Genomic DNA, 72,089 nt, shown 5'->3' with positions numbered 1-72,089 from the left:
TGTGGTTTGTGTGTAGCCATGCTCTGTTGTTTGTGTGTAGCCATGTTGTGTGGTCTGTGTGTAGCCATGTTCTGTTGTTTGTGTGTAGCCATGTTGTGTGGTTTGTGTGTTGCACAAATCTCTTGCCATTACGACTGTACCTCCGGACTGCTCTTTCACACAAAAAGTGTGTTATAGTGTTGGAAACTGATGAGTGTTGAGAATAAGTACCCTAAGACCGCTAAAATTACTACACCACTAGTTTTTTGAGACAGCGGCATGACAGTTTGCGCTGTTTAGCATCATTTATCATAATGCTTTTGCCATTTATATGGCCATAATCTCTAATATTTATTGAGTTTCCATATAGTGATAGCTAAAGGCTAGTTTACACTATGTTGCTGTATATTGTTATCCTAGGCAATTATTCCTCAAATATGTGCATCGTAAACTGAAGGCATCATCAAGGCAAAGTGGCTACTAAGAAAAAGTTTGAAGCTGTTAAACCTTCCTGATATTTCGTCGAGCACCCGTGACAGTCTGTGCAATGTGCATCACTTTGGCGATATTGCTTGACAGTTGCAGATTGCTTGATATATATTTTAGTTTTTGACAGTTTCTGCGGGACTAGCGTTTCATCGTTTCGGCGACCACATTATATATTATATATATATTATATATTACTAGAATATCCACCGTCATACAGCCCACGACCAAAGAGATATTGGAAAAAAAAGGGTACTGATGGTTGAGAAATGCAATATTAGCAGTCAAATGGCACTGCAGTGCAATAGGATAACTGCAATGGTAGCTGTAATGTACTGGGTGTGGGTGTTATTATATACAACAAATAGCAATAATGAAAGAAAAAGATTATATGTTTATATATCTCTCCCTGAAATAGGAGAAATGCAATAATAGCCAATATTAAAAGTAAAATGCACTGATATTATTAGAATAACCAATGTTATTAATATAGTAATAATATAAAACCAATGCACAATTATTTTGTTTACATTTCAAAACGTCATAGCTAGCAATATCAAAAAGTTGTGATATTTATATAGATTTTTAGAAAACCTGTGCTACGTAGTCATTGTTCTGTAGTCATCCAAACTTATAATTAAATATTGTAATAATCTCATAAGAATCGTTAGAAAAAAATATCATTGTCATTTCCTTTACTTACACTGCGTTTGACATCAGTTAGAATACCAAAGTACTCAAAAGTGTCTAAAATGTCAGTTACTTTGAAATCGGCAAAAATGAAACGATTTCAGTACTCCTACATTAATTACAGAAACCTTCGGCATTTCGACAATGCTATAGACTGGTGAAATATGCACGTTATTTTGTCGTGAAATGCGCACGACTTAATCGTTCTATTCTCTGTCGCTTGGCGTTTCAATTTCCGGTCTTAACTTTGATAAAAGTAAGGCTTAGCAAGTTTTAATAATGATTTTCTGCCAAATAAATCGGTCTATTTGTGTATAATCCGTTCAGATGGGTAAGTCTTAAGAGACTGTCGACAATTTACTAAGACTTGGTAACATATTTAAATAGGCTTATTTGTGTTTTGTATCGTTATTATACTTTAACGACTCTAAAAAATGATGGTTAAATTTGTTGATGAGATTTCGAGACAAGGGTTTGCGACTTTATTGATGAATAATTTTCATAAGTTGTGTGCACATGCATTTATCATAAAAACTCTTAAACTTCCCTCCATCTCGTTTGGTTGTGAGATTATATATATTATATTATACAATGAGAATGCTATGCTGGACAAATTTGGCTGAAGTAAATGCAGATGGGTTTGTGATAGAGTGAGCATTGTAATCACTGACGATCACTGAAGAAGTGTGTGGTTAACACCAACATATAGCACTATATTGTGAATCAATCGTTAGCGACACATCAACATATGGAGCCAATCGCATTAGGCATTGGCTCCATACATATGTTTCAATTTATGAACTTTCTGTTAGTGCAACCTACAATTCACTACCAGACTCCTCCACAATGCTATTAGATTACCAACTTTGTTCAGCACTTTTGTTCGACGTACTCAATAATTCCTGATTTCTGTCTTCTCCTTTTTGTTTTTGGCATGTAATGAAAAATATCATTTTGTCGCTGAAATTACTAATGCTGATAAAAGTTATACATACACAAAAATTTTTATAACCATTAACCAAAAAAATGTAGCGCTAAAACATTTAGCTATGCGATAGTAAATTTAGCGATTAAATTTAGTAACTAACACAGACTAGAAATTTCTACTAGAATAACCACTCTTATTTTTTAAGGTTTGAATGTCATGAAGCCTCACAATTAAATCTAATATCTTATATAGTTTCTTCTGGTAGGAGTGTAGCATTATTAGACCTTTCTATTAAAGCATAAAAAGGGTCAAGCACTGTGGCAGCAGCCCCATACCTCTGTTAATTAAAGCCTCTCTAATTGACTCAATATAAAGGATTTGTCAAGCTCGCTCGGATAATGCGCAAACTCAATCGCATTAAGATTGTACAGCTCAACAATAGCCTTAGAACAACAAATCAATTCTATGACCATCAGCTAATTCATAGAGCAAAGAGTGAGGCTTGGCTCAAGACTACCGATCCGCTAGTAAATGTTTTATGCTTGTGATTAGTAATTGTGTGCAACGTGTGAGTATTAATTTGTGGATGCCACAGGGTGCTATACGGCATCACTACTCTTGAGAGTCTTTCAACTGACGTACACAGGAAGAGTCACGCTGCCTTTTTCACTGACTTAGATTATAGTTTAGAAGATATACAAACCCTACTAGTGAATTAATAGACAGCCAAAACTTACAATGAGGTGAGTCAGAGTTGTGATTTCTATCTAACATATTGTGATTTATTTCTTATCTACAAATGAAAAAAATGGAGTCATAAAAAACCGTAGCTTAATATTTTCGTGACAAAAATTACACCAGTTTGGAACAACGTGGTAAGCTTAAAAAGGCTATATCAGCATTCATATGTTATAAAAACCTTTTTTTATCATGTTCAATTCAATTTGATCACGTCTAAAATTCAATTCAAGTTGAATTAGTTCACTGAGATAACATTTAAAATTCAATTTGTGCTTTTAGTTTGGTCTTATACACACGCATAGATGATCATATCAAAAGACGTATCAGGATAATTCTCAAATTATGAGCACTAAGCTGCTATACGCATACTTTTTGCAAATGAAAAAATAATGGTGTATACCATTGAAACTCTCATTCCATGACCTTCGTCACAAGCATAGGTAAATATGTCATTGTCTGCTGATTGTGTTGAGTGCCCATTAAACTCTGGAAATCTTTGTTGATGAAATAATGGTTAGACTTGGTCAAATATACTCTCACGCTCTTCAGGTGACAAGTGGCCACTTTTCACCTGAAGAGCGCTGTTGCACAAAACATCTATCTATGTTTGTATATGTATACATTTGTGATTAAATACATGTATATATTTATGTATTGTATATAATATTATATAAATATATATGTATATATATGCCTAAAGATTTTTATATATTAATTAATATACATATACCGGTATATATATTTAATTTATATATAATCTGTTCTTTATATTGTTATCTGCTTTGCTGATGGTAATATATTATATCTATATATATATATTAGTATTATTATTAATATATGTATTACCACATTTTACTGGTTAGAGAGCTCATTTTCTAAAAATACAACTTTAGAATTTATTAACAGTAGTTAATTATTCTATTCAATACCTGAATGGTAACAAAGCTAAGAAGCAGACTCTTATTGGTAATTTTTTTATAAATTCCTAAATCGAATTATGCTTTCTGGTCAGATCGTTGAAGTCCTTTTTGATTTTTTGGATAGCAAAGAAGCTATAAAAGTAGTGAAATATTTTTAAAAAATATTTGTAATAGTTAAAAAAAACTGTTAGCATTGACGGTTTATCTATCACCTATGGCTCTTTGTAAAACTTTACAAAGAAACTTTCAGCTTATTAAAGTTGAACGCATGGCTAATTTCAAATGAACGTAAATATATAAGATTCTATTTTGTCGTTTTTAAAGAGATAAATATTTTCCTGAAGATACAGTATCTTTTATTATTAATTTATACATTCATACATAAATATGACCATAGCTGACCACCATTGCAAATGTTAAAATCGATTTTCACTCTTTTCTCAAGTTAAAGTTCATTTACCATCAAAGCACCTCTCAGATTTACCGAACAGTTTATTAGTTTATAAAGCACTTGGGACTGAGGTGAATACACGGTTTAAATTGGATACCAAATTGCATCATCATACAAATTCCATTTAGTAAATTAAGGGAGTCTATGTAGCTATAGAGATAGATAGCATCAACTTGTACCGGTCAACCACCATTGATTATTGATTAGGAGTCAGCAGAAGGGGAGCTGATCTCTCTACCATAGTATTTATTTACTGGTTGAGAGGCAATCAGCAGACTGTCTTAAGGTGATAATCAATACTCAGCCTTCTGTAGCACCTTCTCTACTTGTCACGTGCGTGTCAAATGTCACTCGCTACCAAGTTTCTACCTAACAAATGGCTTATAGAAAATATTCACATATTCACGCTGTAGTTACGGGTTTAGGCTTGGCCAATAAAATTTTGGAGTTGTGTTCTTTAAAACTATAGACTGAAATTTTGTAGCTGATTATTTTTAGCATAGAACCCTGTAGGCTATGATAATTTTAATAGACCAGTATCCTAAGTCATCGCAACAAACATTCTGCTTGAAGTATAGTGCATTGTGCTTCATAAATCTTCATACCTATTTGCAAGATATAATAAGGACAAACAGACATTGCCTGCTTCGGTCATAAGGGACTATTGCACATTTGGAAAGTGACAGGTTTCGATTGAACTTTTTAAAATTTTGCCACTTCTTTAATAGCAGTTGTAAGATTTTAAGCAGCAATGTCAATATACACATATGATTGTAGCAGTTGTAAGATTTTAAGCAGCAATGTCAATATACACATATGATTGTAGCAGTTGTAAGATTTTAAGCAGCAATGTCAATATACACATATGATTGTAGCAGTCGTAAGATTTTAAGCAGCAATGTCAATATACACATATGATTGTAGCAGTTGTAAGATTTTAAGCAGCAATGTCAATATACACATATGATTGTAGCAGTCGTAAGATTTTAAGCAGCAATGTCAATATACACATATGATTGTAGCAGTTGTAAGATTTTAAGCAGCAATGTCAATATACACATATGATTGTAGCAGTCGTAAGATTTTAAGCAGCAATGTCAATATACACATATGATTGTAGCAGTTGTAAGATTTTAAGCAGCAATGTCAATATACACATATGATTGTAGCAGTCGTAAGATTTTAAGCAGCAATGTCAATATACACATATGATTGTAGCAGTTGTAAGATTTTAAGCAGCAATGTCAATATACACATATGATTGTAGCAGTTGTAAGATTTTAAGCAGCAATGTCAATATACACATATGATTGTAGCAGTCGTAAGATTTTAAGCAGCAATGTCAATATACACATATGATTGTAGCAGTTGTAAGATTTTAAGCAGCAATGTCAATATACACGTATGATTGTAGCAGTTGTAAGATTTTAAGCAGCAATGTCAATATACACATATGATTGTAGCAGTTGTAAGATTTTAAGCAGCAATGTCAATATACACATATGATTGTAGCAGTTGTAAGATTTTAAGCAGCAATGTCAATATACACATATGATTGTAGCAGTTGTAAGATTTTAAGCAGCAATGTCAATATACACATATGATTGTAGCAGTCGTAAGATTTTAAGCAGCAATGTCAATATACACATATGATTGTAGCAGTTGTAAGATTTTAAGCAGCAATGTCAATATACACATATGATTGTAGCAGTCGTAAGATTTTAAGCAGCAATGTCAATATACACATATGATTGTAGCAGTTGTAAGATTTTAAGCAGCAATGTCAATATACACATGTGATTGTAGCAGTCGTAAGATTTTAAGCAGCAATGTCAATATACACATATGATTGTAGCAGTCGTAAGATTTTAAGCAGCAATGTCAATATACACATATGATTGTAGCAGTCGTAAGATTTTAAGCAGCAATGTCAATATACACATATGATTGTAGCAGTTGTAAGATTTTAAGCAGCAATGTCAATATACACATATGATTGTCCACCATTTTAAAAGTGTGTACAAAAGAAAATCTGAAACAGCAAATTCTTTTGGAAGCAAGATTTAGGGCAGCATATGGAGATAAAACAAGCCTGACAGGTCAAATACATCCTAGAGCAGCCTGACCTGTTTACTCCCGATGGCAGCATTAATAATACCTAAGCTTGCCCGCTAGTGTGTTATTATTTACACTGTTGTAGAACAACAACCTTAGCTTTACCTGTTAGCTATTATTAAGGACATAAGTTTTCTGCATCAGTGCCTATCATATGTATAGAATAGTGTATGCTGCCCAAGTGAATGCATTGATTCAAATGTGCTGACTTTACTTAGGGTTCTCTATGCAAATGCTGACTAAACAGAAAAGCCCTGTGGTAACAGCATTCTTATTGCCATCAGCTACATGCCTTTTGTTAATAATGAACTTTTACAAAATCTTAGGAGATTTTATCAGAAAGTGTCTGTATTTCTCTATCATTTGCGATTGTTTTTGATGTTTGAAGTTATTTTACTGCCATATTTTCAGATTGAAATTGACGAAACTTGTTTGCGATCGCGGTTAAAACGCTTAGATGAAAGTGAGGTTATGGCATTTATAGTTACAAAGAGATCAACAGAAAACAGACGAGTAGCGCTGTAACTTGAAAGCAGTAGCCTATTTCAACCATAGCTACTATAGCAACTAGTGATATCACTTCGCATGTACCCTACTTTTCTTCCAAACGTTTTAACTGCAGTGGAGTTATGCCGATTTTAATCTTGAAAGATTTTAGCAGTCACATTCGTGAATAATAGAAAAATACTAGCACTTTCTGATAAAACCTACTAAAACCATGTGCAAGTTCATCCTTAAAGGGAACTAAAGAGTGCCTAGCTTAGCCTTAAGCTAAAGCCATAGCATATTGTTATTTGACTAACAAATGCTAGAGCTTTTTATCTCATTTTGTCCATGCTTCAGAAATATATTTTATCACATGTCTATGATGACATCTGTACTGTGTATGGTTTCATGTTTTATCACATGTCTATGATGGCATCTGTACTGTGTATGGTTTCATGTTTTATCACATGTCTATGATGACATCTGTACTGTGTATGGTTTCATATTGACTCGGTTGAGGTCAGATCTCTTACGAAAAAACTAACCATATTGCATACATATGCATAAACTTCACTAATACCGCTTTTCGTTGGCTGCAGTATCTCATTTTAAAAAGAAAGGGAGACAATTTCTCATAACTCAGTTTCTTGCAACTGTTTGTTTAGGCCATTTTAATGCAGTCTTACTATTATTACTGTTCATTTGCACTTTAAACTGTATTGTAGCTCACATGCTGTAACAAGTGATGAATTCAAAGTTTTAAAATTTACAATTAGCACAGCTTTCTGCTAAAAATAACTATTAGCTTTTTAATTTCGCAGATAACCAGGCTTATTCGTAATATAATAAAAAACAAAATATTTTTATAGAACTCGCAATTTTAACATTTCAGTTCAAACTCCTTATTTTAGGCTATTATATTGATTATCAGCAGTATTCAGATATTAAAAGCCCTTAATTTTAGCTCAAGTATTGCCTATGTACCATCTAACCATGTAGCCTATGTACCATCTAAATGCGCAAAAAACAAACAAGTTGGGTTCATATTTAGTCAACCGTCTGTAAGTGTGCTACTAGCCTAAGTCAAGTCTTGCAGTATTACTGCTCTCCGACACTTGTAGAATATAGCTGGAGCACATGCTACAGATTGACATATGTCAATGCGTAGACCTGAAGCAAGGCTATAAGAATAGAACTAATCAATAGAGTTATCATAGCAAAGCTAGTCAGAGTAAAAAACATTAGAGCCTTTTGGAGTTTTAGAACACTTCTGTATTGAAGTGGATTTATTAATAATTAAAAAAGATTTTCAGATTATTGGACACTTGTGCATGGCAATAGAATGTTTATAGATTTTCAATAAAACCACTATATAGCTTAAATACTCACGAATAAAAATGATCTGCTGCCTTAATAGAAACTTGAACAGCATAGCTATACCCTACAAACCAAAATCACTAAACGCATCAGACATGAACATTTTGCCTGGCCTATATCTAAATATCCTTATATCATAAGAGTTTTTCTTAAATATTATTGATATCTTTTGTTATCATTTTTTCACACTGTCATATTTGCTTTTACTGGTATTTGCTGGTAAAATAAGGTTAAGATCTGTATCAACATATTTAATTAAATAGCTTTGAGTTAAAAAAGTTTATCAAAGTTTTATTGAACAAACAATCGTACAGTTCAGAAAAGCTCATTTAGTATAAATACTAAAATAAAGTATTTGAGTATTTATGATCAGCAAGGACAATGGATACTATTCAGAGTTTTGCTATAAACTACTATTATTAGCATTATACCATTATATTATTAGTATTACAATGCTAATAATAACTACAATATATTATAATATTAGTAATAGTATTAAAATAATTTGAATCATAATTATATTGTATATCATAATTACAATAAAAGTATAGTTAAATGTTATGAATACGCTTATACATAACTTTTTATATAACAATATATATAGCAGTAAATTATAGATATCAGCGTATATATCTGAACATGGTCAACATTTAGCACCATGAGAACCTGGAATCAGTCAAATTTCTAGTAGGCCTATAGCAGATTCTAGTATGTCACAACCAGAGCTGCTCGATTTGTCTATAGTTTGCACTTCAGGCCGAGTCTTCGCACACCCATCGCATTCTAAAAGTGCAGCAAGTCCTTTAGGCTATTTTGCTATTGCAGAGATTGGCTTATTTACATGTATAGTCTCCCGCTTAATAGATATTTCTCAATGGAGTGTAGAGCCACAGCACCATATTGTTGTTTTATTGCGACTGTATTTTTTAACCAGTCACAAAGATTTTTGGAGCATTATGAAAAACATTCACAAGCAGTATCCTCAGAATTCTCAATCAATAACAAAACTGGCCATCATTGACATACCACGCCTGTTGTCCAATGAATTGATCGATTAAATGCCGTTGCTTTTCGCTAAATTTTCGGCACCTTCTATTGAGCTCTAAATTATATTGACTATTATTTATCTCGCACGTCTCCGACTGGCGTCACTTAGTGTTATTATTGGCTAATTATATTGATTACTCATTGCTGAAGTTTTACACTTTTAAAATTTTAAAATTTTAAACTTTTAAATCTTAAACTTTCTCAATTTTAAAATTTGAAGTCTTATTTTTAAAAGTCTTTAATTTGATCTTTAAATTTTACTGATTTTAAACATTATATGGTAGTTTTTAAACATTTCTTTTATTTTAGAGATTGTGAGAATTCACGAACGGATTTTAAATATTGTATTGTAGTTTGCATTATTCTTGCCAAAATAAAGGTTTGAATGTTTTCCTAGTTTAATTAAATCTATATATTGTAACAATAATATATAACAATAATAATAACCTTTACTATAATAAGAGCCATGTCTGTCCATAGCTATGCTTAGAGGTAAGTAAAACAGTTTTTTACAACAGGATTCCGACCCAAAACCTTCATTCAGCCCTATAGAACAATATTTTACCACTTGCAACGATCAACTATCTTTTCAGATTTTGGAATAATAATGCAGTGACTCAAGGTATAGCCACGCGTAACAATTTTTTGTTGGTTCTGACCGAAATCACGAAATGAATGAAAAACACAGAATTATTCAACCAAAATTCACAGAATTGTCACATCTGTGCATGTACACCGAAATCGTCAACAAAACGCTTTTAATTAGCTAATAAAATTATTAGCAAGCATGATCCTAGCAGCTTTTGCAATTTATATAGTCCAAGACATATAATGCGGACACGCAAGAAAAATACTAACGCGGTTTGCCATAGTAAACACGATGCAACTGACATGATTGCACTAAAAATGGTAATTCTTTTTACAACGCAACTTTTGCTGCTAAAAATAAATTGTTATTATTAAAAAAGAAACAATTTGTAGCCATGTTGTCCGAACGATAAAGAACCAACAATAGTGCAATTTAGGCATCGTTTGTACTATGTTAAATTGAGCTCGTACTTTGGTTGTGTGTCATTATACAAATCTTGGACTATACCAATCGCAAAAGCTGCTAAAATCGCAATTGCTATCAATTTGTTCAATCGATTAAAAGCGTTTTGTCAACAATTTCAGTGTACATGCACAGCTCTGACAATTCTGGGAATTTCGGCCAAATAATTCTGTGTTTTTCATTCATTTCGTGATTTCGGTCAGAACCAATGACAAAATCGTTACGTGTGGCCATACCTTCAGTCACTGCGCTTTATTAGCCCACCTGATAATCTGTCATTGTTCATTCTACGCTAAAACTATTATTTTATTTTGGCACTAAGTTGTATGAGGCCAAAAACTTTAGTGCCGAAAATAAAAGCCAAAACATTGCACCAAACATCGGGTCAAAACGGTGGCGCTAAAAAAGCATTAGAGCATTTTGATGCCATAACATCAGCACCAAAATGGTGGGTTTAAAAACACTAAACCCCAAAATTTAGCAGAAAAATGCTTATAGCATCCAAGTGGTTTGCGTATATTTGGTATGTATTTAGTTTTTATCCTATCGAAATTACCATGCTTAGTAAGAATTTTCAGGTTGGGGAGTAAAAACTTTTTCAGGAGTTTAGAGGCATAGAGAGCAATTGTTTTGAATGCATGCTAAGGGTTTCTAATCAAGTGGGTGTTTAAAAAGTTTGAGAGAAGGTGGGTAAAAAATGTGGACACACATAGCGTTAAGGCAGACTAACAGACACGCGATAACAAAATGGAGTTTATAAATAATTATTCTACCCACCAGCTACCTACGGAGAATCAAATGCTAAGCCTCGAATGCTTCTGTTGGCCTTTCGCTCTCAACACACTAAGTGAAACTCCCAGTTGGATAAATCAATCGTATAAACAGCTGCCGCTGTCATTACAAGAAGATGATTGTATGGCTTGCATCATAGAGTTTTCTCCAACACATACTATATTACGCTTGTATGTAGCGCTGGAACATGACACTGACGGTTATTCGACTTAGCAATCAGGTATCGATTAAAGTAACTAGGTAGAATGAGATTAGATTTTCTAAGCTGTTAGCAGGTTTAATTCTTTTTATCTGGTACTACTGCTCGCTTCAAACCCTAATAACCATCAAATTATAGTTTAAAATATCACTTCAAGCTATTTAACTGCATGTGTGTAATTGGACCAAAGAAATATTTTAGAAAAGATCTTTCCTTGCTTAAGTTTGAAATGTTAAAAGCATTTTGTTACATAGTGTAGACTCTATTTATTTGTTTGGTTTATTAGCGGTAATAAGTGGTAATAATTTAATTTGTTACCCAGTAGAAAAAACAAGGTTAGATAAATAACGTCATAAAGATACTATTTAATTTAATTTTCAATTGAAGCAGATATCAGTAAAGTAATTTTATTTTTTAAAGAGGTAAGGTAAAAGTTAGGAGTTATTCAAAAGTTATGTTATCTTTAAATAGCTTTTGATCTCACAGTTCATTATTTATATTACTTAGTATTACGTATTCAGAAATTAAATAGATTAATAAAAAATGTTTGTTTAGCAGAGTTAAATAAACAAACTTAAAAACAGCAAAGGACACGCGGGCAAACTTGGTTAGCTGAAACTAACAGTATAATTGTTGAGGCGTATCTGTTACATAATGTATCTAATCAATCGAACTCTGCAGGCAAAACACGAAGCCACCGAGTACAAGCTAAACAAATTCTTTTGATTGATTGTCAATAGAGTTAATCAGCCTGGAGCTCGGTGCGCTGCAGTAGTGCTTGTTCAGGTGACAGCGTAGCAGAGTATAAGAGAAATGAGAGACTTATTGGGTGGCGTGTTATTCAGTGGTCCTTTCCTTTTATAGGTAAGCAGTCTGTAGTGGTGGTTGGTGTGGAATATTTATATTTACACTTAGTGAACTGTAGTTTTAATGCTTTAGTAAGCTCCTGCTTATTGGCTGACTCATATCAGCTCATATCTCCTTCGGACACCTTATTAATCTTGGATAATCAGAGTGATTGTGTAAGTTAGGAAATAAGAGGCAATTTATGCACAGTTATTTACTATTTATCAAAAAGGAATTGGAAGCAAATTTAAAACACTGTCACTTAAAAACTGAAATAAGTAAAACAAAGTCAAACACGAATAACTTTACAAGCGATCTTGAGTTAAAACTGGGTTTGAAGCAGCAAATCCTGTCTCAATACTTTTATAGACTAAACCATGATTATTCCGTGTACTCACCGGGTTTTCTAAGTATAAAGTGTACAGAGAATTGACTTCTATAAGACTGCTTCTCTACCACTTTATGTACATCAAGTATCTAGAAGGGTTCCCTGGTTCGCTTGTGTCTTAGCTCATGTAGGTCTTAGTCATCAAGTTTTAATGATGAACTTGCGTTCTTATCACTGACTAGCTGGTCTCTGCTCAGCTATGCTAATGGTGGGCCTGTCGAAATTCATGGTTCCGCATTTTTGAACTTCTTATGTTCACATAACAAAATAATTCTTTGCTGCAGTTAGTAGTACTAGTAGTACTAGCAAACTAGTACTACTAGTTTGTTAAAATCATAGCGCTAAAATTTAAGTGTGACTAGCCAAATTGATGTTTTGTTACATGCTTAGATATGAACTCGACGTTTCGGCTGGTTCATTTGGTAATATAGTAACAATGCCTTGGTGAACTCACAAATGGAGTATTCAGGTCATATTGTCAGCTAGTTCTTTAACTAAATGAACACTCTAACCAACATAAATCAATAGCACTGCTTCATATAATCAATAAATGGTAAATGGTACAGCGCGATGCTACTTTGTACAGTTATAATTTACAATTGTAGCCTAATACATATGTACTGCATATATATATATTTATATATATATTTATTTATATATATAGATATATATATATTTGTAGTATATATAAATGTACTACATATACTATACTATATAAATTAAATATACTACTAATACTATATTATATATATAATATATAACTAGTTGTACTACCCGGCGTTGCCTGGGTAAAAAATAGTCTTTGGACAGGAAATTTATTTGTATTTAATATATAGCAACATTTGCCACTGTTAGCTGAATACCAGGCATTGCCCGGGTATTAAAATCAGCTTATAAACAATGAGAGGTAAGGCTACTTGCCACTCGCTATCAGCCTGGCACATTGCCAATGAATAATTTGAGTAAGCTTACTGATAAGAGCTATCTACTTGCTAAAAATTTGGTAAATAATTTCTTAAAACTTGACAAAGCATAAAAATTACTAAAAGGTATTAAAAGCTAGATTGAATTAAGTACTAATTGAATTAACTATCAAGTATTAAAAGTCATTGGATACTGCTATATCTATTATAGTAGCCCTTTTGTTCACCTTGTCCACCGCTACAATATCTGGCTGGTTTGCGAAGCTATGCTTGTCAGTCTGGATGAAAAAGTCCCAGAAGAGCTTAGCATGGTCATTCTCATTGACTTTCTCTGGAGTTTCCAGCCAGTGTTGTGGTTTATTAAGGCCATACTAATCGCTTAGACTTTTGTACTCCAAACCTGTGACATGATTATGCTATATAGTGTGTGCATGTCTGGCCAGCTGTCTCCATCCACTGATGATGTGTTGGATGGTCTCTAGTGCATCTCTGCACAGTCTGCATCTAGAATCATTTCAAGTGTGATAGATTTATGTTCGAGTTGCCTAATCGGAAGCACTTGCTTCTGCACTACCATGATTAACGACTCTGTCTTGGCCATTAGGTCACTTTTGCTCAGTCACTTATATCGCAGTATATACTATATATAGTATAGGATGTGTGTTGATATAGATTCATCAGAAAACTTTTTATATAGTTGTTAGTGTAATAAAACTTCAAATCAGCTGTAACATTTAAATGTCACACAATCTCATTTACTGCATTTTTTAATTTGTCGGATCTCTTCGATACGCTTATATCGTATCCCTTAGAATAGTTTTTATTGTTTGATACTTACCCTTCTATTTAAAAGTGCTCTAGATATTTTTATGTGTCTAGTTGTAAACACATTATTAATAAACCGAAGGTAAAAAACTGTATCAAGTACGCGTTGGTTGGATTTCTCTCTAATAATATTGTTAAGTGCAGTGTTAAATTGAAAAATAATTCTGCACCTTCATCTATTAGATGATTTTTTGAAGAATAAAAAATAAAACATTAACAAATTTAGTAAGTTCTTCTAAGTTTATAGGACTGTGATATAAACATAAAATTTATATCGTCTCGTAACATTATATGTACTGCCCTATGGTACTGAGTCTTTATTGTGTTTTTATCATCTACATAGATGCTAGGTCAGTAGACAAATCAAGGTACAGTTTCACATGCACGTTTACAAAGTAACATTCAATACTATAAGTATAACATTTACACTACTGAGTAAATAAATAAACTTCTTGTAGTTTATGTAGAGATATTGAGTGACATACACTAAAGAAACTGGGTGTAGCCTGATGTAACGTCATACATGAAGAAATTCTGCTTAGTTTTATGGCAGTATATGCTGATCATGTACCACAGGATGCCATCACTTTGAGCTAATACAACTATCATATGCTGAAAAGGAAAGCTAACTTAATTTGACAGCCAACTACTAAGAGATTACATCTTAGAGCTTTTCTGAAGGGGAATTATTTATCAACGAGCCAATCACGCTTCAGCTATTTGACATTATTGACTTTCTGCTGTTTTGTTGACTTGAGATATTATCAACTCATAGAGGCAGCAGCTCTGACCTGTCTGAGGACTCGTATATATTTACCCCCCAGCTGTTGTCTTATGGCTGCTAATGAGGTAGCCTAGTGATGCGTTAGACTTCATTAGCTCAGCACACCAAGGATATGTCAATAAAAGCCCGGCATTTAATAGATTATATTCACCTTTTCTCTTGTTTTACTAAGGGTGGAGGAACTGTGCTCATCCTACCGGTAGCATGGCCTCATCCTACCGGTAGCATGGCCTCATCCTACCGGTAGCATGGCCTCATCCTACCGGTAGCATGGCCTCATCCTACCGGTAGCATGGCCTCATCCTACCGGTAGCATGGCCTCATCCTACCGGTAGCATGGCCTCATCCTACCGGTAGCATGGCCTCATCCTACCGGTAGCATGGCCTCATCCTACCGGTAGCATGGCCTCATCCTACCGGTAGCATGGCCTCATCCTACCGGTAGCATGGCCTCATCCTACCGGTAGCATGGCCTCATCCTACCGGTAGCATGGCCTCATCCTACCGGTAGCATGGCCTCATCCTACCGGTAGCATGGCCTCATCCTACCGGTAGCATGGCCTCATGCGCGGATTATATAAAATTTATAGTTTTTTTGAAGCAAGTCAAATATTATAAAATTTTTTCAGTGTACTGTAAAGTATTTTAATGAGAGTTAAATTACTCGGATTTTGTGCTATTATTCTTGTTATTATACTTGTTATTATACTTGTCATTATACTTGTTATTATACTTGTTATTATACTTGTTATTATACCTGTTATTATACTTGTTATTATACATGTTGTTTTACTCATTATTATACTTGTTATTATACCTGTTATTATACTTGTTATTATACTTGTTATTATACTTGTCATTATACTTGTTATTATACTTGTTATTATACTTGTTATTATACCTGTTATTATACTTGTTATTATACATGTTGTTTTACTCATTATTATACTTGTTATTATACCTGTTATTATACTTGTTATTGTACTTGTTATTATACTTGTTATTATACATGTTGTTTTACTCATTATTATACTTGTTATTATACCTGTTATTATACTTGTTATTATACTTGTTATTATACTTGTTATTATACTTGTTATTATACCTGTTATTATACTTGTTATTATACTTGTTATTATACTTGTTATTATACCTGTTATTATACTTGTTATTATACTTGTTATTATACTTGTTATTATACTTGTTATTATACTTGTTATTATACTTGTTATTATACTTGTTATTATACTTGTTATTATACTTGTTATTATACCTGTTATTATACTTGTTATTATACTTGTTATTATACTTGTTATTATACCTGTTATTATACTTGTTATTATACCTGTTATTATACTTGTTATTATACTTGTTATTATACTTGTTATTATACCTGTTATTATACTTGTTATTATACTTGTTATTATACTTGTTATTATACTTGTTATTATACTTGTTATTATACTTGTTATTATACCTGTTATTATACTTGTTATTATACTTGTTGTTATACTTGTTATTATACTTGTTATTATACCTTTTGTTGTACCTGTTGTTATACTAGTAGCGCAAATCACTAGGGATATCACTCTAACTAATAATGGTGGTAGTGTTGAGGAAAATGAGCAACTACGGTATGTCAAGACCATGGGTCTTGACATAGTTGCCCGCAGTATTGCATAAGCATTATTACCCATCATTTAACTATATAACCTTTCATCATACCAAAGATGAATAGCTCTTTGTTTGGTGCAAAGAAACTCAGAAGATCAACATTTTATTAAAATCCGTTTTTGTTAGCCTTAGTACTGGGGTTTTGGGGTTTTCTCCAACAGACTAACAGTTTCATGGCATTGATTTGAGCCTACCACTTTCTTTGCAATATGTATAGACTATGGAACATGTATACTGCAAAGTATGTGTTTTGTGGTATGCCACAGTCTGGTGTACAAAATCAAAGTTATTCACTTGTATAAATAAAGCTGTGGGTTGCGTAGTGAGTAGAGAGCATATTGCTATCCTACATATCATCCTCATTTGGTAAGCTCTTAGGTTTTTGAAACAAAAACAAAGGTGCATAGCATATGGTCACTATAGTTATATATTTTGCGTAGTAGTTAAAATATTATTTTTAACCAATGAACTTTTATTATGTAGAGCAAAACAGAAGTAAAATACAGTTTTTACAGACTAGTTGTCATAAATCTTATCACTAACTAGTATTAACGCCTGGTTTCCATATGACAGCGCAAGGCACAACAAGGCGCACGAAGTCGTGGATAGGCCGGCTGTGATGTGGAAACGTCAACGCACGACAATCACGCGACGTGCGTATGTTGATCGCAAGGATCCAACAGAATGGATCCTTGCGACGGGTGCGTGCGATGATGTATCCCACAATACACCGCTTGACCTTTTCAACCTATCCCACAATTCAAAATGAAGACTAACTTCTGAAGAAACCGGTCTCCCGTACGAAAGAGTAAGCCTGGTTTTCATATGACAGTGCAAGGTTGCAACGGAGGACTGTTTTCCGAAGATATCGGTCTCCCGTACGAAAAAGTAAGGAAATTACCCACCCTGTCCAATGCAAGCATGGCGCCTACGCGCGCTATGAAAACACTGCATCGCAGCCCAAGCAATGCATTGCGCACGATCACTGGGCCGCGCACGATCATTGCGCTGTCATATGGAAACCAGGCTTTAGTCTGGTGTTGGCCGAGATTTTTTTAATTTTTAATCAGGTTGCTCGCATGTGTAGATTTTCGAGACAAATCGCTACACTGCCTTCACGACAGCGACCCTTGAACAAGGTCATTGAGGGTGAATGTCTTTAAAGCATGCGCAGTCTTGAGTTTTCAAGCAGATGTGTTCAAGAGGCTGGTTCTGAGTAACCAGAGGGATAATACCAAATATTTGGGGAAGGCTCAGAGCATGCCTGTTAAGTTTTGATGGAGTAGAACCAAAAAAAGATTGAAACGCATAGCATTTACTCAGACTAGCTAATGCGGACACGCACACAACGACACACACAACGCTCCAAAGATAAATGCAGGCAAAGTTAAATCTATTAATAGAGATATACAAGTTTTGAGCATATCTAGTTAAACGATATTGTAAAAAGTATTTTTTTTAATGTTGTGTGTATTCTACCGCTTGTAAGTGTTCAAAATACATTTAGGCTCACTCCTTAAAAGGAAACCTAGGAAGGCTTATCGCTTAGTAAGTAGGCTAATGGTATTTGCAGGCACAAGGCGCAGGGTGCAGAGCAGCGAGCCCCTCAGACAATGCTGAGAACTGAATTGCTAACAAGCATGTTCACTGGCATGATGAGAAGGTGTATCTAGCCTCCTTTTCTTACACTATGGGTAACAAAGCGACGAGGTGCTGCAATGGAAAAAGCAGACCTCCTCCCAAAAACAAGCCGAGAAGGAGAAAGACTAGCGATCGGTCTGACAGTGATGGATCGACTAGTGAAAGCTGTAAGTAGTGGAGTTACCGAAGCATTACAGTAAAACCCTTTGCATTAATACAGTACATAGTACATACCTTTGCAATATTACAGTGGAGACCTTTGCAGTATTACAGTACAAACCTTTGCAGTATTACAGTACAAGCCTTTGCAGTATTTCAGTACAAACTTTGCATTATTACAGTACAAACCTTTACAGTATTACAGTCCAGACCTTTCTAATATTACAGTAGGTACACTGCATTATTAGAATATAATAGATGTTTGCAGTATTACAGTATATAGTATATACCTTTGCAGCATTACAGTACAGAGCTTCGCAGTATTACAGTACAAACCTTTGCAGTATTACAGTACAAGCCTTTGCAGTATTACAGCACAAACCTTTGGAGTATTACAGCACAAACCTTTGCAGTATTACAGCACAAACCTTTGCAGTATTACAACACAAACCTTTGCAGTATTACAGTATAAACCTTTGCAGTATTACAACACAAACCTTTGCAGTCCAGGAATAATTAAAAATAAATAATTATGTTCAATACAGTCTATCTCGAGGATGTCAGTCTGGGGTCGAAATCGCTGAGACTTCAAAATCATGTTAGTAGATTAATAGGCTATTTTTTGCAAGAGTTTGTATAGGCATGCTATTGACGTAGCTAAATTTATACATGAAAGATTATGTATGTAAGAATGTTTGTTCCAACAATATGTAGACATTTGAAACCTTTTAAATGAAAAGCTGCTAAACTTTTTTTCACGATCTGGTTAGTACCATGCTTGAAAAATAAAATGGCATGCTTTTGCTTGCTAGAATGCTCAGAACTTGCTGATCGTAATGGCATGCCATATAAAGTAATAATTAATACTGGTGCAACTAACAAGGACTATTGAAATATTAACTTCAATTATTTGAGCCTGAAATTTTTCAAGATGTTTCAAGCTAAAAATTGGATATAGTTTTGGGTCGGGACGGAGTTTTTGATTGACAATAGAGAAACTATTAGTTTGAGAATAAAAGAAACCATGTACAGGGCATAAAGCAGCCTTTTTTCTAGAGTTTTTGAACACTGGTTTAGAGTTCAGTTTCTGAAAACCAATTGGTGGTGACAACAAAAGCATTTGATTATAAATTGCAGATCAGCTGTAATGCCAACAGGCAATCACTTATTAAAAGTTTGGCGAGGAAAGGTATAGGTAAAAAAACATGAGTTTTCAGTACCAGCTGTTCAATTTCAGAAATATGGTTAGTAGTATATAGAGAGCAGATCTACACATAAAAGTGACGGATCCAGCGGGGGGATAGAAAAAGGGGGTTGTGAATTAAATTGGCTAGGGGTGTAGATTGAATCGTGTGGAGTTGAATGAGATGTTGGGGTTTGGGGGGAAATTGTGGTGTAGAGTAGGGGGTTGAATTCGAGGGGTTACGGATCCGCTCCTGGCGTAATCGGCGGATTATCTGTGGATGAGTCATCGGATTAGCGGGGGATGAGTCATCCGATTGAACGCGGATTATCGCGGGATTAGTCGGGGGAATCGTCGCGGATTAGTCGGGCGAATCGTCGCCGATTATCGGTGGAATAGTGGGGGTGAATATCTGGGACATCGAGGGCTGGATGGTTTTCCGGAGTGGATCTCGCGGATTATCGAGGAGAGCGAGAGATTACCTAGCGGATGAGTGAGGGGGTTAATATCTGGGACACCGAGGGGTTGATTTTCCGGAGATTGTTATATATTTGGTTGAATGAGAGATAAGTTTTTATTATAAAATATAAACTATAAATGTTACAAAAAATTCAAAATCATTCTGTCATTCGTTTTAAAAAGGAAAGTTTTGGAATACATCTTTCATCAATTTCTGTGTCACATCGAAGAACTAAAATAAGAGTTGATTTTCCCAAAGAATTGAGAAACTGAACAGGAAGTAACAAATCTAATCCTTCACTATTTCCAATATTATCATATATGAAGGTATCTTTAGGTGTAGTAGAATTTGAAATAGGTTGAAGATTACAGATAAAGTCAATATCTTGAAAATTCGATCCTGGAGGACATTGCAACATTGAAAGAGTAGAGTTATATCCACATAATTCTCCTCTGTAGAATAATTTGAAATCAATTAGAATATCGATTGTGGAATTTTGAACTGAATATTCACATTCAGAATATGTTAGAACTTGCTCCGATGAAGCTGACACTATAGGATTAAGGTATAGGTTTTTTCCATCTGTTTCATCTTCATTTAGTAGTTCTTTACACGCAAATCTGTGATTGCCTGGTAATGGATAACCACAATGAATGTAGTCCAATGGAAATATTCTTCCGCATGTTTCATTATTCTTGTGATATAAAGTAGTTTCTTCGAATGGAAGTAGTAATGAAACTTCAAATTCATTGAGTGTTCTGCTTAAGCAGTTATTCGCATCGGTAACATATTGAATTCTTTGATTTCCATTTATTATTCCCGTAAAGCGTAAAATGAGAAATATTATAATGTGCAAATTCATTATAGTCATAGTGTCTTTTTAAAATACTACTCTCTTGACTGAAGTAGGCAAAGAAAATGCATAAAAAAGTATGTCAATATAATATATATAGTTCATTCTTCAAAATTATCTTGAAATACTATACAAAAAAAAGTTATTCAATTCTATTTGATGAGTCAATCCTTCTTGGATATAAAGTGATTAAATATAAAGAATTATGCCAAGTCTAACTGTGATGATTATCAATTCTTCCCATTGATATGTAGGAGTTCACTGAAGTAACGATTTGTAGCATGTTGATCATTGGTTTCTCCTCTCAAATATGGATAAAGTCTTGTTTCGGTTAATATTATGTTTGAAGGTGTGTTCCAATCAAGTGAGGATAATAATGATAGTTGGACTTTGTCACTCCTTGGTCCGATTTGAGCAGATTCCAAACACGTTCCAATATCGAGTTCGGCAAAAGTCTCATGAAGTTCTTGTCGAGTCAATCCTTCATTTCCATATCGTATTTGCATTATTCTAATACAATATTGACATCCTCGAGCTCCCTCGAAGCATCCACACCGACTTTCTAAATATGTTACGAAACGTTTATAGATATAGAATCCGATAACATAGTAAAAAGTTTCTTCAGTAACTCTTCTGATGAATTTTTTTGTGTTTTTCTTTACAACCACTCTTGATAATTGTCCATCCTTAAGATGAGCTGGAATAAACTCCTCTAGAAATATAACCGACATTGTTTCTGTTTTCTTCGTTTTTTTTTTTTTGGTTCCTTCACCAACAGAGCTAAATTGAAGAATGGTGGAGAAATCTAGAGGAGTAGACTTAATATCATTCCGAATCTTTTTTTTTTATTTTCATCCAACAGATTTTTCATCTATAATTACATCATCAATTTCATGCTCGATTTCCTCTTCCACGCTTTCTCCGATTAATGGAAATTGTGCTATATGAATGAGTCTTCTGAAGAGCAGTTGTTTCGTTTCATCACGTTGAGTAGGATGAGTCATGTAGTGCCGAATTCTATTCCAAAACACGGTTTCAAAAATCGTTTCTTCCATCGTTTTAAAATCGGTCGCGATAAATCTGTTAATCCATTCTAAATCAACCTCTTTTCCAATTTTACCTTCTCGAATGGTAGCTTCAAGATCAACCCATTCAAAGGTCATCTTCAAATCTGAGGGTGTTATCGATATTTCTTTTACACATAATGTTGATTCCAAACATTCCCTGCATTCCAACGCACTGCAGACACAGTTGGACTTTAATCTTTTCAATGACACAACTTTTCTAAAAGCAGCTGTTCCTAGAATGTAGTATAAACATTCCTCGGTAAGATGTGTACGAATTTGTTCATTTTTGTCAAGATGAACCAAGATGTTATCTGGGATTATTTCTGCAACCTCGAATGGAACAAAATCTTTAATCAGAATGTTTTGAGTCATGTTACTATGAGAAAGTCTACATTCGAAATGATTTTACATTGGATAGTATATTGAATTTATATGAGCTTAGTTATATATTATTGATATTGTATATACGAAAAGAAGAGCCAATGAAGAAAATAAAATTTTATAGTAATAATACATCGAGGAGCAAAACTCTACTATCATATATACTTAACAACAAATTCACTTCTAAAAATTATGCTAAAATATATTCTGTGCTCACTCCATCGTTACATACTCTTCTTTTTGAATAAAAATATGTTAATCCAGTTCTAAGTTGAGTGTATGAGAACACTCTATTGTCTTTTTTTACAAAACCTTTGTTTACCCCTTCCTTAGGAGATCTTGAATGTAATACTTTTAAAAAAGTGTCTTTTGTAAAACTATTCGTAGTTTTACTTAATCCTTTACTGCTATGCTTTGTAGAATGAGTTTCATCATTCCAGCAAAAGTAAGTCTTAGAATTTAAGGCTACTATTCCATGTCCTGAAAATTCTACTTTGAATAAACCAGGAGTCCTTATATCATATTGATATACTTCTTTGCAACAATTTTGTAATTCCCACAACTTTGTAGGAACAGATTTACAGAGTTGGAAATCATCCGCGTGTCGATCGCAATACATCCTAGGAAACCATTTTCCATATTCTTTGTAGTATATATCAGCGATCGCTTTTCTAACGATATTATCCATAGGTGCTGAAAGAGCCATGTAGGCACTATCTGTATCCATCGCCACATACTGGAAGTCCTTTCTGTCGAAGTATCTAAAATAAAAAAATTTCAATCCTTAATTCTTGTTATCTTAGTATTATAATACTCCCATTTCAAAAATTATCATTCAAATGTTTACCATTATACATATTTTTGCTAAAAGATACAAATGAGATTACTTACCTATCCATGAAGTCATAGTAGAACTCCAACATCCGAAGTTTAGCCAGTTGTAATATGGAGAATCCGATATGTACAGGTATATCCATTTTCATCTGAATAAATATATATACAGTCCTATTAGATTCCTTTACATATATTAGCTCAAGTAAATTTTTCATTATGATTCAATTATATCAATAAGATAATAAATATATACTACTAACCGAAGGCTTGTGTTGAGTCAACTCATAGAAGCTATCATCGATTTCCTTCAAAGATTCAAATCTGTGTGATCGTATTCTCAAGGATGCTTCATAATCTCCTTGAATATACTTGACATTTCGATGTTTTAATTTCTCAGTGATTGTTTTCCCGTACGATGAATTTCCAATGAGTTTATTGGTTGTGGCTATCAACTCTTGGTCAGGATCTTTGTCACCAGCTCTTCTAGCATTTGAGACAGATTCTCCAAATGACTGGAAAACTCTTCTAGGGGTGTATTCTATGACTTGATATATTTTGGTTATAATCAATCCATGATTAAGATACCATTTTGCTAAAGTGGTGAGTAGTAAAATTTTTTCTCCAAACATACTCCCCACCAAAGTTCGTTGTTCTTGAGGTAGCATTTCTTCCTTTTCAGCAAATTCTTTCATACTTTCACTAAGATGATTTCTATTCAAAGATGTATTCTTGAAAATGGGGCTCATTTCTGAAAACTTTTCGTATAAGTTTTCAGGAACAGATATATCGCATTCAATGAATCCATATATCTCCCCTTTTATAATCTGCTGAATAATCTCATCCTCGGTGGCAAAGGAATTGGAAGGATAAAACTCTTCGTTGAAGATACTAATAAAGTTCTTAATCTCGGTGTTATCCTCAATCATCTTGTTCCATTCACACTCCCAGATTCTTACTAAACGATATCCAAGTTCTTTAACATATTCTTCCTTCTTTATCGTTTCCTCCAGAACTTCACTCATGGGTCGATTCTTATATGGATGTATACTTATTCCTTTGGTCTTGTTACAGTTATGTCCATGCCAGAAACATCCATGAAATTGAAACACTGTATTCGATTCTTCACAATATCCATCAACAGGAAGATTATGTTGTCCAATTCTAAATTCTTTATCAATGTTTTCATGTAAGATTTGAATATTGTCCTTCCAAGTCAAAAATTGTAACCATCCATGAGCAGCCATGCTATTTTTTCGAGAATGAGTGTATGCAAATCCATTTTCGAATCGTCTTATTCTAGGGTTTCCAGTAGGCATTTCTTGCATCATACTCCACAAATATAATGCATTTGCATCAACTCCTAGAATAAGTTCACAAAGTTTGGATTCCTTTCCAAACTTTCTTTCTCGAATCAGTGTTTTCTTCGACTCATGAAGTCTGTGAAAAACAATGCTAGGTCCACCTACGATATTGTCCTTGATAGTAAAGTAAATATCTTTATCACTTTCCTTGATCAGACAGACAGGTTGACAAGCTTTGAAATGATGTGATGAGATTGTCTGATGATGAGAACTCATAGGATGAGGAGGCGAATCTGAAAGTTTCAACATCCATTTTACTGCCAATCCAGGAAGTGAAATGGCATCTTTCAACATATCGATTCCCATGGTTCTGTAAACTTCTTTTTGTTTTTCTACAGCTTCAACAAATGGTACTACATCGAGATTGTTGTACCATACTAGAAAATCTTTTAACGTTTTCATCTTCTCTTGTTTCCAAATGTTTAAACAGATTTCATAATCAGCATCCGAAATATGTTCATCTCTCAAAGAACTGTAAAAGCATTCTTTAGCTGGTAGAAACGGTTGTTTCAACTTCTCAAGATCATCCATATATTCATAAGGATAGAATCCTTTTTGTTGAGAGCATTTGAAAGCTTTGAGATACTTTGCATAGGAAAATCCTGGAGCAATGAAGTTGGAAATATCCAAGAATTTGAATCTTCTTGATTGAATACAGCTCATCTTGTTTGTTCTTTTCACTACAAAATCAAAATCTTCGTCTTCTGTGTCTTGAAGACATCGAAGTAGAGGTCCTTTCATCACATTCAGGTCGTAGTTTTGTGAATTAAATCCTAGAATCGGAATACATGAGATGAATTTGTCGAAACGATTAAATAAATGACAAAATTCCTCTCTTGAATGGTATACTCGAGGATTGGAAAATTTGCAGGATTTAAATCTTTCTTCAACTTTTCCTTGCTTTTCAGCTTTTGCCTTCATCAACTGTCTAATGTAGTAAAGTTTTTTTTCAAGGATATCCCGGGCTTCATCAGCAATTTGGGAAATATACTGAACAAAAGAAGATATACAAGAATCAGTATCTCCCTCACTTACAAAACACTTTGGATCCTTAAATCCGGGTACATTTGAACAAACTGATATACTCATCAATTCGTGTCTCGATGTAAATGTAACCGAATTGGAATTTGGTGGAAGGTCGGATTTTGGAAGATAACACTCGATATCATAGGTGATTAAAAAGGGATAATAAGTATCTTCCTCAGCCACGGATATTCCTATCTCTCGTTTCAGTTGTTCGAAAATTGTAGGTGTTGCCTTAAACTTTCCTCCTTCGAAGATGAAGTTTGTTACTACTTCTTGACTACATTTATGTCTATTGAAATTTCCTCTTTTTGTAAAGCTCACTTCACAGGAAGGACAACTAAACCCTTTAGTATAAGCATTAACATCCTTGATGAAACTGAAATGAGAGTTCTGCAAATCGAGGAAGAGTTCCTTTCCCTCTTTTTGGGACGATGTCCAGATGACTGTTGAGGTTTCATCAGCATTCAGAGAAAATACGGTTATACGGAGGTCAAAACATTTCTCAAGAGAAATTAAGTCTCCTAACTCAATTCCAGGAAAATTATTCATCAGAACTTTGTTGGATGAGGAAGAAGAAATGTGATTCGAGTACTTTTGAAATAGCACCTTCACAAGTAGCTGTTTTGGTCTTTGTCTGGTGCAACTACATCGGTTTGAACACTTACACATTTCCTTCAATGCTAAACATCTGAAGAAACAGAGATTGTCTGTGTAAGGAGTGCAGCTATGAGGAATGTTATGCATAGTGATTACATGTCGATTGTTAAGAATGTGAGTCGGAAGATCTGAAGCCATTCCTATTTGCCCCATTCCAATCAATTTATAGAAATAGAATGAAATATTGGTAATTACATTCAATTTCCAAGCTGTATTCGGGCGTTCTCGAATCGCTATAGCAGCAAGATCTTGTCTTGTCAATTCTTCAAAGAAATTCTGTAGTTCCTGTCTTGTTGTAATCAGTTTTGCTTTTTTGAAAATTGTAGCATTATTCGATGAAGCATGAAAATATCTTAATTCTCCTGAAGTTTTATGTTCAAGAATGCATCCCACACTACAATTTAACTTAGCTCTTGTTTGTAACCCATTCCAAGTTGTCAACATCTCGTTCCATATTCTTTCCGAATGGTTTGGAGTTGGAAGTTCTGCTTGAGGAATATTTCCATTCCATAAATTTACGTTTAACGTTTCAACAACTCTTCCTCGTCGTCTTTTTGTTTTCATAGCATTCCAATATCTTCTTATTAACTCATCCCATTCCTCATCATCATTAACAGGAATGATATCCTGATTATCTTGTTCTCTTTCATTTTCGATAGGAACGATGGGCTCGACTCTATCATTAATACCAACTAAATTGTCATCATCAGCGTCCACTTCATTTTCGTTTCTTTCGATTTGATTTGTAGGTTGATCAGATAAATATCTATTTTCTTCGATTTCATTTGTATTTTCTTCTTCTGATACATCTGATTCATCGGATTCATCATCAGCAAGATTTCGAGTAATAGGAGTTACTGTTATCTTAGATCGACTAAGATCTCCTCTTCCAATTTGAGTTGAAGCAGAACGAAATGAAGAATGATGAGAAACAATCTTTACTTTTTCGAAAATGAAAGGGGGATTGGAAACTTGTATAATAATCGAGGCATCATCATCATCATCATATTCGTGATATTGTTCCGAAGAATCATTAGTTGATGTTGTAAACGATTCTGAACTTTCATTCGATTGGAGATGAATGTGTTTAACATGTCTTTTGAGGTTTGATTTTTTGTTAAATGAAGTCGAACATTCTAAGCAGATATATTTATTAGCTGAAACGGATGATACACTTCTTTCCCTACTTCTGCTTCTTTCTCTATTATCAATTGAAGTGGAAGGAGCAGAATTTTCCGATGAAATTAAATTATGCTCTCGTGAAAGCTTGAACATCTTTGAGGAAGATTTCCAGCTGCCAAGAATTAAAAATCTCATTTTACTATTCTCTCTACATTTATTCATTCATTAAAATTTTTTTCCACCAATTATTGTAAATCAACTCACCTCATCAGATTTGCTCCAGTCTCCTTCTGAATGGGAAGATGCCGGATACATTTCCTTGATGTATTCAAATTTCGGAGATATATAATCCAGTGAAACAGAGATAATCCAAAGTTCTGAGAGAAGATTATACATAGATATCCAAATTGTAGAATTAATCCAAACTTTTGTGAGATATATAATCCAGTTAGTTCGGAGAAATATAATCCAGTGAAACAGAGATAATCCAAAATTCTGAGAGAAGATTATACATAGATATCCAAATTGTAGAATTAATCCAAACTTTTGTGCGATATATAATCCAGTTAGTTCGGAGAAATATAATCCAAAGTTCTGAGAGAAGATTATACGTAGATATCCAAATTGTAGAATTAATCCAAACTTTTGTGAGATATATAATCCAGTTAGTTCGGAGAAATATAATCCAAAGTTCTGAGAGAAGATTATACGTAGATATCCAAATTGTAGAATTAATCCAAACTTTTGTGAGATATATAATCCAGTTAGTTCGGAGAAATATAATCCAAAGTTCTGAGAGAAGATTATACGTAGATATCCAAATTGTAGAATTAATCCAAACTTTTGTGAGATATATAATCCAGTTAGGTATAGAAATAGTTCGAAAAAAACTCTCGATAATGGTGAGTCCATCAAACTTGGCTGTATTTATACTAGTCAAGTTCAAGGAGGTGGAACCTGCACAAAAGCTATAAATCACTTCTAATCCAACTTGTCTCACTCAACTTTCGCGAAATTGGATTTCGCGAAAGTGAATTTCGCGAAATTGGATTTCGCGAAATTACACATTATATATATTATATAGTCAACTTTCGCGAAATTGAATTTCGCGAAAAGTGAATTTCGCGAAATTGGATTTCGCGAAATTACACATTATATATATTATATAGTCAACTTTCGCGAAATTGAATTTCGCGAAAAGTGAATTTCGCGAAATTGGATTTCGCGAAATTACACATTATATATATTATATAGTCAACTTTCGCGAAATTGAATTTCGCGAAAAGTGAATTTCGCGAAATTGGATTTCGCGAAATTACACATTATATATATTATACAGTCAACTTTCGCGAAATTGAATTTCGCGAAAAGTGAATTTCGCGAAATTGGATTTCGCGAAATTACACATTATATATATTATATAGTCAACTTTCGCGAAATTGAATTTCGCGAAAAGTGAATTTCGCGAAATTGGATTTCGCGAAATTACACATTATATATATTATACAGTCAACTTTCGCGAAATTGAATTTCGCGAAAAGTGAATTTCGCGAAATTGGATTTCGCGAAATTACACATTATATATATTATATAGTCAACTTTCGCGAAATTGAATTTCGCGAAAAGTGAATTTCGCGAAATTGGATTTCGCGAAATTACACATTATATATATTATATAGTCAACTTTCGCGAAATTGAATTTCGCGAAAAGTGAATTTCGCGAAATTGGATTTCGCGAAATTACACATTATATATATTATATAGTCAACTTTCGCGAAATTGAATCTCGCGATTTTCAATTTCGCGAAAAGTCTTCTGATATTATGGATGATGCAACTAAATTTATCAAAACTCATTAATCATTTGATGAGGAGAATTGTATATAACCAGCAGAATTTTACTAAAACGATATCAGTTCTTCATTCAAACTCAGAGAATTAACACACTACACAACTATGGAGGATAATACTCAATCTGGAGTGATAAAACCTGGATCGAATAGTTCAGTGAAGATGACGAAAAAGAGAATTTCACCTGTAACTCTTTCTAACACGGCTCCTTCAACGAAGAAGAAGAAATCCAACCAAATCGAAACGAATTTGGAGCAAAGGGTAAAAGATGTGGCAGACAAGTTAAGAACATTAAGTAAGGCTACTTTAATGGAAGCAAAATCACTGCAGAGAATGTCAGATCTTTCAATAGGATTGATTATGGAGGTGACAAAAACGGAAGAAGCTCATTCGATCCATGGAGCGTGCTGTATCATTCACTTCAACTATGTGGAAAATGGGATTAGTAAATCTACTGCTGTATTTGCTCCAAAACGATTTCTGGATGGATCGCTGTCTTATCCAAGTATTATGGTATATCTTGGATTAAAACCTAAGGCTAATGGACAGGGAAGTTACCATGATTTAAGAAGAGTAACAGAAGGAACCTCAACTCCCTCAGATATGAAACGTACTCTAGCCAATCTGAGATCGAAGAAACTTGAAAAACTTATACAACATTTCGAGATTCGTCATCTCAAGGAGTTCAAAGCACCATCTATTTTCCACTATCACAATGTTGGAGCAAGTGAATACAAAGATGGTGAAGGCAATGTGGATGTGGTACCAACTGTAGCATTTTCAACCAAAGTTGATGGAGAGGAAGTTCAAGGAACTTTAACGATGCCTTCGAGATGTGCCCTTTCGTTGAAAGAAAATTGTCCGGGTATCATTATATACAAGGGGCTAGTAACATCTCACAATACTCGCGAATACTACGATGTAGTAGTCATGGGACATGAAGAAGCAAGCAGATTTTACGAGAGTTCGGTACAATGCAAAAAGGATCCTTCTATTTCACTTATTTCCGATGACGATGAGTGATTGATGAACAACTCGATACAAACTTCGTTTTAAAGAATGTACATGATCATTTTCTTATATATATTCAATGTTTCATTTATACTATATTATCTTTATTCTGACTTATCTACTTGTACACTTCGTTTTAAAGAATGTACATGAACATTTTCTTATATATATTCAATGTTTCATTTATACTATATTATCTTTATTGTGACTTATCTACTTGTACATTTCATATATTTCAAGTTAAACATAAACTATTTTATTTTTATTGAAACGAAATGATGATGGAAATAATGAATAATACATGTAAATATATCTTTTAAAGTGAATAATTTTGTAATAAAACTGATCTTTCATTCAACATATATGAAAAACCGAAAATAAAAATCCTTAAAATTCTTAACCATTCAAGAGCTTCAACATTACAAAAACATCAAATCTTCAAAAAAAATAACTTTGTACATAAACACTTTCTCATATATATTCAACGTTCTCAAATATATAACATTCTCCACTTTGCACATAAACACTTTCTCATATATATTCCATGTTTCAAATATATAACAATCTCCGAAAAATCAACCCCTCGGTGTCCCAGATATTAACCCCCTCACTCATCCGCTAGGTAATCTCTCGCTCTCCTCGATAATCCGCGAGATCCACTCCGGAAAACCATCCAGCCCTCGATGTCCCAGATATTCACCCCCACTATTCCACCGATAATCGGCGACGATTCGCCCGACTAATCCGCGACGATTCCCCCGACTAATCCCGCGATAATCCGCGTTCAATCGGATGACTCATCCCCCGCTAATCCGATGACTCATCCACAGATAATCCGCCGATTACGCCAGGAGCGGATCCGTAACCCCTCGAATTCAACCCCCTACTCTACACCACAATTTCCCCCCAAACCCCAACATCTCATTCAACTCCACACGATTCAATCTACACCCCTAGCCAATTTAATTCACAACCCCCTTTTTCTATCCCCCCGCTGGATCCGTCACTTTTATGTGTAGATCTGCTCTCTATATACTACTATGGTTAATGTCCATCTCTTGTAGTTTATTGATTCAATCTTACGTACTTACTCTCTACGCGTTATCGACACACCTGAGGATTTCTCACCAAACTCCACCCGATCAAAGTACAAGTAGGGAAAAAATATTGGTTGGTTATCCCTAGTGACATTGAAAGTTAATACTCAGTGTGTGAATAGCATGAGCCGTAACTCAAACAGAGCAGTTGCCTAGAAATAAAGAAAATTAATTAGAAGAGGTTCTCTAATTTTAACAGCAGCCTCCAGCAGCTAAAAATATCATAAATTATATAACTAGTAACTTTAAATTTATATTAGTGTCTCTGAAGATTATGATGTCAGTAGATAAACTAAGCTGGTATTCTAAGAGGAGATGGAATGGCTCAGAGGCATTTATTGCAAATATAGTACATCTATTGTACAGTAGTGAGACTGACTGTGTAAATGTGGTACATCTATTGTACAGTAGTGAGACTGACTGTGTAAATGTGGTACATCTGTTGTACAGTAGTGAGACTGACTGTGTAAATGTGATACATATATTGTACAGTAGTGAGACTGACTGTGTAAATGTGGTACATCTATTGTACAGTAGTGAGACTGACTGTGTAAATGTGGTACATCTGTTGTACAGTAGTGAGACTGACTGTGTAAGTGTGATACATATATTGTACAGTAGTGAGACTGACTGTACAAATGTGGTACATATATTGTACAGTAGAGAGACTGACTGTACAAATGTGGTACATATATTGTACAGTAGAGAGACTAACTATCACATATTACAAAATTGCACTACAGAATATGAAGTTACGCATATTTTAACTTATTTGGTTGACAGTAACGTTCTATGATTGTTTCAAGTTGATTTTGAAAACTCTGGTTCATCTTTATTTTTAAACATCTTACTTTTATCTTTTCAATTTTTGCATAAAATTGTTCTGTTAGCAAACAGATTCTTGTGAAATAATTTAAAAATCAAGTTAAAATCAAGTTAAGGAAAGTATGTTTTAGGTGCTAGTAGTTAGGTGAAGGGCAGCTAGTGGGTACTTGCATCGAAACAAATTAGTTTTTGAGTTAATACCAGCAAAACCTTTAACTTTTCATATATATTAACACAAAATGATATGAATAGTAAAAACTGGCAAATGGTCAATCTTGCAATCTGACAAATTCCAAACTAATATGGCAAACTACCATATAAATGATAGATTCCTCACTGTTCAATAAAAATTGTTTCAACATTTTTAAAGCTTAGTTTTGAATGGCGCAACTGTAATCAGCTAGCCTCAGAGTGTTGGTTACTCCCTCTCATCTACATAAAAACTTGTACATTCTGAATATAAAATAAATTGTAAGTCTCTCCTTGGCAACCATTTTTAGAAGTTATCTTTCCTTCACCATAATTGAGACGGCATAAGTTTTACAACAGCTGAACACTATCACTCAGTAATGGTTGTTTCTTTGCCTGTCAATCTCACCTCTCTTCCATCACCATTGAAATTTTGCACACTTCAAGCCCCACCAGATTATTTCCTGTAGTTGTTTACAAACATATATAGATTTCACATAGAACTATAGTAACAAGGCAGACGCATCGACGTAGAACGTGATCTTAGCAAAACCAATAAAGTAGTATTTAGTCAGTAGAATTTTGTTTGCTTTGCTATGACTCTCTGTTTGCTGTTGCATAGAGTGTGCCAGCATTTCTATATTGGTACTTAATTGATCAATGGTATTGAGCCAATTGCGAGTATTTGTCAAAAGCTTTTAAATGGCACAGGTAGCATTTAGTACAGCAATGTATACTGCAGTCTCTACGCTGCCAGTTAGAAGCAAGTTACTTTACTTGGTGAGTTGTGCTGTTAATCAGCTGTTTGTTTAAGAATCACGTTTAGGTTTATAATACCTTGCCATTTTGTTAAGGATAGTTAGCTGCATAACACTGTTGTTGTGCTGCATATTGTTAACACTCTATAGACTCTAGACGTGTTAACAACATGCGCATGAGCATATATTGTTAACAATATTCAATCTCTTAAATATCGAGTATGTTGTCTGCTTAGCATGGGGTTTTTTAAGAGTATTATTATACAAAAAAATTTGGGGGGACATTCCTGAGTCCAGTGGCATGGGAACCTGGACGAGTGAAGACATGCCCATTTACAGAGAGCAATTTAAGGTCAATCTTGTCACTACCAGGGGCTTTTTTGGGAACTTAACCTGTCTGTATAAAAGATGGTTCACACTTAATCGCTGTATGTCGGGGTTATCCTGTCGCCGATATAGTCGTCGACTATGTACATTGTAGACTGACGACATTGCCGAGGTAACATAGCTATGTTGAAAACTTCGCAGCTGTCAATTTTTTCCGATATTTCCTTGTGCATCCACATCATCTATGCGATATGCACCACTTTGGTAAGGGTGATTGGCTGTTACCGAGCACTTAATAGTTGCAGAGAACTTTAGCCAATATTTTATCATTCGCTTTGTATAATAAGAACTACTGCACTATTGAACTTGTATTACTCGCCCATATAAACGCCGATTAGTTTGTAAATAATACTATCACTGACGATCACCGATCTATTGTGGAATTAACACCGACATTCGCTGCGCTTCCATGACGCGGTTGATGCGTAAGTTTGTGTCAATCCATAAGATGGAAACGATAAAATCGGCAAGTAAAGTGAATTTTGTTACTCGCGAACCTTTATCAAATGTTTCATGCTTGCCAATGATGCACAAGCTGTTCTATTTTAAGCATTTTCCACACTTGAGTCATTCTGATTTCAAATTGACGATGCACGAGTGCGCCACTATAACCTCTGGCGTATAAATCCTTTTTATCTTTGTTAAAAAAAATTTTTTAACAGTTTTCCTCGTTAATCCACAACATGCCAATGTCTATTAAAACACTTATCGCGTGTTAACTCAACATGTGCACACAACTCCAAATTTACATCATGAAAACATAGTGATACTGCAATATAGTGTAAACCAGTTGCTACCATTTTGATTTGCTGTACTGTTCTTGAAGAGCTGTAAATAGTAAAGGCAGCATTGTAAAACTAGCTGACCCAGATGTCCAGGCTGTTATCCTTTCTCTTATAATATTTAAATAGCAGTAACACTAGTTGACATTAAAGTCTCACTCTCGCACATCTCTCAGTTGTTTCGTTTCCAACCGGAAATATTCTCCTCAGATTACGTATTACAAAACAGTCAATCATTAAAATTCTGAATGAGTTCAAAATCAAGCTAATTCTTTAAATTGCACCTTTTTTATTGCATGAGTGCAGTTCAAAAACTCAAAATTGAAGTTAGACTTGAAACGGTTTACAACAAATGCTAATCAATCAATTTTTATAGTTGAAAGTGTTATTGTCTGCTAAATATATTATGTGAAAAAAAGTTTATTGACTTGTTAGTTATTTTAAACAATAAATTGTTGTTAACTTAGTAGTGTTTAAACGTATTCTACTTCATTTGCAAATATAATACATAAAACTGATCCCATGCAAAACAGGATTTATGAAAACAAACTAATTCAGCTAAGGTAATCTTTTACAGAATTAGTATATGTATCCATATGTGCCTTTTGTGACTTTGCCATTCATAAAAGTTGAATCTGCTTGATTGGCGTGCGTGATAATTTTTTCCTTTATTTCTGCCTAAAGCTATGTTATTTAAGTTATTTTTAGCAACACTGATGATTATCATTGATTAAAATTGAGTTAAAAAATCATTAAAACTTCATCTTCTTAAAAGGAGGCAGCTGCCGCAACTTAATATTCCAAAACATTTTAATGTGTGAATGACAGGTTTGCGTTGGTTTTCTACTAATGGTGTCAAAAGGGGCTTGGAACAGCATGCAGGGGCATGCATGGGCAGGTCTCTCTGACAATCGGCAATACAGGTCAGTCTTTTGTGGCTCCCTTGAATAGAGATCTGCCAGAAGGTACAAAACGTTTAAGGTTCAAAGAATATTGTCAATAATTATGCACATACGTTAATAACATATGATATTGCTGCTATGTAGTTATATAACATATGGTATTGCTGTTATATAGCTAAACATATAACATATAATATTACTGCTATGTAGCTGTGAGCCATTCGAAAACATACAGAATGTATGCAAACCAGGGTTTTCTGCTTTTGGATGTTTTACAATAAAAATCTTACAAATGTCAGCGTGGATTTTGGCTCAACTTGTTAACTATTTGAATTAATAAACTGTTTTCAACTTTGTATTGTTTACGCTTTTTTACTCTATTTGCAAACATAATATATAAAACTGATATAGCGTAATGTACTCGTGTTAAAATGTTCAGGTTTAAACATGATGTTTAGAACTGGTAATATAGAAAAATAATTTATTTAAAGTTGGGAGTCATTGCTGACAAACTAGAGACAAATTAAGAAGTCTAACCTTTTGTTTACTGATTACAGGAGAAGAGGTTTTAGGTCTATTTTTTCTATATGATATTTAAGGGTGTAGATATAAAGCAGTAAATATATTGTAGCAGGCAAACTGTTACAAAATTTCTGTTGTAGCAGTAGTCAAAAATTGGCTTTTTGCAGTTTTACCTTTTAACATGTTTCTAGCTTTTTAGTAATATGATAGTAACAAAAACTTTCATGTATTATCTGTGAGATTCAGAGATTCAGAGATTAAGACACATACTATTATAGCAACGGGTCTTGTTACACTAGGCGTTAAACAGTGACATATCTCTAATTCTCAACTGAGTTTAATGAAACTAAGAGAAAGAAATTGTGATGATATTTCACAATACTATGTATTAATATATGCATAACTTGCTAATACAGATGGGGACTTACGAGTATATCTACTGACAAGCAGTAGGTTATGAACATACAAAGGTCATAAGTTCAGAACTCAAATACAATTATTCAAGTAAAAATAGTGAGCCCAGCTATTGGCAAGCTAAACGAACCAATTGTTTTTAATAAAAGTAAATTATACATAAAAAGAGACATATAGTAGTTTATATATGTTAGTTATTCTCTCCCTGAGCATACTTTGGTATCTGGGTTAAAATAGGACAACTTCTCTATAGAGAATGTCTTATTTTTTATGGCCGATTATTTAAAACTGTTGTAACAGATGGAACATAAAACGTACCCAAATTTTTTCCAAATATCAAAAGCTTTGTGCTGAGTAAGATAAAGCATTTATATAACATTATAATTAATAATACTTTCTATTTGCTGGCAAGAGTTTTTGTACGCTTTTCAGCATCTAATATTGCTACTGCAGTATGCCATCTAACTAGAAGCTGGCTCAAACTTTCTGATAGTTCAATGCAATCAATAAGATATTGATAAAGAACTTATTTTTGAACATCATTTAGAATTTCTATTTTCTTGCATGCCTTTTAATACTTTTGAATACGATTTCATTTGCTTTTTGCCTGGAAAGCAAAGGAAAGAGCATAAAGCAGTAAATATATTGTAAAATATGTTTAATTGTATTGACTACGAGCATGTAACTAACATATAAAAACATAAAGCTATCTCCATAGATAGTTAGTGCGTGAATCTGTGGAATATCATCACCGTGTATTTTTCTGTTGTGTAAAAATAGTTAGACCTTGACTTCACCTGCCTCACAAGAGTGATGAATGAGATCAGGTCATCTAAGGACAAGCCATTAAAAAAGCTATTAAAAAGGCCAGATGCCTTAACGACTATCTGTCATTAATACCTACGTATCTTCCCTGTCTCGCATCATAGAATTCCAGCAAATAAACAACATTGTTCAGACAAAAAGTAAAGCTGTAGACCTGCTCACCATGAAGGATTAGTTTTTGGTCAAAATTCTTAGTTATAATTCGGTATATAGTATAACCCTTCATCATGCAGCAAATATTTTTGTTTAGACTATTTTAATCCTGAAAAAGCTTTTTAGAAAATAAGTAATTATTAAGCTTTGAAAAAGCATTTTTGTTATTAGCTATTGGAATGCTATCAAGTCAGGGTAAAATAGCTTTTTCCTAGAAAAATACACTTTTGTATAGAAGCTTTCATTTTGTATTTGTTTTTCAAATCGTAAGTGTGAATGCTAAATGCGTATAACAGTCATATTCTGACTAAAACATTTTTTGAATCTTAGCACTGTAGTGTACATTTATTAATATGGCTGCAACCTGAGCCCAGATATATATGGAGTATGTGTAATTTATATTGCATTGGATTTTTTATTTTGTTTATAACTCTCGCTATATTTGTAAAATATTATGTAAATTAATATAATTTAACAAATTTAATTTTTTGTTAAATTTGTTTATTTTAGACATTCAATTTAGACTTTTGTGAAGCTTAGAGCGGATTTAGGCCTTACTAAAACCTCGAAGTATACTTTTAGACGCATGAAGCATGAATCATTCTGCAAAAATGCAATGTTTCTCTTGGTAGGCTCAACTATAGCCATTCAAGCATTTCATTAAATCATGTCTAAGGCTAAATTGCCACAGTAGTTATATACCACTCTATGCAGGTGACCTTACTTTATGCCATAGTGACTGTACGGGCATGTTTCAGCCGCCCCAAAGCCAAATTAAGCCTGGTATAAAAAATAGAAGAGCCAGAAAGGATGATTGATAGCTGAACTAGTTTCAGAGATCCGAACTAAAAGAAGTCGCAACAGAAGACGCCCAGGAATGAATTAGTATCAGAGCTTAATTAAAGCTAAGCTATTGAGTTCATGAGAAAGATAAAGTCTAAGTGCTAAGATGCTGTTATTCTGAAAGGGCAGGATATAATTATAACCCATCAGATTCATCCTACTAGCATTACTAGCACAACAGGAAACTACTTCGTCTAATAGAGAATTGGCTAGTAAAACCGGCGGCAGTCAACAGATAACAACGGTGTGCAGGGCATGCTGAAACACAGAGCAACCGTCTTTAAACAGGATTATACACATTTTCAGTATGGGAATAGATGGGACGAAAACGCTGCGAAATCGACTATCGGTCTTGTCATCTGTTTTAGCTGGTATGACTCCACGATATTCAGCCTTGGATATACTGAGAGCAGATGCTGCTATCGCTCAAAGTTGGCTAGAGAGCAGCCTTGCGCAACTACAGGCCCTAGAAGGACACAATCACGGTCGACCACCTGATGATAAGAAGAGAAAAAAGGGTGCTGAAAAGTTAAAGGTAAGTCGCTACATAGTTTAGTAGGAATAGTGAGTTTTCCACCAGAGAGACATCAAAACACACACCTTGATTAACAAGTTATAAACTTCCAGATACCTTTTATTAAGCATTATGTTTTAGTCCTGAGGGATTAAAAAATAGTTGCAGGTGTTTGTGTATACTTTTTAGTACAAACAAACTATATGAAAGTGTTTACAAAGCTTAGCTTGATAAGTGATATAAATGTGTTCTTTTTACAGGTTAAAATTCAAGAAATGGTGGTAACATATAAGAGAGCATTCAATAAAATGCATCTGTTTTATTTAATTAGGCATGTAGTGCCATACAATATTATTACAGATTTCTACACGGTATACAAATTAGCAAGCTTTCACAAAGGACTAACTGGCTCAAGGAGGCTTTCTGATAATATCGTTATACAGTAATAATACAACAAGTTTATTCCTCTATAGCTAGTATACGATTATTCTCGCCTATTTCATGGTCAGTATTCTAGCAACCAAAATGTTTATCTGACGTGAAAACAATTGTCTTTTAATATGAACCTAGTAAGTCTTTTTAAAAGAGACCGTTGAAGACAACTTCATTTTAGGCTCTGCGTTGCCTTTGACAGCAACAGTTATGCTTAGCTCTTCTTTCAACTGAGATAATGGCTTCAGTTTAACAGACAGTCTTTGTATTCTATCACTTACACCTTATCTAACAGTAAACACTAGCATCTTGAGTTGTATTGTGCTTCAAATGCGCTGCCTAGACATTCATGGTACTTTTAAATGAGTAACATTTTGTGACTGTAGAAGTTTGTGACTATCAATACTGAAAAGTTTGACAATTGTAATGGTTGGATAGTAAACTAGTTGTATGTACAAATGTTTATGGACATTAGTAATAGTCAGCAAAAATGTTGTTCGTGACGCGCCACAACAAAAATGAGAAAACAGAAATCAGGAGATATTGAGTGAGTTTAACAAAAGTGTTTTAAAGTTAGTAACCTAATTATATTGTAGAGTCAGGATAGTGAATTGAGGGTTGTAGTAACAGAACGCTCATAAACTGAAACATATGATAGCAGATGTAGTATATTGGTATCACGAAATCTAAGACGATGTTTGTCATTTGTGTGAATAGATAAATACATATATTCTGTGCATAGTTTACGCAAGATTTCAAAACTCGTAACACAAATATAGAAACAAACAAGTCTGGGATATGGCAATATGTTCAAAGATTTTGTGATGTGATTTATGGACGTGGAGTGAGCTGGAATATGTGATCGGTAGTAAGCAAGTCTTAGCATAGATTTCTGTAAGATATATATCCTTTTTTGTAGTCGTGACCCATTGTTTTATCAAGACGTAAAGAATATACATATATTCTTGTAACGTGATGAAATATTTGCCATAAGTGCGGAAGGATAAATAACTGACTAACACGTTATGAAAGCTGCGCTGCTGCTAGTCCCTTGGTCAGTAGCAGGTGTTGAGCACACAGCATGTAATGGCACAAACATAAAACTGCTATAAATTTCTTTGATGCATAGTTTGCGATTACTTTCTACCCCTTACTAGGGTAATTTTACTAGCGGTCTTACACAGACAGTTCTACTAGTATTCTTTGTGTCACTATGCTGGTATCTACTATAGAAATATGTTAATTCTTTGATAGCCGCGTTAGCCATTCTATGACTTCTGTGGGATTATCATGCGCTAGTAAACAAGTCAATGCACATTTAGCTAAATAAATTGACTAAGACTAGTTATTTGATCAATTTTATTGAACCTCTAACAAATGTGAAGTTACCACGGAAATGCTTGCGTAATCAACCATGACTATTGGTAAGACTGGCATTGCTAATCAGTATACAGAATGGTTCTGCTTTGCATACTTTCGGGTGTGAAGGTTGGTTCACACTATATCGCCGCATATTGCTGTTAATCCCGCAATACTTGGGTGATCGTCTGCAATAACAACGTTCACACTATCCCATATCCATCCCCATTTACATCTCGAATAATCAGTGACATAGCATTCTACGATGCAATGGGGTAACGGAAACGATGAAGTACTATACTCGCCGCAACTGTCATTAAAGAAAATCTCTCTCTCTTGCAGTCAGACGTTTCGACAACGATTGTTTTATGGTTTAGGCTTTTCCACTGACTTCCAAGCAGCTCTGTTTTCTGCCCTCTCTTACCATCTGTTTGTGTCTAGTTACCTCAACTTCATGTCACTCTTAGCTACGTCTTTGTATCTCAGTCTCGGCCTGCCTTCATTCTTCTTTTCTTCGTAGAGTTACGAATACAATAATTGTTTTTACAATTGCTCATGATCCATATTGTGCACATGGCCTAGCCATCTTAGGAAACCAGCTTCCATCTTCTATCAGCTATCATTAACGAAGATATAGATTAAGTAATCAGTGAAAGCCGATCACCATCACCAAAGTAGTGTATATTGTACAGGCTGTCGTGGATACTCGGTGAACTATCGGGAAGGTTTGACAACTGCAATCTTTCCCGGCATATCCGTGTTGTCTCGATGATGCATCTAGTTTACGATGCATACAGTCAATGAATGTAAGGACAATAGTTACCTAGTCGCCTATGAGAGGACAACGCAGACATGCAGCGGTATAGTGTGAATCACCCTTTACAGGTTACAGCAGTGACTTTAGTGGTTTAGGGCTAACTAACAGCGCAACTTTAGTTGACACCCATCATAAGAAGTGTGGCAAAGAGAAGCCAACTCCCTATTGTGTAATATTGCTCTGTGACTGCCTAGTTGCCCTATTGGTTCCGATAACAGCTGTTTATTAGCATGATTTTAGTCATACTTTTCTTTTGCTTGACACTGGATGCATTTGGGTAGTTCCATAATCAGTGTACCATTGTAAAGTTTGATCTATGAGTTTCATCACTGTTTATAGTAGTGTGTTCTAGTCAGTGAAGTTTCAGTTTCACTTTTTATAGTTTCTGTTTAGCGCTGTAGCTTTATATGAGCGTAAAATTGGTGGCTATTGTGAAGTTGTACTTTCATTTCTGGTAATACATTTCTGGTAACAGATTCTGTTGTCCATTTCTGGTGGTACTTCCATTTTTGTTAAAAAAACCTCTGTGTTTGACAGCAAAAGTTGTACTTGCTAGTTATTGCAGTATTGAAGCTGGTCGTTACAGACATTAGAATCAGATATACTACATCGTTAATATGTCAACCTAAAAAAAGTGCTGCTGACTTTTTTTTCTAATTGTCATATCAACTGCTACATATGAACATCGACATGAATTATTAGCTGAAAATCTTAGTATCTAGATCCGTACATACATGCAATAGAATAGTGAGCAACAACAAGGCAGAAAATTACTTGGTCAAATAATCAAACTCTGATTGTCTGTCTGTGTATTTGTTTGAAACTCAAGCATTGTGTGCAGCAGTTTGTAAGAAAGCGTTATTGTCATCGTTTGCAGAAGTTGTCATCACTTGCACAAGCACTGCTTATATAAATCTCAATACTTAGTTTGAATCCATCCATGGTAATAATTCACTTCGCATGAAATTGCCATAATCTCAACTCATCAATTTCAACTTACTTTAATGGGTACAATTTTACTGTTTATTAAATAAAATTAAAATGAATTAAAGGTGTAATGATTAACTTAGTATAAAAACATCTTAATTTCAGCCTAATTTTAATTAATTAATTATTAATTTCGACCTAATTTAATGTGTTCATTGTTACTTTTAGTTAAATAAAATTTTAAACAAGAAAAAAAATGTTATGATTAACTTTCGATAAAAACATTGTAATTTCAACTTATCAATTTCAAATTACTTTCATGTGTCTAACTTTATTCTTATTTAAATAAAATTAAAAATGAGAAAGATAAAAAGGGAGCAAACATTGCTTCAGTAAGGTTTTGTCAAAGATATGCAAGCACATGTAGCTACACTGCATAAGCGATATACCATATATATATATATAGCTCATTCCTCTAATCTTATAAAAGAGATTTGACCGTCATCTATCATAAAGGACAATAGTAAGCAGTTGTACTTACACACTGTGTTTAGAGCTCCAATTTCTAGCTATTATAGTTTACACATCAGATTCTTTATAATAACTGCTTTGTAGTTGTGTCAATAATATCCTCAACGTGACACAAGGCATTCTTATGCACTACATTATCAGTTGTCCTCTTCATTATCTGATAACTCCTTGTTAAAATATTTGGGTTATTTCCATGCCTTATTTTGGACTTGAAAGATATCTTTAACTCTTAACTAACCCATTATAGTTGGCAAGCGTCACACTGTCTTGTTTTTACTAAACCTGAACAACACCATTGACTGCTGAAAAAGCTCACATTTTCAATTTTTTTTGTCATAATTTGTAGACTGCCAAAAATACTTGGTAGTAATGGAAAGTATGCATTTGATGATTTTTACAGCTTATATATACTCAACTACATGTGACACTTGATTAAAAGGCATCAAAGAATTCTTTCTGTGCATAGATTATCAATTGCGTCGTTACATCATAATACGTAGGTGTCAGCTCTCACTAGTCTCATTTCAGCTTGCTCGATTGTTTTTCACAAGCTGAGTGTCACTTTTTAAAATACTTCACTGATAATGAGGAGAGAATTTTATTTTTTAGAGAGTATGTGCAGTTACAATTGCAAAAACAAATACATGGTCTACCAACTTGCGTCTCTTTCTTGGTTTTTAAATTCTAATTTATTGCATTCTATGCAATACCTTTATACATCTCCTGATAGCTATAAAGTGTAGTTGTTATATACCGTATGCAGTTATTTCTTAGCTGATTTACAATGGAGCTAACCATCTTGCTTGTGTTATGTAAAAATGGACAACTTCTGTTTTATTTTACATGAGTTATTCAAACTCGCGCGTATGCCTGTTCATGCCACAATATTCATTTCAAATTAATTGAACAATTTGTAAACTTTTCTAATAGATATTTCCTATTATATCTGTGTTCACTCCGAAGACATAGTTTGTTGAATCTGTGATCATGATCAAAACAGAAATGCTGTTGGTTTTATAAATAAACTCACCGTAGGCCCGGTGATGTCAAGGATTCCTTTTACTTTTAATCAGATAGTCAGCAAATGGGTGTTTGAGTGGCTGGTTCTCAAGAACTAAACGGTGGGTGTTTTCAAAAACCAGTTGGAGTTTTGAAACTGAAAATCTTTAGCGACCTGGCGAAAGACACAAACCATATGTTTGTGAAGTTTGGAGGAAATCTATCATAAAAATGTGGAAAGGCGTAGAGTTTACACAGATTAACAGACAAACACACTTACTATGGAAAAGTGGAATTTATTAATATAGATTTAAACAAACTCATCATCTCTATCTAGCAGTAGCTGTGCAACAAGTTAGTCAAAGAGTAGCCTTGACTTGGATAGCCTGGAGTGCATGATTGGGGAATAACAGGTTGTGGTTTATTTTTGGAAAAGGCTAGTAGTGGTCACACAAATTCATCTGCAAACTGCTTCTATTGTTCAGTCAGCAATGCAGATAAGTCTGCTGCAGCTGCTACTAATTTAAGTTACCTATTAGTAGTAACCACATATTAGTTGGTAGTAATAGTACTACCAACACTGTGTTATTTTAGCATCAGAAGATGCTCTGCACATTTTCACTAATCAAGTCCGAACTTATTGATTGTCTGATGTGGGCATAATATGTGTTTTAAAAAATTTAGATCTGCTCTGCCATTTCATTTATAGAAAACCTTTGCCAACTGGTCACTTTCTGGCCACTTTATAACCATGAGCTCACCAAGATACAGCACTTCAAAACATAACAGTGAATATGAAATCTACTTTGGGCTTATCATCATAGAACTTTCAAGCTTATGCAAAGAAATCATTATTTCGTTAATAAATTATTGAACATCTAGCAATTTTTTATGCAATTTCAAGATCTTCTTTTTAGTTCATTGCATTCAGTGGCATCCTTCCATATTTTCTTGTTGAACCTTTGTGATACCATCAACTATGGCCATTTTGCACATTATGGTGCAAAATGGCCATAGTTGATGGTTGCTTCATCGGACAATGCTTCAGATGCTTCAGTTTAAATTTTTTAAAGCTTAAGTCGCCAATCTTTGCTGTTATCAGTATGCAGCTCTTCACATTTTGGCTGTAAATCACATCTTCGTGGAGCAATTACCTGTAAATGGAAGTAACTAAATGTGAGAGAACAAAAAACCGGTATTTATGGAATCACTCGAAAAATTTTAGATTTTTAAACAATCATTTATTAATTTTAGCTGCAGATAAATTCACTTGTTACTTTTGCAATATAGCATGTTTATGTCTTTAGCTTTTTTATTACCAACAGACACATCTAGTTCTTTTCAGGCTATGATGACCAAGTTACGAGTTGTCTTGCCGATTTGATATTGGCGCGATAGCTTAATGTAGGTCACGTGTGAGCGCCTTTCGCTAGTGCGGCGCTAAAATAAAAGGAATAAATCTTTTTACTTCTACCATTGGTTGAAAACGCCAGCGCTAAAAATTTATTGGTCAGTTAAGGTCTTTTCATTTTGCCCCCGTTTTACCAAGAGCGGGGTCACGGTCGGCTCTTTCGGAAATGAGGCTATACATGTACTAGCGCTTTGGGAAGTGCTCACCTTTGTTTAGGTTACTTCGGCAAATTTCAGGTTGATTTGTCTTTAACCACACGGATTAAATCAAGCCTATCACGAAAGTTTCCCTTGATACACGTGAGTTACTTTAAGTTTAATTTTAGTTTACTTTGTTCGCTATTGTTTCCGCCTCTTTTGCGAGATGATTGATAAACTAGTTTTTCTACAGGATGATACTTTTTTACATAATTTCGAGCGTACTTTGGCCTTGTAGTTTTTGGTCACATAACATATAGGTATAGAATAGAACGTAAAGTAGATACAGCTATTTAAAAAAAGACATCGTGTCAGGCTCTACATTTGCAAAGAAATGAATCAATAAAAACATTTGAGAATAGCTACCCGGTAATGACGACTAAAATATCTGACATATTTTCCCTTTCTCAGAGTTTATGACAGTGAGCTACTGTGACCCAATTTTAGTAGCTATGAATATTTATTTGCTGTTAATCTAATGTTCACATGTACCTGATCATCGTAAATATTTAGCGCTTGTAGCAGCGAGCATATCAGTGGAGTGAGTATTTAGTGCATTTATGTAAACTCGATTAAAGTTGGTGTCAGCAATGATATACACCCTGTGTATCATTGTCAGGGGCTGTATATCATTGGTGTCAGGTTGTAAATTAATGTTTTGAAGTATCGTGTAGTTGAGTTCAGTTAACACATTTAAAAAAATTGCGATCAGTAGCCTATTCAGTTTTGCGTTTTATCTCCCCTATGATCTGCTACGAGCTTAATGACAAAATCAACGAGAGCAAACTGCATCACCTCCTCTAAGGCATTACGCCCATAACAGTCTGGTGTTGTTTTGTCAGTAGTTACGGATAGTCTCAAATTTTAAGGGTAATTGAAGTCATTTATAGTCATAGCAAACACATCAGTGACAAGGATGTGAAAACCTCTGCATGTTCTGCTCACGAAAGCATATACAATGTGTTTTCATATGCAGACATCATAATTTTATCATTTTTAGGATAAGTGTTTGGCTTCAATCTAGTACTTGGATGGGTCACTGAAAATCATTGTTTTTTGGGTAATGGAAGTGGCAAATTTTTTAGTTTTCGTTGTTTAGCAAACGATGTCTGTTGTTATCATGTTAGTAGGCAGATATTGCATGCCATAACACAGTAATGCTTAGATTGCTAGCAATCGCTAGCTTTGCTCATAGATGCATTAGACACATTTGTTTTATGAAGACACAACATTTTTATTTATGTTAACATAGTCATGACATGTTCAGATTTTTTAGTAGTGACAACATATAGATTATAGAGCTAGATTAAAGAAATGTAGAATACACTGATTAATCATTTGGCTGGAATGCTATCTGTAGTTAGGTAGTGTAGTTCACTACTAGTTATTAGAATGGAAACTGCTGGAACTGCTTCATATTTTTTTCCTGCAGACTCCCAGATGCTTTGATGAATATCATTAAAACAGACTGACGTCTAGATGTATTTCCACAATACATAGTACTAATAACCACTAACCCAACTCTTGACTTTTCTCAGGGGCTCATCTTTTAGTGATGACTCAACTGGTGTCTGGGATTGTGTTTGAAAATGACCTATTACATTTTAGAGTAATGAGACAGTCAGTATCCAATTTGATGAAGTTATGGTCCTTGCATATATTGATCATCCCAAGCATCTCATATCTGAGAATACTGTCATTAAACGTTTTGCGATTGTTGCTAACACATGCTACAATTGGCATTGTTCCCACATAAACAAAGATCTTGTTAGCTCATCTTCATTCCGAATACTTGCCCACCTACCGGCTGCTTTTCTACTTTAGGAGGCTAGTTAACGCTTGAGTGAGCTATGATCAGCGTGTGTCTAGTTGACACTAGAAAGATCAATGATATTCTAGCGAATCATGTCGGTTTTAATGCTGCTCCCACATTCATTCATTGTCAAAGCTTGTTAGATGTTGAATGCTGATTAGTCAGATTTCATTGACTTTCGTAAGTAAATAAACTAGTAAGCTCTACACACTCGTTTGGCTGGCAGTTACTAGTGGTATTTATAAATGCATAAGTTCACATCCAATGCATCGTAACCATGTAGTATTTAAATTACCAGACACAATGTTTGTAGTAAGTTATGTATAACTCCTATTGTTATCATCTTTGCCATTAAATAAGGATGTACTTTACAACTGAACAATCTTATACTAGCTGCACCGATTGTAGAATTTTGTGCGATATGTTTTGGAAATGTCTCAAATCAACTAATGATCTTTGGAATTTCTCAAATCGACCCATGAACCTATGCATGTCTCAAGTTGACCAATAAATCTATGAATGTCTCAAATTGACCAATGAACGTATGCGTGTCTCAAATGGATCAATGAACCTATGCGTGCCTCAATTCGACCAATGAATCAATGCATGTCTCAAATCGACCAATGAACCTATGCATGTCTCAAATTGACCAATGAACCTATGCATGTCTCAAATCGACCAATGAACCTACGCGTGTCTCAATTCGACCAATGAACCAATGCATGTCTCAAATCGACCAATGAACCTATGCATGTCTCAAATCGACCAATGAACCTATGAATGTCTCAAATCGACCAATGAACCTATGCATGTCTCAAATCGACCAATGAACCTCTGCTCAACAACCTTCCTGTTTATACTAGTTGAAAGTCTTTATCTTTTACTCGTATTCTGCACGCAACTGGGTTGCATGCAGAGGGAGATGAATATATATTAGTTATAGTTGACAATGAATGACCAGTGTAGCGTAGAAACTCACATTATAAATGCCTCATATTGTTTGGAATTAGACTATCAATCAGTCAACTATTAAAGGAGTGGTTACCACGGGCAATGTTTTGAGGTGTTTGGTACGTATGTATACTTACTAAAGAGTCTCAGTTTTCGGCATAATATTATCAACAATTTCTGTATTGGGATATATAATTGGCTAATGCTTCATTAAAGGCATTCCACAATTTCATTTGCTACTTTTACTAATTTTAGAAAGTATTATCATTATAGTTGGTGGATTGGGACCAAACAGTTTCTTGTATAATACCTTTTTATGTTGTTTTGAAAAAGTTGTGTTCGAATCTTTTATTCAATTGTAACTGTTAGGCCTAGAGTTAGTTGCAATATAGCTTGATAGTTTGAAGTTGTTTTATTAAACTAACTTAGAGGACTCATATGGTGTCAGACCACATAGACTTATGCACTCAGGCCATTACTCACAGTATTCAGTTTACTGTGTCCTGATATTGAAACACAATCAGTTTTTTTTGCTTCCACTGTAGGTTACTACCATTGTTACTTGACTGCTTAGGGGAAAGAAAAATTAGCTTGTTCTACTGAAAAATAAATGTTTTGTAAAAGCTCTTAGAGTGCTTTTTTCACTTGGTGTGCACCAAGTACAAAAAAGTGTGGGCAAAACAGGTACAGTTACTATGCATCGGTGTACATCAGTGCTCGCTAGTTTATAAAGCATTTTTGTCAGTGGCTATATATCTATTGGTATCCTCTTTAGATGAAGAATGTATAGATAATTTTATTTTGACCTGTTTTTGGTTTGTCTAGCAATAGCTTTGGACATAAAATTGATTGGTTTAGATATAGTAAATGATGTCAGATTAGAAATTGTAAAAGACGGTATTTGATTAGTTGATATATATTGAAATTCCCAAGAATTAACATGATACAAAATTTATTTTGATGTGCTGAGTTTTATAAAGCTCCTCAAATGTAAGATGGTCAATTGGTTTGAGACTCATCATATACATAGTATTACTGTTTGTCCACATAGAAACATGGATTAGTTTGTAGGCCTAATGCAGAATTTACGTATAAATTCATCTGTTCTGGCATGCAAACCTTACCTATTTTGATATTACCTATTGTGTTAAGCGTTTTATCGATGTCAATGATTTGAGCTATTAGGCCTGACCTTATTTCGGCTGGGACAAAGGAACTAGGAGTTTCCTCTCAAAGGTTGTCCATCGTTGCTAAGAGAAAAACATGTAAATATTCTGAAATTAAGTCAATTGCATAAAGGATCAGTTAATTGGAGAAGAGGAACAGATCTGAATGTTTCAAGTGTCTCTAATCATACATCCTAGCGTGTAGTTGCAGCCTGTCTGAAGGATCTGTAGAGAATTTTTAATATCTCTGAAAGTTGAGCTGGTTGGGAAGTTTAAATACATAATCACTAAAAGTTTTTCTACAGAACTGAGTACACATGCCCATATTTCTTACTTGTCAGTAGCTGACCTTTAACAAGCCACAGTTTTGATAAGTACTTTTGATAAGTTACTTAAAGAGTCACTAGTATCTGCTGTTTTGTCTTCTTTGCCAATAATAAGCTTTATCTTACACAGTAATTTCCATTTGTTCTATCTTTATCAAATACTGTGGACCCTCCATATGACATTGATCCGCTGGTGTTGCTGGTATTGTGAGGCAAAAATGTCATATGGCTATTATAGGAATCCATAACAATTATCTTAAGCAAACCCCCCTTCCCCATATGTAAATATCAAAGTTTTAGTTACGTACTGTACATATTAAGAATTGGTAGCAAAATAGTATCGACCTTAGTTACCTAAAGTTTATAGTAAATATTATATTAAACACTAAAATGTAAAATAAATTTGCTATCGTTTCACTCACGCAAGATCAAGACTTTACGAAACATGAAGTATGCTGAACTGAGAGAGAGGGTGCAGCATCGCATCTTGGCGCTCGACAGCCTCACAAGCGCCAAGCGCGAAACAATGTTGTAGCTGCTGCGATAAAATTTTAGTCAAAAATCGTGTAATTTTAAAATCTCTAAAAATTGTCTAAGTTCTCTTTTCAGTTTATTTCTTTGAGATGGCAGGCACACAAGATATATATCGTAAAACCTCTAATTGAACGCCATGGCGCTCTATTTTTCAACCCTTCCTCTATGGTGGCGTTCAAATAGAGGCGGGCGGTCTATTTTTACAAATAGCTCGTCAGAATTTTCGGAAGTTAAATTCAGCCCTATTACGGGCGAAGCGAATGTCGTCTCTATTTTGCTCTCTTTTTTCCGGTGTACCGATATTAAACATTTTGAATGCAATAAATATTCTAACTTACCTCTAACTTGTGAAAGATCTCTTAATTAATATGCATCAAGAAACCGAGAAATATCTCTAACTGTTGATATATATTGCTTGCAATTGACCTGCGATGATATTATAGCCTGGGTCCTTCTTTGCAGTTTGTTGGCACTTTCAAATTTTATTTCATTCTAAAGTTGAAGACATGTTTTTATTTTATATCTATGTTTAACAATCTTTCATAAAAACTCACTGCACTCACTGATATGTTTGCTACAGTTTGCAGCCAATCTGCAATAGAAATGGAGTTATGAGCATCGATCCATTGTAAACTGTGTTAAGATTGCCGCAAAATGCTATTAAATAACATGCTATAAATCTGCATATTTATAAGGTATACAACAATAATCTATCGAATGATACAAATATATATTCATGAACAAGTAACATAAACGAACCACACTTATATTACATGCAGAAACAAAAATTAACTTTTTTTAAAGCAAAAAAATATTTCTGTTGTTTGCTCGGATAGTTGCGTTCTGATTGTTGATTTCGATGGAACGATCATCTTCTAGTTGTCTGATACCTTCCACAATCTCTTCTGGCTTCAATTTTTTTTCTGCACTGCTGAACCAGCGTACAAACAATTTTTTGGCAGAGCAAAACTTTCACGCTCTGCATTTAGCACTGATGCAGTGCTAAAAGTTTGCTCGCTAAACGTATAACCTTTGGTCCAAAACTTGCGAACCGGTTTTTTATATGCATGTCCTTGAAAGTATTAAAAACCCGTTAAACAAGGGACTACTATTAGCCTAAGATAGTTAGTAGTTATTTCTATGGCGTTCCTTTCCAAGTTCTCCAGTTACTGTCGTAAATTTAAACCGTTTTATATATGTAGGCTACTTCGAAGTAAAAAGACTGCATTAAACAGAGAGCTGCTAGCCTGAGACCGTTATTGATTATCGCTTTCAAAGTTTTAACGAGAAAAAAATGAAAAGCTTCGGAATTCGACAACGAAAGAATTAACTATTATCGATATAAATGATTCATTATTAATACAATTTTGTGGACACTTTTCGACTGATCAGTTGATAATGTGCGCTTGAAAAGATCAAATAATGTCCAAGTGACGGTCAAATGAAAGTGGCGTTCAATTGGAGAGTGGCGGTTTATTTTTCAGCCCTTATCTCAGGGTGGCGGTCAATTGGAGGTGGCGTTCAAATAGAGGTGGCTCTCAATTAGAGGTTTTATGGTACATATATTCACATATATATGTGTATAGTTTGAAGATATTACCAATGTAAGCCTTCAAAGCCTTGTTTATATTCTCACAAAAGTAAGTTTGCTCGTCTTCTTCAGTGTAGTCTATCAGCAGTTACAGCACAGTTAGTCATCACGGAACGTTTCGTTTGAATCAAAAGGGCGAGGGTAGCCTTGAGAAGATTATGATTGGCAGCCAAGTGATCAAATTAGTCATAGCCACTCAACAGAATTGATCCCGGCAGTCTCTATGCCATCTGTCTCTTTATTCGTTTATCGAAGAAACATTAATTACGGTTACTGCTGATCCAGGATGTATATCAAGTTGCTGGCATCGTAGTATGCTTTTAGCCTCAATGGGATGCACGTGGAAACTTTTAGCATCATCGATAGCTGGCAGCGGCGTCGTGTATTGGTATTATATCCTACTGCTTAGGTATATGACTAGACTTGTATCAGTGAGATACATATCTTCTTCAGTATGCGGGTGTTCGGAGATATAAAGGAGATGTATTCCAAACCTTCATACAAATTTTGAATTAACGTTCCCGATCCACCTGTGTTGACTTTTGCATTAGTATTAGTGTAATGTTTGTCTGCCTCAAAAATATAACCGCACAATTGCTAGCGTTATATGCTACAAATTTTTGTCGTATTTTTAGTCTTCGTAGCATGTAAATTATTTCAAATGTCGCATATTTAATTCTTCATAGCGATTCAAACCTCCGATTCAAGGGAGAGTATTTTTAAAATCAACGAAGTATGGCATATATATTGGTATTATTGCATAAAGCTTTGCGATCGGAGGTTGGATTTTTATCGTCTTCATTGTTGCCGTCTTTACAGCTTCCCTACACAGCTCTGTTTTCAACACACGTGTTTTAAACATATCTCCGAAATAAAAAATATTTACTCCGAATTTGAAAAAAAATTTTTCACACGTTTTGACATTTGACCTTGGACGCATTTTAATTGTGTCAGTCGCGATATAAAATATGCGTTCCGCTGTAGCTAAAAGCGCAACAGACTAATATAAAAAACACGTATTTGTGTGACAATTTCTTAGTAGCAAGTAAACTTGTCAGCTACACAAACAATTGGGAGTTGTGCGACCACTCCTGCATATCATGTAAATACGTCATCCTTATTGCTACGATCAAAACCACAACTTCGAAGTTGAAAAAAATTCAAAGCATGTAACACAAGTGATGGATAAGGGTGGATGTATAGCGACAATAATGAAAATTTTATGAGAATATTATTCTTCATTTATCATTTCACTAAAAGTAACATAGGTTACTTTAGGTTCATATGTACTTTCCTTTGTTGGTTATTTGTAGTACTTCTTTTGATCATGAAAGTGGTCAGAGATTTTGAATATCCTGTATACTGAGTGTATAAGATATCTATACCTGTACACGTTATTAGATTATTCTGAGTGGGATTCTGTGATCTGTGCAGGCTCTAGTGTAAACTCATCGATGGTTATCAAGGTGTCAGGTTACAGCTTTGCATTACTATTGTTGATCTATGAACAGGCTGCACTCGATAGTTCAATGAGTTGGGAATAAATCGATGAATGGCTTGCAGGATTACGATCTGTGCTTCTCGCTTCTTTTATGGTCAACTATAATTTATGGTACTTGCCACTTGCCGTGTTTGTCTGAATAACCTTAGAGTGATTGGCTTCCTGCATATGAAATTGTTTTAGATTGGTTGATTTCATTCATCATATTTCTATTCATTTAAGGATTCTTTCGTAGGACTTATTCTCTGAAGACAAAATAGCAAGAAAATCTTCTTCCGAAGGGCCACTTTTTTTGCAGTTTAAAAACTTTCATGCATAGAGGATACAAATATGCTTATCTCTGAAATGGAACAATGCAGTAATCGCTTCGTTTCTAAATGTGAGAGCACATAAATTTTAATAACATAGCTTGAGCGGCATTTTCTTGCGCATCATTCGTAAGTGCTGTTTCCATCTTTCGCACGAAATACTCGAGCAATCGCTTGCTGCCATTCGATATGTAACAGATCACATTGTTAGTACGTTAGCTCTAGAATATTTTTGCCTTTACAGCCAAGCTTTCGCACGCGAAAAAGTTGCTTTAGGAGTATCTATGGTAGACATTTCATGCATAGAGTGATGAAAATGTTCAATTGTTTGCAAAAATATGTTATTTAAATGTATTGAATTTCTGTTGCATCATTTAAATGATATAGCTTTTCAAAATAAATATTTTAGTTTTATTTTTGGAAAAGGAGCACTCATGGTTGCTAGCTATCAGCACTTATAACAGAAATTCCGTAATCTGTGTTATAATTGAACCATCTGCTTCCCATAGCTCACAGTTGTTGATCTAACTTAGCGGATTTATCCTTAGAAAACAAACACTAATCAATAAACACACATTTGCCCCTCACACTCTTCATTGCAACTGGCTAGAAATGCAAACAGCGGATTATTATGGCCAGTAATTGTGCTCAAATATTATTGTTTACAAGCCAACTTCATTGAATTGTAATAGAGAAGCACAAATTACAAGTCGCTTGGGCTTTCCTTAGTGATCCGCTGTTGATAGACCTTTGTGTGTGTTGGCTCTTTCACTCGTTCCTTCTCAGTAACATATCAAGGCAATCTAAGTAATGCTCGTTGCTATGTGTCAGCGTGTTACGTAGCGCTGTCTGCAGACGGATGCTACCGCAAAGCAATTTCTACTGTTTAAAGATGAACTTACACCAAATTTTGGTAGATTTTATCAAAAAATAATTGGTATTTTTCTGTCATTTGTAATTTTTTGTTTGTTTGATCTGATTTGAATGTCAGTATGTTTCAAAATTGATAAAACTTGATCGTCATTCAAACGCTCAGAGAAAACTGCGAAATGACGTCATTAGTTGTCACTAGTTGCTATAGTTGATATCAGCTATTTCGTTCAAGTTGCATCACTACTCTTCCCTATTCCGTCGGTCTCTTTGCAACTTTAGACGTCATAATCGCATTTTTGCTTGATCTGAGCATTTCACCACGATCAATTTCGGTTAATTTTAATCTTGAAACATCTTGGCAATCAGATCACTTAAAATATCAAAAATAATCGTAAATAATAAAAAAATACTGATACTTTCTGATAGAACTTTGAAAAACTTTTGTGGGAGTTAATCTTTAGCCCTTTGAAGACACAAGGTGATTATCACTATGTGCAGATGCCAATTTGGAATGGTGCGCACATGGTGTTACCGCTCGTCGTCAAGTGATCCTGTTGTTAAAAGAACCCCCACTCCTTTGAGCCTCTGTTTCACAGGCTTTTTATGCTGCACTGTATCTCTCATTTGCTCTTTTTCCTACTTTTTAATATTCAATATAAACCTTCAACAAGTAGGCCTAAATTAAATTATAACTTGTTTTTATTTAGGCTTTTCTGTATAAACATTTGTTAGGCTACTATATAGTACACTGCAGTAGATGTAACCTCTTTTTACTTTTATGTTTGCTTTCGAGAAAAATGGTAATTACATTTCTTGTAAGATATACTGCTTTCAGTAGTAACCTAATATGACCTTTTTGGACATACAACATAAAATATGTGCAAACATTTATATATACCAAAGGTGTTTTGTATGCATGTGAGAGGAGCGGGGAGATGATATATACTCATACACTCTTAACTCGGCCACTTCTTTGCTGCTGTGACTTGCTTACAGTAAAAATATATGTTTGACAATTTTTAACATGATTTTGTAACTCCGAGTTTTGGTTAAAAGAGCCTATTTTAAACTAAGGACTACATGTACAAGAGATCAATGTATGAATATACATTGATCTCTCTGTATCTCGTTTTTATGTGCTCTAAGATATGGGCTGTAGTATTTGACATCATTCTAAATATTTGATTGCTCAATGAAGTTACACTGTAACATTATTTGTTTGATGTGATATTTCCTCTTTATTATAAAATTCTCCTTTGCAGGAATTTGCCAAAGAGTTTGTAAAAAAGTCGTTTGAGACCGACGAGTTATTAAGTCACAGCCACGCGTGGTTGGATCGAGACGACTTTACTGACACGACATTTGACCTGGACATTGCCAAACTAGAATACTCATGGAGTGAAGTCAGAGATAAGCTCTCTACACTTGCAAGGTATTACTCTTTCAAGCTGATTATTCTGCTATCAACAGTTGTTTGTGGTAAAAAGATGGTTGCTGAAGATTATCATTATAAATGTTATAGAAGCTTGGAGCAATCCTGACTAGAGTTTAAATTATTGCAAGAATTTATGATGAGATTTATAAGCATCTCAGCTCCAATAATTAGCTTTCTCACCACTATAACTGTAAGCTGAAGGGTTGTGTCTGAATCGTATTTAAACCATAATAAGAGGAGTGTCTGTCCATCTGTGTGTCCATTTCCCACAAGCCACTCTTACACGCTAGGATAAAACAATGATATGAAATATAAGATGAAATCGTGTTTTTTAAAAGAGTCTTAAAAAAAGATGTTTTACTTTTTTACTTGCCTTTTTAAAGCAATTTCCGAGCAGATCTACTTTTGAGTAAAGCTTCGCGAGTTCCAAAAATCACCAGACGATTTGATTTTGCAAATTTGCAATATCGAATAGCAATATATCGTTAATAGTCCATTTATAGACGTTTCGCGATATATCACGATTTTATTATGTAAAAAAAGGCTTGCAAATTTTTGTTAACATTTATTTGTATATTTTAACTTAAAAGAAACTGTTTTTTTATGCTAATTAGAAACATTTATTTCATGAATGCCAGTGTGCGTGGAAAGCTCCAGAATGAACTTAGTATAAGACTAGACGACCCATGAATTTTAGTTCCAGTATTGCTATTCTGAAAATCGTCAGACGTGATACATTATACGTTTGTACGATTGACGATATCTCTGTAAATGGTGACAGTTTTCAAATCGTCTACTTTTAAAATTGCCATCAAACAATTAAATCGCCGAATTTGCTGAAGCAGCAAGAAAGGAGTCAAAAGACAACGGTGGAACCAATATAAAATGCTTACAAGGAATGTTGTGTATTCAGAAATGTTGTAGATGTTTGCTTCTACTTATTTTCTAAACAATAGGTTCAGGGAATTATGTATATCATCCAAATTATAGCATGGCAATAAAAATACTAATAGCTAATATTGAAGCGTTATTTCTGATGAAGCAATTTTATTTTTTGACACACATAATCAAGCGCAACTTTAGATATCAATTTGCACCTTCTGGAGTGCTGTGTTTCAGGAAAACACTGTGAGTGGACAGTTTATGTCTTTGTGGTCACTTAGTTTAGCTTTTCGCTATAAACACTACATCTCCACAATACAAATCGATATAAATATAGTATGTATATATAACTTTTACTAATGTACACTTGCCGCTTCAAGCATGATGTTACGCTATAAAAAATCTATTCGCATGTCACCAATCTTTGATCCTTGCACTTCCTACTCTGATGTAATTATGAGTCAAACATAGTCTCAGCAGGCCCACTCACTTGCTCAGCCTAGTAATTTTCTTACTAGCTAGTAGAATGGAATGCAGTGTTGCTTATTATAGGCCAATGATTCAGTATTGGATGAAGGCCAATGAGAGCTCACTCTTTGCTCCTAACTAGTATCTCTCTAGTATTATTATAGCTTTCCAATGTCTGGTCAATTGAGGCTCATTATCTGTTACTCTCACATAAGATAGTAGACAAAATGACTGCCTAATTTATCTTGTTACTTTGTACCAAATGTAGTCTTGCTGCCAACGCTAGTGTCAGCGCTGGTATGTTTATCTGGAGGTCATTATTGTAATGTTTATGGTATAATCTAGAGCTATAAACTAATTGCAGATGATCAGGATATCTATAGAGAAGGCTTGAAGAGTGTCAGTAAGAGGTTGAAAAGGAAATAGTCACTGATCTCTTCGTTTTTTTGTTAATTTCCAGCTATATTAACCAATAATTTACAATTCGTGTGTGGAACAGATAAGATGATCGATGTTCCATACACATATAAATTGTAAATTAGGGGTTGTTATAGTTGAAACTTAATAAAAAAATGAAGAGATCACTGACTGTTTAATTTTGAGCAAACAAGATTATCGTTGTTTCTGGATACAACTGCAGCTTATTTTAGAAGCAACTACAATACTCGATTATAAATAATTGATACAAGCTGTGTGATTAGTTGGATATGTTAGAAGAACAATCACAATATAGTTCATGGCTTTGTCAACTGCAACTGGGTAGCATTTTCAAATTGTGCAAATTTCTTTGTCTAGTGAGTTATAGACAACTTCAACAAATGTTCAAAATATCGCAATTTTAACAGAAAAATATTTTAAGATTGATTTCTTTTTGAAGATAGGTATTTTCTCTTAGATTTCTTGAGTCTAGCTGGTGCAATACCGTAAATTCTTGAGAACCGAGTCAGTTAGGTTCTATTGACGATTTATAAACGCTTGCATGACAATGCATCTGCAAAAGTCGTTGACTGAGATGTTTATAAATCTGTTAGTATGTTAGACTATGATCGCTGATCACTTGTCTTATAGGAAAAATGTTTAGTGTATGCTAAAAAGTATTATTTAATATATTTGTGAGTCTTTAATAGAGTGAATATAGCTACCATGTCAGTCATGGTAGCTAGTAGAAGATAATTCCAAATTTGGGGATATCTGCAGGACTAAATTAAATCTCACTGCTCACTCTATTTCGCAATAGATATATTATTGAGATTTTGCCACAAATACCATCAAGATAACTTGCTGGAAAGGCGGCAGCAACCCTTAGTAAGGAGTAATTAGTCTAAGGACTTTAGTGTCTGTTGAATCCTGTAAAGCCGTGGTCACACGGGCACCGAACCGAACTAAATGACGCAAAACGACGTCGTTTTCAGCTCTAAAAAGTTCGGCTGAGGACATTTCTGGCCGAAACGAACTATTTCGGTACTGCTCGAAATTTCGTGCCGAACCCTTGCTCTTATTGGCTGGTTAAAATTCTAGAATTCTAGCGAGCACGCGTCACATTTCTTCTTACGTGCGTGTGAGTAAAGTTAAAAAAGAAATGGGACGATACTTTTATTTCGTTAAATAAACAACATGAAGCAATTTACGACAAGGTTCACCCGGACTTGTGATTGGGTTGCATAAATGTAAGATGTTGCACTTAAGTTTTGCATAAATGTAAGGGAATGGTTGTGATTTTCTTTCGTGTAGAATATAAGTAATGTGTCATATTCATCCTGATGAACTATCGTTGACTGATTTATTTATGTAAAACCACAGTACTATGATAAAGACTGTTTTTGTTTGTTATGTACTCAGCATAGAAAAACATTCATATGTTAATAAAAAATATATAATTATTTTGATGGGAAGGGTTAGCAAAATATTTGTATCGAGTGATTTATTTTGAGCAGTCGAACGATCTTCTGATAAATCTGCTGTGTAATTATAATTTATAATTGTTCCTCAAAGTTTTTTTGTCTACAATAGTAATATTTAACTCAAATACATAACAACTACTAATGAAACCGTGTCCTGTCTCTATACGTATGGTATCTAGGAAGCGAAGTTACTTCGGTGGCCGTGTGACATGTGCCACGAACCGAACCAGCCTCCGAACCGATCCTACGTCGGTTCGGTGCCCGTGTGACCACGGCTTAAGGCTACTATGGCAGATGATTTCTTAGAGCCTCATGCTGTCAACCCATCATTTGTTTTTATTTCTGTCATTTTTATATAATTATGTGAAAGTTCTATTCTGATCAACTGAACTGAAATTCGATCTAATTTAACCTGATAAACAATATCTGACTATCTTATCCGGCACGCCGAGTTGTTTCTCTAAAGCTAACATTTTTATGTTAGCTTTTTGTGTTTGCAAAATCTTAGAAAAGAAGCTGTTTCTGACTTATGATTTGTCTGCACATTGTAACAGGACTTGAATATGTATTTACTTTGAGTGCATTATCAGTCATGTAATTAGTGTATGCAATTTATTATTATGCTAACCACCAATTGTCAAAAACCTTTCTCATACTATTATTGTCTGACAATGAGAAGGAAATAAAACAACTACAAGTGATTCAATGTATTTAATTTTTAAACTGAAGTATTATTATATGAAATAATTGTTCTGTCCCATTTAATAATAAAAGTTTTAATAGTAATAATAATTTGAAGCAATGGCATTCTTATTTCTTAGTTAAGGATGAAGTTACCTCCCTTGATCATCATCTGAATGCATACATGTGCCTTCATTGACAAGAAATTCATCAAATGTATCATTGGCAAACAATTTTCTTCGATTAGCCATTTTATAAATTAATCTTTTCGAATAGCGTTCACCCGTTCGGTTATATCTTGAGATTAAATAGTCCAACCTTGGCAATGTATCAGCAACACCTGAAAGAAAGCTCTGTTTCATTGATGTGGACAAACCGAAAGAGAAACTGTGCCTGAGTTTTTTCACACTCAGAATTATGTGAAAAAACAACTCCATGAGTTATTTCTATTTCTATTTCGTTTTTTTCAATAGTGACTTTGGCTGTCAAGAACTGCAAGCTGATCTAGCCAAAGATCTCTCAGCTCAAGGCGGGGACGGTTTTTCTCCCATATCTTCATCTTCCTATATTCCACGGAGCCGACTCGTAAATCGCCGGCGTACCAATCCTGACGGAACTCAAGGCCATCAGCCGAAGCATAAAAGGAAATTTGTTCCTCACTTAACCTGGCAATACAGAGCTGTTATCAAAAGCCATGTTAGTGTTAATACTTTGACAATATTATCACTCCGGTCTGTTGCTGAACTATCTGAGAAGTTGCAGGAACTTGAGGACACTTTTTTGTTTACATTTAGATATTCTTGGCAACTAGTAAACCCCTCTCCTTAGTCAACAGATAGCTGAAAGATGAACTTGCACAAAATTGTAGTTGATTTTATCAGAAAGTATCGGTATTTTTCTATCATTTGCGATTGTTTTTGATGTTTGAGTGGATCTGACTGCCAGGATGTTTCTAGATTAAAATTGACAAAACCTGATAGCTAATCGTGTTTAGAACACCCAGAAAAAATCTATGCTGAAATGATGTCGCGGAGTTGATATCATTGCTATAGATGAGATCGGCTATTACGTTCAAGTTGCAGCATTGAAGTCACGATTCTGTCTGTCTTTTCGCAATTATGTACACCATAATCATGCTTTCATTTGATCTGAGTTTTTTAACTGCGACCAAGTTTTGTCAATTTTAATCTTGAAACATCCTGGCAGTCAGATCACCTCAGACGTCAAAAACAATCGCAAAGGATAGAAAAATATCAATACCTTTTGATAAAATCTACTAAAATTTCATGCAAGTTAATCTTTAGACAAATTAAAATCGCTGCAGTTTTGTTTGCAATACCATCAAATTTGTCCAGTTTCCAAAAGTCAGGAATTGTGCTGCCTTTCAATTCAGAGATTGATAAGCTACATGTAAATGCTTGTGTGGGCATCTGTATAGCTTGGCAGCTGGCTTGTTTAGAAGTTGGTTTGGTCAGTAAATAGCTGTAACACAGTACAAGCTGTTTGAGGCTACACATACAAACAAGCACCGCTGTTACCGGGGTGACGTCAGGTTGGCATTAGCCTTGAAGTCATTTGAGAAAGTGGTTTCATTATGTTTTTAGAGCGAATAGGTTATCTAGCTTGCACCTATGCAACCGCAACACAAGTGGACTACTCCTTAGTATTCCTTCATTACTAGTATTAGAAATCATTAGTATTTCTTCATTTTCCTTTCTTTAAACATGTAATGAAAAACATCATTATTTTGATGATTACCAATGCCAATACAGGTTATACATACTAGCAGAAATAAAACTGAGCTGTTCTTTGTTTCATAAAACAGTTTTGTTGACGACCACTCTCTGCCTTCATTCGTAATGTGAATTGAAATATCAAATTTTCAGTAGCTCAAAATAATAAAAATAATATTGTATATAATAATATTGTGATAGAAATTAAGCTAAAGTGTACCCACCCTCAACTGCTAATATTTACATTAAGAATAGCTGTATTTTATTCGTATGAGTTGCTTAAAGTTTATTAGTGATTTTGTTAATCGATTGAATAGCCAGAAATCTGGTATTCAGCCCCAAGTATACTTTGTGACGAAGGTAGATGCCTGTCCCTCAGTGACGGGATTAATTTAATAGTTCAAGACTACAACCTTCAAGGATTTAGCAAGGATTCAACGAAAGTGTTAGAGTCTTCATGAGAGATTTTATGATTATTTTAATTTGCTCCATACACAAACAGAATGCTTGCTAATACAAGGTTTAGCAAAAGATTAAGAGTTAAACCCAGAGTTATCAACAGTCAACTTTCACTTCTTGTTGAAGCATTTTCTTATTAAAGTACATTTGAGCTTCACAAACAATTAGTTATAAATTAGTTTGTGAAATCTCACGAGTTGAGATTCAGATAACAAGTTTGGAATCTAATTAGAATTTTACACAGGTTAAATTTAATTTTTTTGTTTGTTCTACACATAGTTTTAAGCAGTATAAATGTTTTAACAAAAAAAATATATATAAATTTTATATTGGAAATTGTCCAATAAAATATATATACATATACAGTCAAACATGGATAACTTGCCCGCGGATAGCTCGAACACATGGTTAACTCGAATGGTTTCTTTGGTCCGTTCCCACGTAATGATAAATTGCTATAGATAACTCGAATTCAACACTGTTAACTCGAACTGTTTTTTGCCCAGCGGCTACTGAAACGGTTGTTATCGCTTTAGAAAATCACTTTATTCCAAGCCATAGAGATAAACCTCAACTTTTCGTAATTCATAAGCGTCGTTATTACCACCATCGGCAAAATATTTTTGTCAACGACTTTTCTAAAGTTTGGTGAAATTTGATTTATACCAAACATCCGCTTAGCGATCGCCCTTCGGAAGCAAGGTAAAGTGAAGTAATCTTTGCATAAACTTCAAGAAAAATCGGCAAAATTGATCGTGGGTAAAACGCTCAAAAGAAAAAGATGTCTTTTCTTTTGAGCATTTCAACATCGATCAAGTTTTGCCAATTTTAATATAAAAAACGTCCCGGCAACAACATCACCTCAAACAACAAACCAATCTCAAGTGATAGAAAAATCTCTATACTTTTTGATAAATCTTTCTTAAACTTTACATTAGAAGCATTTAATTTGAAATAAGTCATTTATGGTTTTGATTTATATTATAGTTTGTGTATGTACATATATCTACTAATAAATAAATAAATACATGGACTTGTGACGGTGCTCTGATAACTTGAACGCTCTGATAATTCGAACACTTTCGCTCGGTCCCGGGAAGTTCGAGTCATCCATGTTTGACTGTACATATATATGTATATATATATCTGTTTGTGTATGTATATATATAATTTTATTGGCAGTACATAATCATTTTCATTGAAAAAAAGTTTCACATGGTGCCACGAAGAAGAGTCAATAAATGGAAAGGCATCCGGTGTCATAAGCGCAAAAACAAAAACTTATACATCATCTAGGTAAGGTTGTTACTTGTCTAAATCAGGCCATTTCCTTTGAAGAATGCTTATAATTCCTCTTATTCTTGCATAAGCTGGTCACCTTCATTTATATGTGTATGTTTTATTGTTTAACCTTGTCTCTAATGCTCTGCCATTTTAGGTAAAATATAAAGACCGCACTCCCCGTAGCTCAATTCTAGGCAGCGACATTGGCAGCGAGTCAGACTCAGTCTACAGTGAGCCACTTTATTCTAATAGAAGACTGAGGGACGTGGACTCCAACTCCAGCCTATCTCTTCCATCTGTTGGACAGCGTCATCTTGCTGGCTCCAGCAGCTCCCTTCCGACTCTCAGTGATGCAGGTAACAATGTAGCATACAACAATGCTTGTTATCGATTTGACACAGGCATTATGTTGGCTTATAGTTGTCTGTTTCCTTGAACTAGTATTATCCGACTAACCTGCGTCAGGTGAAGCCTAAAATGCCTCTCTTGGTGATTGATATTTGTTTATAAATTTGGTCATATAATATCTTTTGAGAAAGTGACGCGTCAAGCTTGACTGGTTTGTATTCAGCGGTTGTCAGGTTTCACTTCAGTTGATCATTTTCTAAAATGATTCAAATTAATCTCTATCACTTCAGGTCTAGAAGAGCTAGTCTAGCTTAGTAATTTATCTGCGCAGGTAAAATAGACGCAGCAGGACTGGAAGAACTGCTAGCAATGTTTTCCGAGTAGTGCGTCTGCACAGGAAGATTGTATTATCTCTTAAACAAGTTTGACACCTTGTATTGGTACCTACAGATGAACTTGCACAGAAGTTTGATAAATTTTATTAGAAAGTAGAAAAGTTCATTGTGGTTAGAACCCTCAGAAGAAAAACATGTGTGAAATGATTTCATTAGTTGCTATTGTTAATATCGGCTATTGCGTTCAATGGTCGATCTCCTGCAACTATCGACGTCATAATCGCACTTTGGCGTGATCTGATCATTTCACCACGATCAAGTTTTGTCGATTTCAATCTTAAAACATCCTGGCAGTCGGATCACCTCAAGCATTAAAAACAATCACAAATGATAGAAAATGTTGATACTTTCCTGATAAAATCTACTGAAGTTTTTTGCAAGAACACCTTTAATGGTTGTTCCTTTTGTGATGGCTAAGTTAAGGTGGTGTCAATTTATTCTGAGAGCCCATATGCATATAAACAAATCAATAGAATTTGAGCTGATTCAAGTTATGTTATTGAAAATCAAATGAAAAGTAATTTATTTTTGATTATATATGGATAGCCAGCCAGTTAGTCTGTTACATACATTTTTAGTTAATTAAAGGACAAACACAATTAAGGTTTTTTATATTAGTTTACACTGAACGATGACTTTGCTGAATTTACTCATGTAATTTTGTGATAGCTTGACTGGAAGGCCTATTTAAAAGCACTGGTAGGTGGAGTCATGGATATCACACAACTGTTGCGACAATCACGACAAATCAACCAAATTATTATTCTTTTTTGTTGAACTGTTGGAAGCTGGCATGTACTGCTACAATTCCCAGCGTCACTCGGACTACAATCAGTCTATTGAATATGGAATTAACAAATATAAATATAGCTGAACTCATCAAAAGCTGCAATTCTTTCTGATATACTCATAGCTTTACTATCGTTATTGTATACGTTCAGCCGGTTTGACACTGAAACTTTCCTATAAAACAATCCTATTCCGTTACACATCGTATGTGCTGAATGGAAGGGTTGTTTATTGGCTGTTGTGTCTTTAAAGGATGAATTATGAGGCAAACAGCTTTGTGTTCATTTGGAGTAATGTACTCGTGAATTAGATATTAATCGTTCAGTGTTCGCACATACTAACCGTTTTGTGTCTAATATTTTCATAAAACCTGCCATAAATTCTTTTCATGAAAGGTTAGAAAACCTGTGGTTTTTAATCTTGGTGACTTCAGTTGTGTATTACTAAATAGCTCAGGTTTATTCAGCCATCTTTTAATAATTAGTAACTGCGATATGTCACCATCTCAACATCTCAAAAGTCAGCAAGATTTGTAACTAAAATGTTATTTATCAGCTTACAATAAAACAGTTCTAAATATGCTTTTTATGTTAGATGTATCTAAAGATACGAAAACAAGCCACATGCAATAGTTTGCTCTCTACCGTCTACCATCTGTTGCCCACACACTTGCATTAAATGCATAGCCACCAGCTTCTCAGAGTTGCGTGTCAAAAGGTTTGCCAAGACAAACAAATATAAATTTAGGTTCATATTAAATAGATAAGCTATCATTTCTGTTACCCCTCATTTGAAACATTTGACAAGTGAATGCAACCAACAACTAAAATATCACTGATTTAAACCAGCTAATAATATTTAAGTAACTTTGTCTTTTGTAGAAAGACGTGTCTTGTTCAAGCCCGGTTACAAAGACAACCCCAGTTCTGACTCGCTAGTTAGTAGGGACATCAACAGCAATACTGTAAGAGTTAAACAGAGAATCCGGGCTATACGCAGTCGTAAGAAACAGTGGCCGAGCAACCAGCTCTCACTCGTCAGGTATTATAACATACATTATATAGGCCTAGAGGTTTTTGCTAATAACCTGAATAATTTGTTCTCATGGTAACTCCAACTAGCATAAAGGCCGATTCACACTATATCGCCGTTTGTCAGCGTTTCCTTTTTAGCATCCATCGTCGATTATGTAAACCGTGAATTGATGGCATCGACAAAGCATCGCGGGCACGTCAAGAAAGTTTGCAGTTGTCAAACTCAGCTGCAAACTCGAATGGGTATGTGATGGTGTAAACATGGTTATCATCGACGATCACCGAAGTATTGTGGCTTCAACGCCGAAATACGGCGATATAGTGTGAACCAGCCTTTAGAGATCGAGCATCATTAGAGATCAAGCATTGCTAGAGATCGAGCATCGCTAGAGATCGAGCATCGCTAGAGATCGAGCATCGCTAGAGATCGAGCATCGCTAGAGATCGAGCATCGCTAGAGATCGAGCATCGCTAGAGATCGAGCATCGCTAGAGATCGAGCATCGCTAGAGATCGAGCATCGCTAGAGATCGAGCATCGCTAGAGATCGAGCATCGCTAGAGATCAGGCGTCACTAGAGATAGGACATCTATAAAGATCGAACGAGGTCCCTAGCATGTTGTGGTATCACGAGGCTACTATTGATGCTTGTATGATAAGATAATCCCTTATTTTTCGTGGTTATTCAGGACCAGAGTCCTTCCCGGGCCCTCCACCCAGAGCCCTACACGGGCCCTCCACCCAGAGCCCTTCTCGAAAAACTGAAACCCTCAAAATAGAAACTAATAAACTCATATCTAATAAAGTTACTTTTCATTAACAGTAAACATTCTCCTCAATTTCAGGCGGTTTTGAGGATTTATGGCGTTTAAAAGGCATGATGAAGTCTCAAGCTCTCTGTACTTTCACATTTCACACAAGTTATAAGAGAAACGGCGAACTGCGGCGACTGCTAGCACAATGAGGCTAGCAGAATGTTCTCATTCAGTATGAGAGACATTTATGTATTTTGTTTTTAATCATCTTTTTTGTAGTTCAGTGAGTCTTTTTTTACACCACAAAGTGCTGAAGCTGCGAAGTTGAGCTTCAAAGTAGCGAGGAAATACTGTAATATGTAATTTTTGAGATATGAGAAGTCAGTATCTGTGTTTGTCTTGGAATCATTCAGATGTAGGAACATTATTATGGGCTATGAATAGCAGTAATAAGACCTTTGTAAAAATGGCTTGAGTTAGTTGTGACGATTTGTTACGATATGTCTGACCTTTTGCGCTCAGTTTTTGTTTCAATGTAAACATTTAAGAAACTTGTCATACTGAAGCTTTTGCACTGAAAATTAGGTGAAGTTTGTTTAAGCTATGCTGGAGTTGTCTTACAGCGATCATTTGAAGTAACTCCAGCATGCTTGATCAGTTTTTAAGGAGTTGGAAAAATTTAGGGTTAGTGGTAATGAATGTCCTATGAACAAAAGATAAAGGTATATATGGTAAAGGGATGATATCTACATGATGTCTCCTATGATAAAGGGAGACAAATACCAAAAGAGTTTGTATTTCGAACGCACAGCTAGTTCTACAAATTGTATTTATCTCTTTTGCTATTTAACTGATTGTTATAGCAGTTAATTTATGTATAAAACACCATCTCTAGGAAGTTTGGTGCATATTAAGCGAACTAGGTTTACATTTGACACAGAAGTTATCTCCCTTGCATTACTTGCTATTCATCATTTATTAATTAGGAGTAGATTTTAATCAGTCCTTTTCAGTTGTGCTAATATATTGGTTCGACGCTTTAGATACGCGAGTGACAGCAGTGGTGACACTAAAGAGGTCTATGTAGACGTTTCCAATCAGATGAACAGTCGAGCATCTGATGGTAATACGGATACTGCAGTCAACAGTATGGAAGATTGGACCAAAGGTATACATGCATCTCTTAGTGACAACTCTCTAGTCTTACTGTAATGAAGATGATATGTAGTCATGGTGCGTATAATAATAATAAAAGCTTTGACTGTTGGAGTTTTCTTCTTTTTTAACCCTTTCAGCCCTAATTATTTTCCAGTTGAGTGCCCCCTGGCCTAATTAATTTTTCACACTCAATATTTAATAAAGTGAGGTGTGTTAGATTGAGCATAAATAAAGCTGCGTTCAAGATAAATGAAAATAGTTTTTTGTAACTTGTTGGTAACATTCTTAGCTACATTTTGATACTAATATATACACATTAGGTTAATCTATATAGGATGTTATTGATAAGATTCAAATCGATACATTTTTTGGAAATCGAAAAGTCTAAGTTTGGCTGCTACTACCAGTCAGCTTTTTGGTTGATAACACTTCAGTAACATATTAGGATGACAAGAAAAGGTGTTATCATCAAGTTGCAAAAAAAAATTTGGAGTTCTAACCAATAGAACTGAAATTATGAGCCTATACGCAATATTACGGCATAATGTAGTTTCCGTTCCATTGTTCAATCAATTGGTATATAAGGTCTATATATCATATTTACATTCTATAAAGACAACATTTATTGCAGTTATGATAATAAACACGAGATGCAAACAACTGGAGTACAAAACTAATATAATGTATCGTTTTTATCAACTAAAATTGTGAAAAGATTTGTCAAATAAAATTTTTTTCTTCGAAAAATTTAAAAGTTATAACAATTTAGTAATTTTGACGTTGTGCAATTGAAACCCACTTTGTGCTACTAATAAACGGTCATAGTGTTGTTGTAGATCACTGTCACTGCTAAATTCTTCACCTGAACTAATTATTACGTTAGATTGTAAGATTTAGCCGTTGTCTTTCGGCAAACGCATTCAATATGGCGACCTCCAGAGTTGAAGTTTGAAATCTATCACAGGATTTGCCTAGTAAAATGCTTTTATCCAACCACATTTCTGGTATCAAAGCAATCCTCAGACTGTTATCTTTCGAAATAAAGCTATAAAAAAACGATAAACACAAAAGGAGTATCAATAAAGTTACTCAGAAAGTGTCCCGAAAGTGTTGGCTTCAGGCCCAAGTGTGAACAACTTCTCCCGAAATAGTTGGCATCAGGGGTGAGAGGGTTAAGAAGGAAAGGCAATTCTGAGCAATCAATTTTGTCCATATTGATGAAAAGTTAATAAAATTTATTTTTCATGTTATCTATTGAACAAAAAAAACTAAAATTTTCAATTTTGTGCTCAGGTTTCTAGGTTGAATGAGGAGCAGACATTTGGACGCTATCCATAACCAAAGTTTTATCAATCTTCTGACAGATCGAGTTTGTAAAATGTAAATTTGCAATATTTATCAAATATCCTGTGGCATTTTTTAGGATCAATCTTTTTATAATGAAATTTGCGCCGTTCTGCTATATGAATTGATAAGCATTGAAGTACTACGTGTGAAGTAATAGAATTGAAGTATTAGATGTATCAAGGTCAGCAACAGCAATAGTGACTCGGCATAGTTTGTTTAAGGACTGTCGGTCATATATTTGGTCACAATGTAGTCGATATTTTAGAGCTGACTTTCTTCCATGAGTAATAATTGTTTTGACAAGATCGACTTTTTTCAAGTTGCTGTAATCTAATTTCAGTCACTACGTTAGTTCATGTCTATATTTTTGTAAATCTGCTAATGTATTAACCTTCTTTCAAATATGTATTAAGTACATTGAATACTGTAAGTCCTCATGCTCAAGCTGTGCGGCTTGTGCTCACCAACAGATGACTCACAAAGGAAAAAATAACCCTCCAACAAGCCGTCTGTGGTATCTAGCCGCCCTTACCAACAAGCCGCATATGCCCACAGACCGCGGCTAACGACTGAGGTTTTGTCGTCCTTAACCCCTTCGGCAGCGAGAGTGTTGAGACGGGTTTCGCTATACCCCGTCCTCATAAATAAAAAAACAGGCTACATCAGTACATGTGAAAAGAATTAGGCTACACTGTAGGTTTTTCGTGAAGGTTTAACACTAGTGGACATGGTTGTATCAAGTTAATGAGTTGAGTCTTGCTGCTGCTAACGATGTAAAATAACTGAACGCCTGTGGCTTGCTGCAATTTGTTTGATGTGGTAAATTTTGCACTCAATTTGGTCCATAGTTTCTGCTTCAGTGTCAGCAGGTATTAACACGCTCCCAACCACTTGTCTCTCACTTGTGTGTCACGAATTCATCTCGACAGAGCGATAAATTCTTCTTTACTCTCAAGAATTCCATAAACATGACCTTGAAAATAAACAGGTAGGTCGCCAAAACCCCGTACATAAAAGTGTATCATGAATGCGATTCTATGGTTATAGCGCGGGAGCTGAGCAGAGACCGCATTTATCGAGAAGCCACCCTGAGCCCCACGCAAGTTTTAAAAGAATGGTCTTAGCCGCGGTCTATGACCTTGAACCAGAAGCCACGCCCAACGGCAAGCCGCGCGGCTTGAGCATGAGGACTTAGTAAGACTATGAGGAGTGAGTAATCAGAAACCTTCATATTGAGTCGTATATAAGTAACAAGGAGTTATCTTATCATCTATGATTTATTATGCCCTACAAACCCAGTCCTTGTGTACTAGCCATCGTGACCCTTACAACCCTTTTAGTGCTATAAGAGCAGATTTTATCTGATTACAATGACAACACCTTATAAACATAATTTAAGTTTCGCTTTACTAAAACTCTTCAATACAAACCCTTACAATAATTCAGGTAGTAATGAAGAATAATAATAATATTGTGAATATATTATATTATTCATTAATATAATAATATATAATACTACAATAAGTTCTCGGGTTATGATGGTCCTGATTTACTCTGTTTCGAGGTTATAAACGCGTCCTATGAAAATATAATTGATCAACGCCGTAAGCCGAGGAACCCTGTACTATAAAAAGTGGGCACTGTGAAATGATATATATAAAATTTTTTATCATTAGGTAGAGTTAGATGGTCAGCATTAGTATGGCTATCATTGGCCCGTTGCTGTCAGCGATACATGACCGACATGCTAATTACTTTATCGGAATCCGATAAAAAATATTTTTGTTTCCACTGAATTCATTGATTGAAACAAAACTTTATTTCTCACAGCATAAGAATGAGTATGTGCTTATTCATTGCTAACTTAACATACGGGACTCTATTATTGAGCGCCCCAACCAAGTCAGAATTACGGTTATTCTTCTGCAGCTATGAGAGGTACGTTTTTGGAATCTAAACGCAACACTATTTCCTCCTACACAAACTGAATTCAAATTACGAGCATCCTGTGTTGATAATAGAAAATCTCAACCTTGCCTCGAAGAGATGCAAATTAAGACTAGTTTAAGGTAGGGTCGTAGACTGTATTTTTGCCCTAACTATCTATAAACTCCTAAGGCTATTGGTTGCGCTTATTAGACTTGTATCAGCGCTTGTTGTTCATATCACGTGTCGTGCTCTTACGCTAAATATTTTCTGTATTGCAGTGAAAGATGAACAGTACCCTGATATGGATTCTGTGTCTGGGTACACAGGCTATCCTGCAGCTTCTCAGTTTGGCAAGCTTACAAGGAGTACTGGTGTGCATGAGGGTCTCACCAATTTCACCTTACCTACCTCACATAATGGTACTAGTTTATTACAACCTTTTTAATCTTCTCTTACTCCAGTGCTTTTCAATTATTTCCTGTCGCACCCCCTGGGAAGAAAACATATCGGACCCTCTCCACAAAGCCGCTATTGTCTGGAAATTTTTTAAAAGTACACGTCTGCATAATACTCTATCCTTATTAATATTAAAGAGAAGGAGTAAAGAGTTAAGGACTATCGTAGAACAAAGAATAACTTTATTAATTGTAACAGAAAAGATTTAAAACTTAATACTCATGCTTTATGCTCAATGGAAACAAAAGTCTTAAAACAAAAGAGGGAGTGCTTCCTGTACACATTGATAACGAGAGCACCACTGTCTTCTTATGTTTTTGAGGTGCAAATGCACTTTATTCTAGGACAATAAAAAATCAAAATACAATAATAAAAACCATGTTTTCTGAGATCAATCGCACCGAGTTATCTTAGTTGAATTGCCTTGAGTATGACTTACTTTTGGATAGTTTCATTCATGGCTTTATTTATTGATTCTGTACACTTGGTAGTTCTCTTTGGGAACCTTACCTCACAATGTAACTATTTTATTTGCTACTGCATAGCGGTGAGATATCGCAGGATACATCCTTATTCTGCCTTAAGTTTTAAAGTAGAATATATTTTAGTGTTTCTTCGTCAAAATCTGACAGCTTAAGCTTGTCCACAAAACTGAGACAAATATACGAATCTTATCACTAGTACATAGCTTGAGTATACAGCTTTTTGATAATTTTTAATTTTTGCCTACACTTGAAGAATAATACGGTGCTACATGTATATGTATGCGAGCTGAAATTTCC

At 34.6% G+C, this 72,089-nt stretch overlaps 1 protein-coding gene across 1 annotated transcript; it reads left to right on the top strand.

Annotated features, from left to right (window-relative positions):
• Positions 1-18,392: 18,392 nt before the first annotated feature.
• Positions 18,393-63,829, top strand: LOC137397433 (uncharacterized). Its single transcript, XM_068083722.1, has 6 exons — positions 18,393-18,510; positions 38,373-38,539; positions 55,517-55,686; positions 60,095-60,317; positions 63,252-63,453; positions 63,777-63,829. The coding sequence occupies exons 1-6, from the start codon at positions 18,393-18,395 to the stop codon at positions 63,827-63,829; spliced, it is 933 nt and encodes a 310-aa protein (XP_067939823.1).
• Positions 63,830-72,089: the final 8,260 nt, after the last annotated feature.

This window comes from Watersipora subatra, chromosome 5 (genome assembly GCF_963576615.1).
Source record: "Watersipora subatra chromosome 5, tzWatSuba1.1, whole genome shotgun sequence".
In the NCBI taxonomy this organism is placed as follows: domain Eukaryota; kingdom Metazoa; phylum Bryozoa; class Gymnolaemata; order Cheilostomatida; family Watersiporidae; genus Watersipora; species Watersipora subatra.
Note: the sequence above shows the minus strand (reverse complement) of the source record. Positions and strands in the feature narration are given on the sequence as shown.

Bases quoted from the DNA above. Each gene is read 5' to 3' on its own strand.
- LOC137397433 (XM_068083722.1), top strand. From the start codon at position 18,393: ATGGGTAACAAAGCGACGAGGTGCTGCAATGGAAAAAGCAGACCTCCT. The intron at 18,511-38,372 runs GTAAGTAGTGGA...CATCTGTTTTAG, and splicing joins TGGATCGACTAGTGAAAGCT to CTGGTATGACTCCACGATAT. The intron at 63,454-63,776 runs GTAACAATGTAG...TTATCTGCGCAG, and splicing joins TCCGACTCTCAGTGATGCAG to GTAAAATAGACGCAGCAGGA.